The sequence below is a fragment of the Cetorhinus maximus genome, chromosome 32 (assembly GCF_964194155.1).
Source record: "Cetorhinus maximus chromosome 32, sCetMax3.hap1.1, whole genome shotgun sequence".
Classification (NCBI taxonomy): domain Eukaryota; kingdom Metazoa; phylum Chordata; class Chondrichthyes; order Lamniformes; family Cetorhinidae; genus Cetorhinus; species Cetorhinus maximus.
In genome coordinates, this window is record NC_135910.1 from 12154447 (window position 1) to 12226535 (window position 72089).

At 46.2% G+C, this 72089-nt stretch overlaps 1 protein-coding gene across 1 annotated transcript; it reads left to right on the top strand.

Annotated features, from left to right (window-relative positions):
- The first annotated feature begins 4991 nt into the window (after positions 1-4991).
- Positions 4992-40914, top strand: rab4b (RAB4B, member RAS oncogene family). The gene is made up of 8 exons (XM_078533309.1): positions 4992-5192; positions 22415-22495; positions 23907-24021; positions 26182-26244; positions 33538-33692; positions 35191-35286; positions 36415-36575; positions 38263-40914. The coding sequence occupies exons 1-7, from the start codon at positions 5177-5179 to the stop codon at positions 36528-36530; spliced, it is 642 nt and encodes a 213-aa protein (XP_078389435.1). The 5' UTR covers positions 4992-5176; the 3' UTR covers positions 36531-36575; positions 38263-40914.
- Positions 40915-72089: the final 31175 nt, after the last annotated feature.

Consider the following 72089-nt stretch of genomic DNA (forward strand, 5'->3'; position numbering starts at 1 on the left):
GGGCAGATGACCAAAAGCTTGGTCAAAGAGGTAGGTTTTACAGAGCACCTTGAGGGAGGAGAGAGAGGCAGAGAGGCTTAGGGAGGGAATTCCAGAGCTTGGGACCCGGGCAGCTGAGCGCACGGCCACCCATGGCAGGGCCGATTAAAATCAGGGGATGCTCAAGGGGTCAGAATTGGATGGGCGGAGGTGATACCTCGGAGGGTGGTGGGACTGGAGGAGATTACAGAGATAGGGAGGGGGGTGAGGCCACAGAGAGATTTGAAAACAAAGATGAGAATTTTAAAATGGCGGTGTTGCTCAACCGGGAGCCACTGTAGGTCAGCGAGCGCAGGGGGTGATGGGTAAACAGGAGTTGGTGCAACTGGGTGGCAGGGTTTTGGATGACCTCCGGTTTAAAGAGGGTAGAATGTAGGAGACCAGCAAGCAGTGCATTGGAATGGTCAAGCCTAGAGGTAATAAAGTCTTGCGTGAGGGTTTCAACAGCAGATGAGCTGAAGCAGGGGCAAAGTCAGGCAATGTTACGGTTTTAGTGATGTCACAGATATGTAAAACAGAGGCTACACTCCCCAAACTACCCTTAATGGACGCAAAGTGCTTTGGGACTTCCTGAGGCTATGAAAGGTGGCTATGTAAGTGCAAGTTCTTTCTTGTCCGGTGAGATCAATTGCTTAGCACACAAGTCTTTAGGATTAAGATTGTCTATGATGCACGCTAGGGTTAGATATTCTGCCAGCATTGAGTTGTACATAGAGAATGGACTAGGTGGGTGCACACTGTACCCCAGCAAGTCTCAGAAACTTGAGGATGTGAAGGGAACGTTGAAAAGAAAACAAAATATAAGGAGGAAGTTTTTAAAGCATTAAGAGATTAGGCCTTCAGTGACACCTTCAGGTTAGCAAGGACAATTAAAGGGGCAGGGGGAGTCTGCTTGTAGTCATTGTCTGCCCTCTGATGGTGGGATTAATAAGAGAAAGTCACTCTTACGTAGGCAAAAACAGGCACCAACAGGCACAGCAACCACTTGTATTTAGCACCTTTAATGCAATAAGTTGTCCCAAGAGAGCAATATAAAGCAGGATTTGACATCCAGCTGCATCAAATGATATTAGGGCAAATGGCCAAACTTTTGGGTCAAAGAAGTAGTTTTTAGAGAGCCTTTTAAAGGAAGAAAGAGAGGTGGAGAGATGGAGAGGCAGCCGTCAATGGTGGAACAATTAAAATCGGGGATGCTCAAGAGGCCAGAATTAGAGGAGTGCAGAGATCTCGGAGGGTGGTGAGGCTGGAGGAGAACACAGAGATAGGGAGGGGCGAGGTCTTGGAGGGATTTGAAAACAAGGATGAGAATTTTAAAATCAAGACGTTGCTTAACCTGGGGCCACTGTAGGTCAGTGAGCACAGGGGTGAGAGGGCGAATGGGACTTGGTGCGAGTTTGACAGTGGCGGCAGTTTTGGATGAAATTAAGTTTACAGTGGGTCGAATATGGGAAACTAAACCAGGAGTGCATTGGAATCGCCAAGCCTGGAGATGACAAAGGCATGGATGAGGGTTTCAGCAGTGGCCAGGTTGAGACAAAAGGAGATCAGGGTGATCTTTTGGAGGTGTATCAAGCTGATCTTATGATAGCACAGATAAACACAGTAGGCAGTAATGAGGTGACGTTTTGGTGGTAAAGATGGGGGGGATAAATATGGCCAGGCTCCAACAGAATTCTCTTGTTTTTCTTCAAATAGTAGCCACTGGCTTTTCCTAATAATCTTGGTACGAATTTATTTTTTATTTAATCATTCATGGGATGTGGGCATCGCTGGCTGGGACAGCATTTATTGCCCATCCCTAATTACCCTTGAGAAGGTGGCAGTGAGCTGCCTTCTTGAACCACTGCAGTCCCTGTGGTGTAGGTACACCCACAGTGCTGTTAGGGAGGGAGATCCAGGATTTTGACCCAGTGACAGGGTAAGTACGGCCGATATATTTCCAAGTCAGGATGGTGAGTGGCTTGGAGAGGAACTTGCAGGTAGGGTGTCCACATGCATTTGCTGCGCTTGTCATTCTAAATGATAGAGGTAAGGAGTTTAGGAGGTGCTGTCGAAGGAGCCTTGGTGAGTTGCTGCAGTGCATCTTGAAGACGGTACACACCGTTGCCATTGTGCATTGGTGGTGGATAGAGTAAATGTTTAAGATGGTGGATGGGGTGCCCATCAAGCGGGCTGCTATGTCCTGGATGGTGTCAAGCAACTTGAATGTTTGAGGATTGCTGAAAAAAGAGACTTTTTATGTCAAAGCTTTTCACCTTGCTCTCATCAGGACAATTCGTAAGAAAATGCCAACATCAGGGGAAACAATAAAGTGATACTGTATGAGAAAAGATTGCTGATTGGTTGGTAAGTGGACTCTGATTGGTAGAGGCGTTGCCATGGAGAATGCACCAGTTGATGGTGACTGACAATTAACTGGAGAATGAACCAATGAATGGCTGTCACTTATTTTGTTTAGCTGAAACAGGTGCAATGTGTGTCCATGTTCTTTCTGTCTGCAAAATACAGGGCCCCGTGTATAAATATATATAGCTTCCAGCACACGCAAATGCGCCATACTGCGAATCTTAAATTGGTTGTCAGTGTAATTCTTAGCACACTGACGATTACTTAGCAAATGTGGTCCAGTTGCGGAATCACATCTAATGCAGACTGGGTGACCACTTTGCGGAACACCTTCAGTCTGTCCGCAACCATGACCCAGACCTTCCTGTCACTTGCCATTTCAACACACTATCCTGCTCTCAGGCCCACATGTCCGCCCTTGGCCTGCTGCAATGTTCCAGTGAACTGGAGGAACAGCACCTCATCTTCCGATTAGGCACTTTACCTCCTTCCCAGCCGGTGACTAGTGGAGTTCCGCAAAGGTCAGTGTTGGGACCACAACTTTTCACTTTATACATTAATGATCTAGATGAAGGAACTGAGGGCATCCTGGCTAAGTTTGCAGATGATACAAAGATAGGTGGAGGGACAGGTAGTATTGAGGAGGCGGGGAGGCTGCAGAAGGATTTAGACAGGTTAGGAGAATGGGCAATGAAGTGGCAGATGGAATGCAACGTGGGGAAGTGTGAGGTCATGCACTTTGGTAGGAAGAATAGAGGCATAGACTATTTTCTAAATGGGGAGAGAATTCAGAAATCTGGAGTGCAAAGGGACTTGGGAGTCCTAGTCCAGGATTCTCTTAAGGTTAACTTGCAGGTTGAGTCAGTAGTTAGGAAGGCAAATGCAATGTTGGCATTTATTTCGAGAGGACTAGAATATAAAAGCAGGGATGTGCTGCTGAGGTTTTATAAGGCTCTGGTCAGACTACATTTAGAATATTGTGAGCAATTTTGGGCCCCGTATCTCAGGAAGGATGTGCTGGCACTGGAGAAGGTCCAGAGGAGGTTCACGAGAATGATCCCAGGAATGAAAGGCTTAACATATGAGGAACATTTGAGGACTCTGGGTCTATACTCGATGGAGTTTAGAAGGATGAGGGGGGATCTGATTGAAACTTACAGAATACTGAAAGGCCTGGATAGAGTGGACGTGGGGAAGATGTTTCCATTAGTAGGAGAGACTAGGACCTGAGGGCACAGCCTCAGAGTAAAGGGAAAACCTTTTAGAACAGAGATGAGGAGAAACTTCTTTAGCCAGAGAGTGGTGAATCTTTGGAATTCATTGCCACAGAAGGCTGTGGAGGCTAGGTCATTGAGTGTATTTAAGACCGAGATAGATAGGTTCTTGATTGGTAAGGGGGTCAAAGGTTACGGGGAGAAAGCGGGAGAATGGGGTTGAGAAACTTATCAACCATGATTGAATGGCGGAGCAGACTCAATAGGCCGAATGGCCTAATTTCTGCTCCTATGTCTTATGGACATTGAGTTCAACAACTTCAGACCATGAACTCTCTCCCCTCTATCTTCACCCCTTTATTAATCCCCTTTTTTCAAAAGTCTTTTTTTATTTTTTATTGACTTATTTTTATTCATTTATTCCTTGGTTTATCCCCTTTATATCCCTTTTTCTATCCTTTACCTCCAACCACCGCCCCCTCCTCCCACCCCTAACAGGGCCATCTGTCACTTGTTCTATGTTGTTCTTTCACAGAGTGCCGGTGCTTATTCTGCTGCTAACACATTCTGCTTGCTTACCTTTATGTCACTATCAGCACCTTCATTAGCCCTTACCACTGCCATTAACCCTCCCTTTGTCTTGCATCCATGACATCTTTGTCAATCTCTCCTTAGCCCCCCACCTATCGCTGGCCTTCTATCCAGCTTCACCTGCTCCAGGTATACTTAAACAGTATAAATTTCATCACATTTCTACTTCTTTTTAGCTTTAAAGAAGAGTCGTACTGACTCAAAGCATTAACTCTGTTTCTTTCTCCAAGGATGCTGTCAGACCTGCTGAGTTTTTCCAGCATTTTCTGTTTTTATTTCAGATTTTCAGCATCTGCAGTATTTTGCTGTTATATAATGTTGGACACTGTTTTGCAAGCATTGGGTGATTTGTTACAGTCTGTTTTTTGCCCATTGCAAACAGCAGAAGGGACTCTCGTGCCTTCTGCCCTATCACAGACCTTCCCTCCACCACCTTTTCTAAAACCTGTTACAGTTTTTCTAATGCAGGCCAAAGGTCATTGAACTAAAACATTAAATCTTTCCTCTCTCCCCACTCAGGATGCTGAGTTTATCTCGGATACGCAGCAGCTGCAGGATTTTGCTTTTAACGTCATGACGCAAGTGGAAACCGAGCTAAGGGGCAGTGCGTGTTGCGTCATGACGTAAAGCTAGCGGAGAGGGACGCGAGGGCAGTGCGTTCTACGTCATGACGCAGGACCAGTGGAGACGGAGCCGAAGGCGCCTCGTGTTACGTCATGACGCAGGTCCACTTCGCTCAGCAGGAGCGGTGCGATCTGCGCCTTGACGCAGAACGTTTGCTGAAGCCCCTGTCCGTTTACGCGATGACGCAGAACGTTTACTGAGGAGGGAGGGGGGAGAGAAAGAGAGCGGACGCGGTTTCCGCCATATTGTGTGAGCGGCCGAGAGACTCACCGGCACCTAGTTTGGGACACAGGGCTACCCGGACACAACGGCCCCCAGCCTGGGACAGCGCCGCAACGACACCTCGGCCTTCCCCCAGCAACATGTCCGAAACCTACGGTGAGTGGGAGTAACGGGTGGGCGGAGCGGACACTCCGGAGGAAAGGCCTCTCCCGGGCCGGATTGCTGCTGGTTACTGGGCCAGTCAGACCCCCCCCCGCGTCCTCCCGGTCACCTGGGGCCCAGGCCGGGGTGACCACCTCCCAGGCCTGTCAGAGCTCCCCATCCCGCTCCTCGGGCCTGTCGACCCCCCACCCCCGGCCTGTCAGTCCCCCCACCCACCCCCTCCCTCCCCCCTCACATCATCCCCCCTCCCCCTCACATCATCCCCCCTCCCTCACATATCCCCCCTCCCCCTCACATCATCCCCCCCCCCCTCACATCATCCCCCCTCCCCCTCACATCATCCCCCCCTCCCCCTCACATCATCCCCCCCTCCCCCTCACATCATCCCCCTCCCCCCTCCCCCTCACATCATCCCCCCTCCCCCTCACATCATCCCCCCCTCCCCCTCACATCATCCCCCCCTCCCCCTCACATCATCCCCCCTCCCCCTCACATCATCCCCCCTCCCCCTCATCCCCCCCTCCCCCTCACATCATCCCCCCTCCCCCTCACATCATCCCCCCTCCCCCTCACATCATCCCCCCTCCCCCTCACATCATCCCCCCTCCCCCTCACATCATCCCCCCTCCCCCTCACATCATCCCCCTCCCCTCCCCTCCCCCTCACATCATCCCCCCTCCCCCTCACATCATCCCCCCTCCCCCTCACATCATCCCCCCTCCCCCCTCACATCATCCCCCTCTCCCCCTCACATCATCCCCCCTCCCCCTCACATCATCCCCCCTCCCCCTCACATCATCCCCCCTCCCCCTCACATCATCCCCCCTCCCCCTCACATCATCCCCCCTCCCCCTCACATCCTCCCCCTCACATCATCCCCCCTCCCCCTCACATCATCCCCCCTCCCCCTCACATCATCCCCCCTCCCCCTCACATCATCCCCCCTCCCCCTCACATCATCCCCCCTCCCCCTCACATCATCCCCCCTCCCCCTCACATCATCCCCCCTCCCCTCACATCATCCCCCCCTCCCCCTCACATCATCCCCCTCCCCCTCACATCATCCCCGCCTCCCCCTCACATCATCCCCCCTCCCCCTCACATCATCCCCCCTCCCCCTCACATCATCCCCCCTCCCCCTCACATCATCCCCCCTCCCCCTCATCATCCCCCCTCCCCCTCACATCACCCCCCCTCCCACTCACATCATCCCACTCACATCATCCTCCTCACATCATCCCCCTCACATCATCCCCCTCACATCATCCCCCTCTCCCTCACATCATCCCCTCTCCCCCTCACATCATCCCCTCTCCCCCTCACATCATCCCCCCCTCCCCCTCACATCATCCCCCCTCCCCCTCACATCATCCCCCCTCCCCCTCACATCATCCCCCCTCCCCCTCACATCATCCCCCCCCTCCCCCTCACATCATCCCCCCCCTCCCCCTCACATCATCCCCCCCCTCCCCCTCACATCATCCCCCCTTCCCCCTCACATCATCCCCCCCTCCCCCTCACATCATCCCCCCTCCCCCTCACATCATCCCCCCCTCCCCCTCACATCATCCCCCCTTCCCCTCACATCATCCCCCCCTCCCCCTCACATCATCCCCCCCTCCCCCTCACATCACCCCCCTCCCCCTCACATCATCCCCCCCTCCCCCTCACATCATCCCCCCTCCCCCTCACATCATCCCCCCCCCTGCCCGCAACCTCCTTTCTCAGCTTTCTGTCCCAAGCCACCTTCCCCTTTGCTGCAGTGTTGCTGGCTTTCTTCATCTACCAGAATCCTAAGCTCTATAATTCTCTAAATCTCCTTTAAGAACGTATAAGTTCCTTTTAAAATGCCTACCACTTCCCTATGATGGTCTTAGATGGCGCAATGTCAAGTTTTACTATGCAAAGCTTCTGTGAAGTGCCTAAGTTGTGTATTACATCAAAAGCTATCTCCAAATGGATCCCACAGTGAAAGTTGAACGTTTATTGGCTTATCTATATCAATATGATAGGCATTACTGAGGACACTGTAAGGACATGTCACTTTAACTTTTGTCTTTCTGTTTATTTTTCTCCTGAGAATCTGTGCACTCAAGCTCCCAGCACCCTCTTCAGAGGACATTGGTGTTGCTAACCTGTTGGTGTTCACAAATGAAACAGTGCTGCACCCCTGGTTATGATACCATGAGATGTGTGGAAGAGTAGTGGGAAATTTTCCTGGCTAAAATCTATCCCTTGGCCAAACGCCAAACAGACATTTAAATCATTTACTATGTGGGCTCAGGTCTGTGTGTAAATTGGCTGCTTTGTTTCCCAGCGTAACAGTGACTGCATTCTAAAAGTGATTGGGCATGAAGTGCATTCAGATATCCTGAAGTCGTGCGGTGTGTTCTTTATGGAACTCCTGATGTTCGGCTCTCTTGCACATCAGTCTCGGTGATTCCTTCTGACAATTTCCTTCAATGAGATTGATTGTCAACACTTCGAGAAAAATTTTAAAGAAAATTGAAGGAGGGGAGAGAAGCTGCCAACCACAGTTTTAATGAGAGTGGAAGTTGATAAGCCTACTGATTTTTGAAAGTGCGACATGTTGCCAAAGCTTTTTGTCTTGTACCCTTCAGGACAAATGCTAGAATGCACAATTTCAAACGATCGAAACAACTTATGCTACAGGAGAAGAAGGTGCTGATTGGTTGGCAAGTCGGCTCTGATTGGCCACCAGAGTCGACTTGCCAACCAATCAGCACGCACTTCTCCAGTAGTAAAAATTGTTGAGATCATTTGAAATTTGGTATTCTTGCAGCTGTCCTGATGAGTGCAAGATGAAAAGCTTCAGCAACATGTCTCTCTTCTCAGCAAAATTCAAGTACTACCAAGTGACATTGGACTGTCATTCTCTAATTGTGGCTTTCCTCATGTCATGAGGCTGTTGCTATCTCTTCTCAGTGTTATCAACTGTATATTTGAAGTTAAAACTATTTGGGGAAAAAGTGCAATCGGGCGAGCTATTTTAAATACCCCCCACCCCATACCACCCATTCCCTTCGGGCCACATTCCCCGAAAACCGGTTGTACCAATGACAGTTTCTGTCACCTCAAATGCCATAAAGGACTAAATGCTAGAAAGTGAGATTAGGCTGGGTACCTTGTTTTTCAGCTGGCGCAGACACGATGGACCAAGTGACCTCTCTCTGCTGTAAACTCTCTGTGATTCTGCAGTAGATGTGACTGGTTGAAGGTGTCTGAGAATCATAGAATCTTACATCACAGGAGGCCACATGGCCCCATTATACTTGTGCTGGCTCTTTGGAAGAGTTATCCAATAGCCCTCTCCCTTGTTCTTTCCCCATAGCAATGCAGATTTTTCCTTTTTATTTATATAATCCAAGTTGCTGAATCTGCTTCCACCTTCCTTTCAAGCAGTTTATCCCAGTCTCCTTCATGAAAAGTATTACCAGGATGTTGCCTGGGCTGGAGAGCTTTAGCTATGAGGAGAGATTGGATAGACTGGGGTTATTTTTCCTGGAGCAGAGGAGATTGATGGGGAGGGGCATGATTGAGGTGTATAAAACTGAGGGGCATAGATAGGGTAGACAGGAAGGAACTTTCCCCCTTGGTGGAGGGATCAATAACCAGGGGGCATAGATTTAAGGTAAGGGGCAGGAGGTTTAGAGGGGATATGAGGAAGAAGTTTTTCACCCAGAGGGTGGTGGGAATCTGGAACTCACTGCCTGAAAGGGTGGTAGAGGCAGAAACCCTCATAATATTTAAGAAGTATTTGGATGTGTACTTGTGATGCCATGGCATACAAGGCTATGGGCCTAGTGCTGGAAAATGGGATTAGAATAGTTAGGTACTTGTTTGACCGGCGTGGACTCGATGGGCCGAAGGGCCTTTTTCTGTGCTGTAGACTTCTATGACTCTATTAACCGTTCCTTGGATTTATATAGGGCTTTTCGTAACCTCAGGACATCTACAAGCGCTTTGGTATAACACCCCACAAAACTGGCTCTGCTCTGGCACTAATTTGACATCTCACTAAGAAAGCACGGCAACCCGGTTTGGAAGTGGAAAAACGTTCGTCCTGTTGCAAGAGATTGGTCTGAGGTACAACACGGAGCAGAGTCGAGGATTGTTTTACTCTGTACCTAACGTGAGAACATCTCACCTGGAATGTTCCAGGAATTCATGCAGGGACTGCCCTGGCCTGTTTGGCTCAGCTTGTGAGCCTTCATCTTTGACATCACCAAAAGAAGGAAAAACAGATGATCTCACAGCTAATTGTGGGAGCTTGCTGTGCGCATATTCGCTGCAGATTTCCTGCATTACAACAGTGGCTACACTTCCAAAGCACTTCATTGGTTGTAATGCAAATTGGAATGCCCTGAGTTTGTGAAAGGCACAATGTTTATCAACATTCCTTCTTTATCACCACTTTTTTGCCCTTCGGCTTTCTTGCTGTACTGGATGGGGTAATTTGCCTGAACTGGAGGGTATGCCTTTCCCGTGTGTGTGTGTGTGTCTCAATCTGCCAGGCACAAGGAAGTAAATATAGGTGTGCTCGGTCAGGTGCAATTCAAGGTTAGCAGCTTCGACTGAAGGGCAAGTTGGAAAAACAGCTTTAAGCAATGAGCTTTACATTTTAAAATTTACAATTTGTAGCTTTGCAGTTGTTTCATCAGGGCCACAAAACAGGTTATTGGTGTTCCTGTAAATTGGTAACTAATGCAGCTAGTAATTCTGTCACTACTTTTTAAAAAAAGATTGCAATTACTTGTATTATGTACTGTAGGAACAGAAGGCTCGCTTTATATAGCGCCTTTCCTGACCACTCGGCTTTACGGCCGCTAAGTGCTTTTTATTTTGAATAACAGCCACTGTTGTGATGTGCAATATGCTTCAACCATATGCACAGCAAGCTCCCATAATCAGCAATGTGATAATGACCCGAAAACCTGTTTATCATGCAGCTTGTTGAGGGATTGGAGTTGAGCTTGGACACCAGGGAGAACTACCCTGCTCTTCGAAATAATACTCTGGCACTTTATGTTCACCTGAATTACAGGGTCTCGCTTTAACCTGCTATTCCAAAAACAAAAGCATCTCCGACAGTGTAGCATTCCCACAACTGCACTGGAGTGCCAGCCTGGTTAATGTGTTCAGGTCTCTGCAGCAGGACCTGAACCCACGACCTTCTGACTCAGGCAAGAGTCCTACCCACTAAGCTATGGCTGATTCTGTCATTTTCTTGTTCTCAGTAACGGATCAACATGCTTGAGGTGGTGGGGGACGCTTGTTTCTGTTCCTGTTTTGTGCAGCAGCCTCACGGATTGAATCAACAGCCTGCAAAGTTTGATCCTTTACCACCACCACCTAGTCATTGACTGGTGTGGACCAAGAGGCTGGTATGTTCTCCCTCTGATCTGCACAGTTAGCTCACCTCGACAGGACAGAAGTTGAGAACGCAGTGGTGGGAAGGATTGATTCAGTGTTCTTCTGTTCAGTGAGCCCAGCCACGGGGTGCCACTGCTTGTGTGTGGGGGGTGCAGTGGGGCACCCCTGCTTGGTGGGGGGTGCAGTGGGGCGCCCCTGTTTTGGGTGGGTGGGGGGTGGGGGGGTGGGGCTGGTTTGCGGCAGGGCATTCCTGGTTGTGGGGGAGGGGGTGGCAGTGGGGCGTCCCTGCTTCTAGTTAAAATGCACACATGGACGTGTCAGCTTCAGGTAGGGTGTAGCGTCTGTCCACCGCCTATTTTGCACATTTGGATGGCTTGTCAACACTGTCAGCTGCTTCGTGAGGTTTCAGGTGTACTGGCTGTCTGTTACAATATCCCATTATGATTCAGCACCTTTGAGAGTGGGAGGTGAAAACATCTTGTAGTGGAAACTTGTCGATTTGGACAACACAAGTTTTGCTTTAAACCATTTTGTTTCCAGCCAGCTGCCAGCATGGAACAAATTGCCAGCAAAGTATCAATTGCCTGACGAAGTACTGTGTGTCCTCTATAGACATTGTGTACTTTGTACTGATTATGGGCATTGAGGAGAGTGAGGCTGGTACAGGGCTGCACTTGCTGGATCCAAGAGCTCAGTGTCGGGATGGGGGGGAGGTTGGGCAGCCTACACTGAGTAAGTCTCTGCTTTCAAGCTTGGTTTGCATCATAAACCTGTAGCTCAGTGCATCTACCATCTGTGGGCTGCTATATGTACCTGTTTGTGTATTTGGATGACAGCAGCCTGCTGCTCTTATCAACTGAACTGATCTTGAGAAATAAGCTATCTTTTACTATGTTGCCTGCATCATGTTTTCCCTCATCCGTTTATTTAATTTTCTTCCCTCCCTAAGCCACACTCCTCCTTTAAGTTGTTCTTTAAAAACTATCGGTAATACTTTGGCCAAGCTTTTGGTCACCTGTCCTAACAGTTCCTTATGTTACTCTGTCAAATCTTTGGCAAATTTCCTGTGAATGCAGTGAGATGTTTTATTGCATTGAACGCGCTATATATAATCCAACGTGTTGTATATGATTCTTGCGAGATGTGTATACTGGTATTCTTCATCTTAGAATCCAGTCAGAGAGAGTTGCTTGGCTTTTTGGCGGTGGAGGGGGTGGAATCGTCACCGCATTCAATTCTGTATTCAGCTGCTATTGCCACATTTTGTACATCCTGGCAGGAGTCACTCAACAGGGACCAGGCACAGTTGGTTTTCCTCTGTAGAACTAGGGCGTTGAGATCAGACGAATCACCATCTCTGTCAGCTCGTTTACGGATTGCATGCTCTGAGGTCCAGAATATAATCATTGCTGCCCAGTTATGTATTAGCTGTCGTGAATTATCCCTTCACTGAGGTGAGCATTTCAGGTGATTTTGGTGAAACTGACCCCTGGGTGCTTGGGATTACAGGCATCTTGTCACGTAATGTACTGACCTCCCTCCAGGCTACAAGTAGAAATATAAGTGGCCTAACTCACTTTGACCTGTTAGTGGTGCAGGTTGATTCTTTTTCATTGGATTTTGGAGCAGCCAACAGATTCTCCATCTCTGCTTCCACCAGGGGGCTGGTAGAGGAGGGTGAGACTATGTGCAGAAAGGAGGGATGGAGATGGCAGAGTGCTACTTGCCCACAACTGGAGCGGTAAAGTTGTCACCTACTGCCCCTCAATTCAAGGATGACGTTTACTCCAAGTCAGAGTTTCTGCCATGGGTCTTCGTGTGACTGTGCAGGCCAATTTTTGACCTGCAGATCTTAGAGTACATGGGGGCAGGACCTCCCATTGGGTAGTGGGATCTGGAATGTGGGATTTGCTTCCTTTTCGTTCTTCCTTTGCCATCACTTTGCCTCATCATTAAGGCGTAGGGGCATGAGGGGTGATGCAGCTTGGACAAGTTTTCGCCATTTTGAACGATTGGTAGTGAGCTCCTCCCAGTCATTAATGTCAGTGGTGCCGCACTCCAAGGAGACTTTGTGTCTTTGAACTGTTTTCTTGAGGACCCTGGTTGAAGTCTGAACGTGACTTTGTTTAACGTGGGAACCTTTGGGCACCATCATTGTCTTGGCAGGCTGGTGGTCAGATTTTGGTGCTGTGTAACACCACAATGACTTGGACCATCTTGGCATTGCAGCCACCATCACAGCTGGTGAGATGCCTAGTCTCCCTTTGCCTGTTCTGCCATTGAGGACTTTTTGGATCTCACTTTGCCTGGCACTTCCCCAGCCTTGCCACCATGGGTGGCCCGACCAAGACCAAGGAGCTCCCGAGGGCATCGCTCGAGGGGTCATTGGAATGCACAACCCTCTCCACATCAAGGTGGCGACCCACTGCAAAGAAAAGTAACTGTGTTCTGTGATTATGCTAAGTGCTGGCACTGAATTAAGTGAAATCTGTGCAGTGCTGGTTAAGTATGTTTTTTTTTCCCACACAGTGGAACAGTAGTAAACTTATTGCTTATTTGAAAGAGTGGTTGCACTTAGCAGCCTTGTCGGTAAAATTTCAGGACTTTATGCTGGTGTGAGAATATGAAATTCAAAACTGTCTACCTTTTTAATCTGTTCCCAGAATCTGGCAGAGCTGCATTTACTGCCCATTCCCAGTCACTCTTCATGCAACTGAGTGGCTTGTGAAGTAGAAGCAATTTAATCAACTGGTAGTGTGAACTGGAGTCACGTGCAGAATTTGCAGCACAGAAACAGGCCATTTTGCCCAACACTCCTATGCCAGTGTTTTATCTCCACACGAGCTCCTTCCACCTTGCTGTATTAGCAAACAGCCCAGCAGCTGTCATGGTCATTACTTTTTACTGGTTCCAGCTTACAAATTATTTGAATCCAATTTTATAACTTTCCAGGGTGGGATCTGAACTCGTCATGTCTGTGTGTTGGTCCAGTACTATAACCGCCTGTCCCCACAGAGTTGGGGTTATTTGACTACCCTGCTGCCTGGTCTGCATGGCTTCAGCCACTGAGACAGCAGGGCTCTGGCCCGTTCTCTTGTCTGGCCTCAGCCATAGCATTGCCCATTAGTGATGTGTATTTTGGGCCAGCCCATGGACCACCCAGAGGACCCTCGCAGGCCTGTGGACCACGTTTTGAGAATAACTTCTCTAGATGCATTGGTGTGGTGCCATTAGAATAGATATGTCCTGGTATTAAGCAGGAAATCGAGATGACAGACGGGAGCCCAAAGCCAAAGGTCCGTGTCCTTTTAGTCCATGTGGTAAAATGCAATTTAACTTAGTCTGTCACTAAGTCTGTGGCCAAGATCCTGACTGATGTTTATTGAGATGTACAAGTCTTCAGTTCGCATTTCCTGTTTGCAATGAAACTGCAAGCTCCAGCCTGCCAACTGAATTGATGTCAGTTACACAAGGAAGTTGGTCTGAGATCAGGTTTGGCTCTGATGGTCTCAGTTCTCCCACTGGCCCACTTGTTTAATTCCTGAGCTATTTATCTTGAAACGACCAATCATTTGTGCAGTTAGAGGTGATGCTGCCCCTGGGGCCATTGCTATGCACGTTAGCACCTTTAAAGATCATTTGGAGAGGAGAGAGAGATTTTTTTAAATCAGCAAAATGGAGAAGTGAAATAAGTTATGCTTAGCGTTACGTCCTTTGTGACATTTTTCATTCAGTGACACTTTTTGGATTAAATCACAGCAGCGTAATTTCAGTTGGTTAATTGACAGTTGTACTAAAACTGCCCAAAATCCTGACAGAATATTGAGAGGGTGATCATGAATTAGTATTCAGTTTACCCTTGCCCATCTTGTGTTTCTGAGGTACAGCCAGGCCTGCTCCAGCCCCCGCACACTGACACTTTTCTTCCGCAGTGACTTGAGTGGTGATCAGGAGCTGGGTTCCTGACCATCCAGATTAGTCTGGTGGCAGAGTGGCAGCTTCTAAAGCCCCTGTCAATACTAGCTGCGATGAACCTGCAAAGCACAGACAAGAAGAGCATCTGCTCTAAGCTATGGGGTCCCATCTGCCAATTTCCTTCTATGGTGGTTTAAGAATTCAGTTTCATTTCTAATATTTCTTTCAATTCTCTTTGTATTCACTCTAGATGTGGGCGTCATTAGCATTTATTGACATCCCCAGTTGCCTTGGAGAGGGTAGTGGTATGCCAACCTTTTGAACTGTTTCAGTCTGTGTGATTAGTAGCATGTCCAGATTTGCCGGGGGAGAGAACACAGCTGTACAATTGGATATTTTCACCATGATGACAGTTCTGAAATTGCCTTGATTCATTGACCAGCTCCCAGTGCAAAGCATCATCTAGCTTTTCAAACAATTTTTGTCACCTTTCTTGTGAGGGTGAGGTGGAGAGAGACTTGGATCAATGCTGGCAGTACTTCTGGAGTCACTGCCTGTATTAAATATACTGCTTTCTCCCCCGTTTCCTGGATGAGTCTGTAAGTTAAAAACAGCATCAAAATATAGTAGCCCCTAGGAGCAGAGAGAGTTGTTATGGGTGTGCTGCATGTGCTACTTCCAGTTCAAACCTAGTGTCATCAGGTTAACTCCGCAGCTCCCCAATGGCTCGGTCTGCCTTGAGTGGGCTGACCTTGCCCAGGGTTAGTGAATGAAAATTGCCCAGGTTTCCTGCTCCTGATCACTATCCGCTAAGGGGTGTGGCCAGATCCCCAGCTGAGGATGGGTTAGAGCACTACAGCAATGTGCATTTATATGGTACCTTTAACAATTACCATGGAGAAATGTCCAAAGGAGCGTTACCCTTTGGTGAGCCACATGAAGAGGTTTTAGGACAGGTGGCCAAAAGCTTGGCCAAAGGAGCAGGTACCTCCTTTTTTATTCTTTCTCGGGATATGGGCATCGCTGGCTAGGCCAGCATTTATTGCCCACCCCTAATTGCCCTTGAGAAGGTGGTGCTGAGCCGCTGCCTTGAACCGCTGCAGTCCATGTGGTGTAGGCATACCCACAATGCTGTTAAGAAGGGAGGGGGGGTTTAGGGAAGAAATTCCAGAGCTTGGAGCCCAGAGAGCTGAGGACCCAATGGAGAGGCATCAGAGAGCAGAATTTGAGCAACACCAAGCTCTCGGGAGTGTTGTGGGGACCAGGCACCCCAGCGAATGCAGGAGTGATGGGTGATCTGGAATTGGTGCAAGTCAGGATCCAGGCAGCAGAGCATTAGATGAGCTCAAGTTTATGGGTGGAAGATGTGAGGCTGCTCAGGAGAACTGTAAAATAGTTAGGTCTTAAGGTAATGGGTAAGATGTTTAGCCAAGATGGGCTGAGGTGAAGACACAATGTTGCGGAGGTGGGAAAGGGCATGGTTTTTAATTAGGGAGGTTTCTGATTAGCATGATGACGCTCGCTATCAAGCTGTGCATCAGTAATAGATCCTATGGTGAGGTACTGGAGCCCCACCAACATCCGTGAAACTGCAGCCAGCGAGGAGCCAATTCCTTAATTAAAGGTGGTGATAGAAAATGAATGAGGGAGGGGTGGGCTGGTATGCACAACAAAGTTGTTTTGTGTATGCTGTGTGCAGAATAAGTTGTACTTTTTCTTTAATATCATATTTTGGATATTATGTTTGTTGGCATATGGATGCAGTCTTGTTTGTGGCTCAGTCGGCTGGTACTTGTAAATCATCCTAACTACCTTTGCATACACCTTTTGTTCTTCAAGAGTAAGTCATTATGTGAAGCATTGGTAAAGTATTGCTTATAAGATGTGTTCCATTATAATTGGTGTAAATGTATATAATCAGTGTAGCTACGAAGGAACTATTCCCTTCATTTACTCCTCCCTGACTCTCCCAAAGATGCTGTCTCTTGCTGGTCCTGTCGGCTCCCGACGTCTTATGCAGGACAGATCTCAGCTAATTCGAATCCTGTCATCACTTGATCTCCAGATGCACATTCCTAGCAGGGGATCACTGGATAACAAACAGGAGCAAAGGCTGGATGTGGGGGGGGGGGGTCGGTGTTGGCGGTTGGGGGTGTAAATGTTGCTGGCTGGTTGCCTCTCCTGTTGTTATCCTGCCTGACACTGGGGACCTCGATGTAGAGTTGGGTTTGAATGTGGAATCTTGCTTTGTGTGACTGTTCAGCAATGGGAAGTGATTTTATCAAGATGTGGTAAATAGTGTACCTCAGTTTGAGGTCTTCTCTATTCGTTTGAGTGTTGCTGGAAAGGCCAGCATTTATTGCATAGCCCTAATTGCTCCTGGAGAAGGTGATGGTGAGCCACCTTCTTGAACCACTGCAGCCCATGTGGAAGAGTTAGACCCATACTGCCACTGGGAATTTTGACCCAGTCACAGTGAAGGAACAGAGATGTAGCTCCAAGACAGGATGGTAAATGGTTTGGAGGGGAACTTGCAGGTGATGGTGTTCCCATGTGTCTACTGTCCTTATCTAGGTGGTAGAGGTCGTGGGTTTGGAGGGTGCTGTCGAAGGAGCCTTGGCGAGCTATTGCATTGCATCTTATAGATGGTACATACTGCTGCTACTGTGTGTCGGTGGTGGAGGGCGTGAATGTTTAAGATGGTGGATGGGGTGCCAATTAAGTGGCTCCTTTGTCCTGGATGGTGTTGAGCTGCTTGTGTTGTTGGAGCTGCCCTCATCCAGGTAAGTATTCCATCACGCTCCTGACTTGTGCCTTGTAGATAGGCAGACTTTGGGGAGTCAGGAGGTGAGTTACCCTCCACAGAATTCCCAGCCTCAGACTGCAATACCATAGCAGATTAGTGTGTAGATGCAGTCTGTAGGAAGTCAGCTGATGTATAAAGTCTATCTGTAAGTGTACCTCATTCTGATAATTGTACGTGACATTTTGAATGGTGAGTTTGACTGAAACTTTGGCCTTATCCTCTTCAATGATGAAAACTCTGATCTGTATCCGTTCCAAGAATTAACCATCAGTGAGGGAAGGAAGCACTGTCAGCTCCCATCAGGGTCTGTGCCCAACCTGTCTATTGGATGCTGATGAGCCTGTTGTCTATTTACAACAACCTGTGTGTTTAGTATTCCCGTGTCTACACTTCTCGTCTCTCTAGTGTAACACTTGTGCATGCCTATTTGTGCTTTTGAAATCACTCAGCTCTTGTGAAATGAGTTTCATCTTTTATAAAAGCGAGAGAAAGACTTGCGTTTATACAATGCCTTATCATGACCTCAGGATGTCCCAAAGCGCTTTACAACCAATTAGTGCTTCTGAAGTGTAGGCACTGTTGTAATACCTTCACTGTTTTTGACAGTTTTTGTAGGCAAAGATAATGTGTTTTCAGCGTGAAACACTAATCAAGCTAGACTCTGAAAACCAAGATCAGCCATCTTACTGGCTCAGAGCCACACAGACCAGGAAAGTTGCTGATTATATTCCTGATTGCTGAGTTTGGGTAATGATAGGAATGGTGCAGCTCAGAGATGACTGCTGACTAGAGGATGGGTGCTACCCTCTGAGCCATTTCTGACCAACTGGGACTGGTGTAGTAATTATAGTTTTGATAAATGTAGGACTGTAGCTTTAAGAATAATCCTGTGTTCTAAGATCACATGATCTGTGTAAACCAATGAGTTAGCAGCATGGGAAACCTCTAGGTGAGAGTTCTATTGTAGTTATAGAGTTAGATGCACGCATGTAATTGCTGCTGCTGTCTTGTACATAAAGTTCAATGTTTCCACCAAGAAACGTTGCCTGGAAAATCAACAAGTGGCAAATCCCAAATTCGGCAACTACACATTTTCTCACCCCAGATCTCTGTTGCATCTAGAGGGAGCATTTTGAGCCGTGTGGTACTGAGGTGCAATATTTCTGGTTTCAGGTCCGTAACTGATGGTGACAGTGATGGAGGCAATTAATTGTGACTGCCACAAAGGGATGTGTTGACTTAAGGGAAGCCCTCTACCCCTTTCTCAAGAAGAGTGAGAACTGAGAAAGAAGGGAGAGTACAGTTTGAGAAGTTGGGGAACAGATAGCGTAGTCAAAATCAAAAATGAATTGGGAGAAATTAATTCAGTGAAGATGGTGAGTGCCTTTGGCAACTTGAGAAACAAAGTTAAAGGTGGGGTAAATAAATTGGGGAAAATGCCAGAATTTACGGAATAATTGTGAAGGCTCTCACACATCATTAAATAAAAATCTGCTTCATTCAAGAAAATTAAAGATTGGCACTTCACTGGGGAAAATTAAAGACTGAGGAACTTTTGGAGGGGGAAATTGATTAAAGATTGGTTTGTGGCGAGGCTGATTGGGGGTGGTCAAACCAACAAACCTCTAGTTACCACAGGGATCGAACCTTTAACTCGCTTGTTGTATTTCTGCCTCTGATTCAGAGGGTTCAGGGTTTGCTGTTTGCTCCAGCCCAGTCCCAGTGGATAGAGACCAGAAGTCTGGCTCTGAATTTTGGTTTGGCACCCTGGGAGTTTCTTGCTCAGTGGGTGTGGGTGGCCTCCGTTTTCCCCATATGGGTTCAGAATCCCAGAATTGTTAGTGTAAAAGGAGGCCATTGGCCATTCGTCCCATCGTGTCTGCACTGGCTGTCTGAGCATTTTAACTTAGTGCCAATCTCTTGCCTTTTCCCCGTAACCCTGCACATTGTTTCTATTTAAATAATTGTCCAATGCCCTTCTGAATGCCTCAATTGAATCTGCCTCCACCACAGTTCCAGGCTGTGCATTCCAAACCCTAACTACTTGCTGTGTGAAAAAGCTTATTCTTGCCTCGCATTTGCTTCTTTTGCAAAACACTTTAAAACTGTGCCCCCTGGTTCGCGATCTGTTTATGAGCGGGAATAGTTTCTCTCTATCTACTCTGCCCAGACCCCTCATGATTTTGAAAACTTCTATCAAGTCACCTCTTTTCCTCCTCTCCAAGGAAAACAGTCCCAACTTCTCCAATCTTTCCTCATAACTGAAGTGTCTCATCCCAGGAACCATTCTCGTAAACCTCATCTGCAATCTCTCCAGTGTGTTCACATCCTTCCTATAGTGTGGTGCCCAGCACTGTACACAATATTTCAGGTGAGGTGTAACCAATGTCCTATATATAAGTTCATCAGAACCTCCCTGCTCTTGTACTCTATGCCCCTATTAATGAAGCCTAGAATATTGTATGCTTTAAAAAAAGCTCTCAGCTGAACTGCCACCTTTAATGACTTATGTACATATACACCCAGGTCTCTGCTCCTGCACACCCTTTAGAATAGTACCCGTTATTTTATACTGTCTCTCCATGATCTTTGTACCAAAGTGTATCACCTCACACTTCTCCACATTGAACTTTATCTGCCACCTATCTGCCCAATCCACCAATGTGTCAATGTCCTTTTGAAATTCTACACTGTCCTCCTCAGTTTACAATTGTCCCAAGTTTTGTGTCGTCCACAAACTTTGAAATTGTCCCCTGCACGCCAAGGTCTAGTTCATTTATTTATATATATTTTTTATATATAAGACCGATCCCTGGAGAAGTCCACTACAAACCTTCTTCCAGTCTGAAAAATGCCCATTAACCATTACTCTGTTTCCTATCCCTCAGCCAATTTTGTATCCACATTGCTACTGTCCCTTTTAATCCATGACCTATAACTTTCCTCACAAGTCTGTTGTGTGGCACTGTATCAAACGCCTTTTGGAAGTTCATATACACCACATCAATGGCCTTGCCCTCATCAACCATCTCTGTTACCTCTTCAAAAAACTCCAGAAAGTTAGTTAGACACAATTTTCCTTTAACAAATCCATGCTGACACTTCTGAATCAATCCACATTTTTCCATATGACTATTAATTCTAACATGAATAATTATTTCTAGAAGTTTCCCCACCACCGAAGTTAAACTGACTGGTCTGTAATTGCAAGGCAGATCTTTACAACCTTTTTGAACAAGGGTGTAATGTTGGCAATTCTCCAGTCCTCGTAGGTAAAGACAGATGTAAAGTATTCATTTAACATCTCAGCCGTGCCGCTTGCCTCTGTGTAAATCCCCTTTTTGGTCCCTAATTGGCCCTACTCCTTTACCACTCTTTTACTATTGATGCGCTTATAGAATACTTTGGGATTTCCTTTTGTTAGCTGCCAGCCTTTTTTCATAATCCCTCTTTGCTGCTTGTATTTGCTTTTTCACATCCCTTCTGAACCTTCTGTATTCAGCTTGGTTCTCAGTTGTATTTGCTCCCTGACACCTGTCGTAAGCACACTTTTTCTTCTTTAACTTAATTTCTATCTCCTTAGTCATCCAGGGAGCTCTGGATTGGTTTGTCCTACCCTTCCCTTTTGAGGGAACATACCTTGACTGTGCCCAAACCATCTCCTCTTTCAAGGTAGCCCATCGTTCAGCTACTGTTTTTCCCACCAACCTTTGGTTCCTGTCTACCTGGCCCAGCTCCGTTCTTGCCCCATTGAAGTCCACTCTCCTCCAGTTGATTATTCTTACTCTGGATTGACCGATGTCATTTTCCACCGTCACCCTAAACATTATGATACAATGATCACTGTCCCCTAAATGTTCCCCCTATGTCACTTGACCTACTTGGCCTACCTCATTCCCAAGAACCAGGTCTAGCAGTGCCACCTTTCTTGTTGGACTGGACACACACTGCTGTAGGAAATACTCCTGAACACAATCTCGGAACGCTTGTCCCTCACTGTCCCTTACGCTACCACTATCCCAGTCTATATACGGGTAATTAAAGTCCCCCATTATAACTACTCTATGATGTTGACATCTCTTTGTAATTTCCTTGCAGATTTGTTCCTCTATATCCTTCCCACTAGCTGGTGGTCTGTATATTACACTGAGCAATGTAATTGCACCCTTCTTATTCCTTAGCTCCAGCCAAATCGATTCTGTCCTTGAATCCTGTGACGCATCCTCTTTCTCCAGTACTGCCATACTCTCCTTAACAAAAAAAACCACCCCTCCTCCTTTTTTCCCTTTCCTTTCTTTTCTGAACACCTTGTAATCAGGAATGTTTAACACCCAGATCTTCCCTCCCTTGAGCCAAGTCTCCGTTATTGCCACAACATCATAACCCCACAAGGCAATCTGTGCCTGTTGTGGGAGCCTATAAAACCCTCCCACTGTATGGAACTGATTACGCTATCACTGGTTTGAAGGTGGTCACGGCCACAGAGGGAGCATTCCTATTGCAGTCTGCCGGACTGTTAACCTCTGAATCCTTCCACTGCTTCACACTATTCTCTAGGGAAGAGAAGCTCCGTAAACAACCACCGTGGGGCTTTTGGGGATGAGGTAGTCAGGTCACAGGACTGGAATACCAGCCAGCCGGTGATTAGGAGACAGCAACAAAAGCCAGGAGAAACCATTTAACAAATGCATGTGGAGGAAAAGAAGGTGGTAATATTGCAATTAACCAGGATGAGCAAGCAGAAAAGGCCTCGGGAGCGATCGTGCTACTTGGCAAAATAGGAGTCACGTAGGGAGGGGGGAAGCACAACAAAATTTTTGTGGGCCCCGCAGTGAGGCACATAGGTTTGTTCACACTTGCCTTTGGCAAATGTCTGCCGATGCTGAGAAATGTGCGACAGTGACACTTTGTGGCAAATGTTAAATACTGCAGTTGGAATTGACATAAAGGGCTTGAGTCCATTTGGTTGATGGTCACATAATGTTAAGTAGCATAACTTCATGCTCACTGTGCCACCTTTGGGTGCAATATCGTTACACCGTCAAAACCGCTCACCAATTTTAATGCATTGATGCTGAATTGACTCTGTTTGTCTTCTCAGATTTCCTATTCAAGTTCCTGGTAATCGGCAGTGCGGGGACAGGGAAGTCATGTCTCCTCCATCAGTTTATTGAAAACAAATGTAAGTTTTGGTACTTTTGTGGTCGGGTAGATAGAAACTGGAGAAGTGTAGATGCATACACAGCCATTGTTTTATGGCCACCACTGTGGCTCTTCCTCTCGGAAGTCTCTGCTAGATTAGGTGGCAGCTGTGGTGACTGGAAGGGAAATATGATCCTTCTCTATCTGCACTGTGCAATGCAATCATTTGCAGCAGTTTTGTGAGATCTCCTCGCCCACAGTTTTCTCCCCTTTTCTTGAGGGTGCTGCCCCTTGCTGGAGTACAGCTGTACACGATGGTGTCTCACCAAGCAGTTATTCTCCACAGACATGTAGAGACAGAGAGAGGGCTGTTCGACTGCGGGGTGGGGGAGACTTGTCACCATAACCACAGCCAAATCCATTTTCTCTAATTAAAAACAAAAAACACTAGAGACAGGCCGTTGACCTGAAACGTTAACTCTGTTTCTCTCCCCGGTGTTGTCTGACCTGAGTATTCCCAGCATTTTTTGTTTTTATTTTGGATTTCTAGCATTGGCAGTATTTTGCTTTTAGGTTGACTCTAACATCCTGCTGAGATCCACTAAGTACAGTCCAATTTACGAACTGAGACAGACACGATGGGCCAAATGGTCTCTTCCTGTTCTATAAACTTCTCTGGTTCTTGTGAGGTTCTGTATTTGAGAGAGAAACAATGTGAGTAAATAACAGGTATAAACCCGCACCTGCCAATCCATAACACAATATATTTGAGCATGATTCGTGGTTTCCCTAAGGTACTACCTGCATCATAAGGCTACTGTGACTAGGTTATCTAGTGCTTGAGCAGTGCAACGCTGGGAGATGGTGCCATCTGACTCCAGCGGCCCACAGTCACTCACCTCATCCATTTGATCACTCGCCAGCTCAGTTCCTGCATGGAATGTCATTTTCATGCCAGCATACCCATTGGAGAGAATGCTTAGTCTTCTTGCTGACCAGATCTGCCCTTCAGAAGCCACTGACCTCTTGCTGGACGGCACACAGTTCTGCAGACGCCCCCACCCCCACCCTTCAAGTGGTTATTATTCGTGTCCACTTTGAGAGGTGGCAATTGGGCGGGACATTGCAGCTGAACCCGATTGTGCAGCGCCCATGAGTGTACTTTCTAGAATGACTGACTGGACAGTGAGCAGGAACAGAATTCGGGGCTGATTGTGTTCTCTCTCCACACCTCCAAACCCTCTTCCAGCCAGTACACTGAGCAAATTGTACCAGTCTTGCCACCTAGCCCAGATCTGCTAACTCAATACAGGCTGGTATCCAGGTTCTTTTTATTTTTAGCAAAACCATATTCAGCATCCAGCGCTGCTAAATGGCTGGTGGGAGTGTCATAGTTTACACCTTTACTTTTATGAGCTCCTTTGGTAACCATGTCATTACTTTGTCTCCAGTCAAACAGGACTCCAACCACACAATTGGTGTCGAGTTCGGATCGAAGGTAGTTAATGTAGGGGGCAAGACAGTTAAACTACAGATCTGGGACACAGCGGGACAGGAACGTTTCAGGTGAGCCACATAGATATTCTCTGTATTTCTGTTTGTGGCTGCCACAGTAAAGAATTGTATCACTTGTAAACAACTTGCCACAGCGGGGTGCTGAACCACCCCGGGCTGATCTCTGTCTCCAATGATGGTTCAGCTCTCTCGATCTGTGGGTCTCGGTATCTCCCCCAAGCATAAGAAATCATGCTCAGAACCCAGCTATTCGGCCTATCAGTTCTGCGTAGGTGTTTTTCTCAAGAGTTACCCCATCTAATCCCACTCACCACCCCCCCCCATACCCTTTTGAAAGCATCTAATTCACTTTCAACAGTGTCTGACTGAGAATTCCGCTTCTAAACACGGAAGACTTTTTTTAGCCTTTCATCTGTTCTTTCTGTCAATTGCTTAAATTTGTGCCCTTCCTCGGATCAGTTGAAACATTCTAGCATCACCAATTTGAAAACCTTTATCAGGCCACGCATTGATCTTATTCACTTTGGTGGAAAAAGGCCCTAACTTATCAAGCTTGTCTTGATAACTAAGTCCTGATCCCTGGTAACGTCCCAGTGACCCTGTAGTGTACCTTTTGCCAATGTTTTTACAATAATGGAGTGATCGAAGTTGTAAACCTTACTCCATCTGAGGCCTAACTAAGGGCCTGCAGAGAAATTCAGCATTTGATTATGTATTCTATCCCTCTAGCTACAAACCCAACACTTTCACTTGCTTGTTTTTTGGACTCTTCCGCTATGTTGTCATCCTTGACTTGTGCATCACGGTTTGCCTGCTCAGTTTTTATTGGTTTGAGATGCAGTTATTCCCATCCAAGTGTACTAGCATAACCGCAATTCCTGATTATCTTAGCTGAAGATCGTTGAGGGACTCGGCAGAGACGCAGGATTTTATCTGATCTCTAGCCATTGCAAGATGTCTTAACCAACTGAACCTGTGTTTTATACTCTGCTCAGTGAAACAGTTTTAATGCTTCTCAAGCTTCTGCCCTCCAGAGAGGCACAACATTGAGACCTGGTAAACCAGAGTGATCAGGAGTGCCCCAAGTTCGATTCCTGCTCTGAGCTGATTTAAAAGTAGGGTCGCAACACTTGGCGAAAGTTGGAAAAGTCTTGCAGGGCGGCTCTCTTCCATTCCTCATGGTGATCTGATGACCCTTTCTGGGAACTCTGCATCTGTGGATGTCTGGTGAGAGGATTATTGAGTTTTGCTGTGCTGCTTGCAATGGTCAAAGTCCCCTGCCCATGATCAAATAATCCACTGGAATGGCTTGCACATTCAGATAGTCCCATTAAAGGACATTGCACTGCATGTTGGTGTCTTAAAAAGAGGGATAAATGCATGGGACCCAATGAACTTCACTCTCTGGCATTTTTCTGGGCGCATTTCTTGCCCAGTGTTGGTGCTATTTATACGTACATCACCCTTCCCTGAATGCAGTTGATGGACTTAGTGACTGACAGAACAGCTGATTTGCTCTGATTTTTCAGAAAAGCACTGGGTTGCTAGAATAAGATAACACAAATTTATTTCCCCTGGGAGTCATGCCAGCCTTCAGAGTAATCCTCAATGTTGTTTGACATTTAGGAGTGGAAAGGAGTGTGACAGCAGGCATGTCGCATGGAACTATCTCAGATGCAATGCTAAACAAAAAGCAGCTGAGTTCACACCTAGTCCTAGAGGCCTCTGTTGATCATGATTAATACCAATTTGGATCCAGACAATTCTGCATAAATTCCTTGGTCATTCCCTCCCCAACTAATCTGAGACTAGAATCGCTGTGTTATTTAGCCTGTTATTTCTTCTGTGTCCCTCCTCACCTAAATATGGTGTCTATTTGCTGGTGTATGGATTCAGGAGCCTTTGGATCATCCTCTGCTACATTGCTTAAGTGGCTATTTTCAAGCATTGTGCCTATGCAGTCAATGGTCTATGTGAGCACAGCTGTGTTACATCCATTCTTTGCCTGGTATTGTGTGGAGATCGCTGAGTCGTACAATGCTATCCTCCCTAACCCAGGCAAATTATGGTACCCTTACTGCAGTTCTGTCTGCAGCCCAGACCCAGGATGGATTCTGAGATCTTCTGAGTGGTTCAGTACCCCACAGTGTTGTACATTTACTGATTCAGTCTTTGGGATGCATTGCCTAATCTCTGTCTTGTCTCTTTCAGATCAGTAACAAGGAGTTACTATAGGGGAGCCGCAGGTGCACTTTTGGTATACGACATCACAAGGTGTGTTTACTTGTGTAAATTATGTATTCATGGATCAAGCTATTCAGCTTTAAGGCTTTTTACTTAAATGTGGGAGTGACACATGCAATATTTTATGGTCTCTAGGCAAAAGTGAAGCAAGTAGCATAGATTTTCCCCTTCCTATCTCCTATAATTTCATTGTCATGGAGTCGGGCAGGCCTGCCCAACTGGCCATTCTATAAACTGGTGAGCGTCACTTGAGTGTTTGTCCGCATGTGGACGTCACTGGCTTGACCAGCGTTTATTGCCCATCCCTAATTGCCCTTGAGGTGGTGGTGGTGAGCCACCGCCTTGAACCGCTGCAGTCCATGTGGTGCAGGTACACCCACAGTGCTGTTAGGGAGGGACTTCCAGGATTTTGACCCTTTTGACAGTGGAGGAAGGGCGACATAGTTCCAAGCCTGGATGGTGTGTACCTTGGAGGGGAGCTTCCAGGAGAGAATCTAACCATCGCTCCTTGACATTCAATGGCATTACCATCGCTAAATCCCCCAGTATCAACATCCTGCAGGTTACCATTGACCAGAAACTGAACTGTGTTATGACTGGTCCCCGGGCAAGGTCCCCCAATTTGTTAACTTCCCGAATGGGCCTCCAATTTTGTTATGCTCCCGGGTGAGGCGGAATGAGCCGGCTTCCCTTCTTTATTCAACCCCCTCGGTTGGTCACAACAAGGTTAATTTAAAAGGGATCCCTTCCCCCGTGGATACCTTTTCCCATTCCAAATGTATTTATTTTTTAGGAGTCAATTTAACCAGGCTTTCTTGAGTCAAAAAAAAGAGTACGTTTATTAGTTACAAAAAACCTGAGAAGAAAAATAAAGACACAACACAACACGCACGCACATCTGAAATGAGAAGTTAAATAATAAAAGTTTTTTAAAAATGTATATGAATCAGTCTTTGGCTTGTCCCTGATGGCGAAATGTTGCGGCTGTTAAGTTGGGTGATTCTGGTAGAGCTGACTTTGGCAGTTTCACAGTTGGTTTGGAGACACTTGGTTCTGCAGCATAGATGAAGAAGCTGTCCTATTTCCTATTTGATTGTGGCTTCTGCAGAGCCTTGCCCCCAGCAACAGAGAGAGATCGAGAGAGATTTCGGCTGCAACTGCAGGGGTGACTGCAGCACACGAGCACACGGTGCACTGCTCTGCAGCAGGCTTTTTCATCCATTTTTCCCTGTGTATTCCTGTAAGGGAAAAAAAAAACATGCCTTGCACCCAGAGTCTGTTTTCTTTGATCTCTGACCATTTTACACATTGAGATAAATCAACAAGAGATGGATTTTAGATGACTGCTGAGACATGGTGATCAGTCTTTGTCTCTGCAGCCACAGGAGATTAAAGTTCAGCCTTTGCATCTTCCTTATCACCCTTTCAAGTGTCCCTGCTTAAAGAAGGCCATGTCACTTTTTCAGATGCGACATTCTATGTTCTCTCAGGACAGGCCTGTCAGTATAATCCACATAGGAATTTTCCAGAAAGTGGTCACTTTACAATATCAGCCATCCTGTTCTCACTGTCCTTGCTTGTGCTTCTTTAAAAACACACTCATCTTCCTTAAAATGTTCAATATGCCTGTAAGTAATTTGTGGCGGTAATCGACTTTTCGTGACAACTGGACTAGCCAAATAAATACTGTGGCTAAAAGATTAGGTCAGAAGCGAGTAACCCTGCAGCGAGTAATTAACCTCCTGACCCCCCCCCAAAGCCTGTCCACCATCTACAAGGCACAAGTCAGGAGTGTGATGGAATACTCTCCACTTGCCTGGATGAGTGCAGCTCCAACAACACTCAAGAAGCTCGACACCATCCAGGACAAAGCAGCCCACTTGATTGGCACCACATCCACAAACATTCATTTGCTCCGATACACGTTGATAGCAGTGTATACCATCTAGAAGATGCACTGCAGGAACTCACCAAGACTCCTTAGACAACACCATCCAAACCCATGACCGCTACAGCCTAGAAGGACAAGGGCAGCAGATACATGGGAACACCACCACCTGGAAGTTCCCTTCCAAGCCACTCGCCACCCTGATTGGAAATATAGCACCATTTCTTTACTGCTGCTGGGCCAAAATCCTCCCTATCAGCACTGTTGGTGCACCTACACCACGTGGACTGCAGCGGTTCAAGAAGGCAGCTCACCATCACCTCGGGGGCAATTAAGGATGGGCAATAAATGTTGGCTTAGCCAGTGATGCCCACATCCCATGAACTAATGTATAAAAATAACCTAACCAGTCCCCATCTCTGCCTAGCTGAACTTGTTCTCACATTGAACAACTTCTCCTTTACCTCCACTCACTTCCTCCAAGTAAAAAGTGTTGCTATGGGAACCCATATGGATCCGGCTATGGCTGCCTTTTCATGGGATATGTAGAGTGTACTTTGTTCTCGTCCTACTCGGGTGCCCTCTTTCACCTTTTATTCGCGTGCATCGATGACTGCATCAGTTTTATTCCCTGCTCTTGCCCTGAACTGTAAAACGCCATGAAATTTAGGAAAACACTTCTGACAAAAGGACACCAACCTTCAAGTGTTAACTGTTCCTTTCTGCACAGATGCTGCCAGACCAGCTGCATATTCTGTTTTTATTTCAGATTTCCAGCATTGCAGTACTTTGCTCTGGTCACAAATGCAAGGAGGCCATTAATAAATCGAATGAGGAATTCGGAGAGTGATGAGAATATGGAGCTCGCTGCTACCTAGAGCAGTTGAGGCGCATAGTGTGGATGTTTTTAAGGGGAGGCTGGATGAGAGGGAAAGGGATAGGAGGATATGCTGATAGGATGGGATGAAGTGAGTTGTGAGAAGACTCATGACGAACTTAAACACTGGCATGGATCAATTGGATCGAATGGTCTGTTTCTGTGCTGCAATTTCTATGCAATAAAGGTTCATGAGGTTTCAGGCAGTACTAATATAAAGTGAAGGACAGCTTAGGGCCTGTAGTTCAGTTGCAGCTGACAACCTTGTGGTCCTCTTTTTTGGAACAAAGGTGAAAGGAATGTTGTTTCTTTGCTCCTGAATGAGCCCACAGATGAGCTGCAGCGTGATTATCACCACTGACTCCCTCAGTTGGATTCGGATTGGTGACTGAGCACGCCACGTCCCGGCTCAAACCCTAGAATGTAGTTAGTGCTGCTGCCGCTGCCCTGGCTAAGATCGGCTAAATAAAGAAAGGCAACCTATGTTAAGAGCTTCCGCTGTCGCTTGCTGTCCATTCTGCTGCAATAGGGTGTGCTCGGCCATTGAGTCGGACAGGATCGGGTGCGAATGTAATGATTTCCTATGGTCTAATCACCACCTGTATTTTGCCCTTAGAAGTATGCTGCTGAAAATGCTCTTTCCAACTACTTCCCGGGTTTGGAAGGACAGCATTTATAATTGTACCATTCACATGGGCATAGCATGTAAATATTACAGCCCCACCATTGTACTTCACTGAAATACTATTGAAACTAGTAGTGTCTGTTCACATCTTGGGATGTATTAACACCAATAAGCCCAGTAGCTGCAACATAGTCTGCAAAAACTAGACTGTTAATCTGGAAAGTAGGAAACCCTGCACACGCAATGCATAAAATAATTTTAAAACAAAATGAGCACATTGGCAGATGAGTAGCTAAGAACTCTTGGGCAACACTCCAGGCAGTGGAGCTGAGTACGAGGAAATCTCGGCTACAGCCAAACCAAATAAACTGCAGCTTGCAGCTTGGATAGAGAAATACAGTTGTCCCCAGAGCCAAGGGAAATTCTACGGACAGAAGTGTCAATCAGGATACCTCTGGGGGAAAAGATCAGCATACTGATCTACTTGTCACTTGTATTGGTACCAGTATGCAACTGTAAAAATTGTACTACATTAATTCACTGTCAGACTTAATAATGCCTCTTGTGTGATACCTTTATTCACCGCCTCTAATGGCTGCCTTGACAGACACTGGCCGCTTTGCTGTAGCATTATCTAGCTCAGAATGACACAGTTTGATTGTTAAAATTCAGGTTTTTTCTTCAAAAAAATCCAACCTTTCCATAAGCAGAGCTGAGTCTCCTGAGAGTTTAAACTTTCACTTGTGTGTGTTAAGTAATTGGAGTAGCAGGACCAACAATTGTCCTCCCACCACAGCGCCCATTGTTAAAGGCAGTGAATATTATATTGTTAGACCGTATCATTGGGGCTAAAACTAGCAGTTGAATTTATTTACACACAAAATAATTACTTTAAGTGGAAGTGCATATAAGGTACTAGTGATATAATACTTGACTTTGTACATAAACTTTTCTAAAACAGTAAAAGGATTCTGTATATTCAGTCCTGTCAGTAACCTTTTTGTTGATGAATCTCTGAATCGTAATGGAGGAAAGTCTGCATAGAACCTGTCCTTTTGGCTGCCTAGTGTTCAATAAGCAGAGCATCGTAGGGAAGTAAACCTCACCAGTCCTTGAGGATTTTAACTGAAATTTCAAAGGCAGGTTTGCTTTGTAGGTCAAACTTTTCATAATCAGGCACTTAAACTATTAATGATTTAAGTATTGCTGAAAAAGAGACATGTCTAAGCTTTTCGCCTTGTATTCATCAGGACACTTGCACGAATATCAATATAAGGGGCAGCTTGACCCTGATTGGTCAGGGCATTGCCCTGAGGAACGAGTCAGCGAATGGCTGTCACTTAGTTTGTTTAGTTGAAACAGGCGCAATGTATGTACATGTTCTTTCTGTCTGCAAAGAACAGGGCCCTGCGTATTAATATACGTAGCTTCCAGTACAGGCAAATGTGTCATGTTGCAAGCCCAACTAACAATCTGTAATTCTTAGCACATTGAGGATTATTTAGCAAATGTTGTCCAATCACAGAATCACATCTAATGTTGGACATTATGTTTTGAGTTTTGCAAGCACGGGCTGGTTGGGCACGTTCTGTACCCTGCCCATTGCAAACAGTTGCTGGGACATGCTGTTTAATTTGATCTGCCAGTCTTTGGGATGTACGGTCTACATAGCATCACACCGACACTGAAATTTATATACCACATTACTGATTTGTGAGATAGGCAGAACGTCTTTTTGGCTTGACGACAGCATCCTGTTAGTGGTGAATATCACTCGTTGCTACTGCATAGTAACAGCGTGATACAGCTAGCTTCACCTGTTCTCAAATGCCTGGTTTAAATTTCAAACAATGCTTGGTAGTTAACTGTCTGTCACCATCAGTGGTGCATTCTCCATGGCAATGCCACTCGCCAACCAATCAGCACTCTTCACATACAGTATAAATTGTTGTCCCCCCCCCACCACCTATATTGGTATTCTTGCGAGTGTCCTGATGAGTGCAAGACAAAAAGCTTAGTCATGTCTCTTCTTTTCAGCAATACTCAAGTTCTGTACTACCAAATGACTATTTATTAATGATTTCTAACATTTAAGCAGACAAAAGAACGAACTGTACCCTTTCAGCCACATGGGTAGTTTTGTTTGTCCTTTGCAATTATCCTTGATGCCTGAGGAGCAGTTTTCACTGAAAAATGTCCATTCTTCTTTAAAGAATCAATGGTCAATTAATCCTGCCTCTTGGCAAAAACTGTATCCTGGCTGACACATATCAAACAGCCTCATTTTTTCTTAGAAACTAGAAAGTCTGAATAGTACTTTGCTATGAGACACCAAGTTAAGGAGCCTATTTTGATGACTCAGCTGCCTAGCACGAGTCTTTAAACCACTCTATTCTATCTGTCTCAAATCATTTTTTAAAGCCAGTCTCTAAATTTTCCTCTGACACATGATTGAATTCTGTTTCAGTCATTCTGGAGGAGGTAATGTAGGTGGCTTTCACTGGTAAAGAACACTGCTTATTTTCTCTCACCTCATTACATTGCAGTTCTGGTGACAGCTTTACAGTAGAAACATCTCACTGAACTTGTTCCTCCTCCTCATCGATGTCTTCACTGTGTGTGAAGGAAGTGCTTAACGGAAGCAGAATTTGAATAACCAGAACAAAAAATACCGTGATTGCTGGAAACCTGAAATATAAAAAGAATTGCTGGAAATACTCTTAAGTCGACAGGCACCTGTGGAGGGAGAGACAATTAACATTTTGGCCACTGGCTTGAAATGTTAGCTGTTTCTCTCTCTACAGATGCTGTCTGACCTGAACATTGCCAGCTTTTTCTGTCTATTTCATGGTAAATCTTGGGTAAAGATGCTTGATTATTTTCCCCAGTCAGATTAACAAATGTGGCCACTCTAAAATTACAGAATGCTGTTTATCTTCCACTCGCTCCCTCCCTTTTCTCAAATTTTCTTCAGGACATCATGTTTCCTGTTGAACTGGTTTTTCTTTTGATTTCATCAGTCCAGTCGCCAATCAAGTTGTGCTGCTTCAACTTGTATTTGTAAAGCACCTTCAAGATGATGAAACATCGTAAGATGCTTCATTAGACTACAAGTCTGAGGCATTCATACTGAGACTCTGCAGTATTCACATCATGTCTTACCTGGAGTCCTGTGCTTAGTTTTGGTCACCCAAGGCATTCTGAGATTACCCTGGCCATAGATGCAGAGCAGAGGGGGTTCGGGGGCCTGATTTATTATGTCAATATAATGAATTATGAGATAAAGGTTAGAAAACCACAGGCGCTTCAACTTGTTTGAGTACTTCATAGAGATTCACATGATACTGAACAGAATAAAAAAGTAGAGCTGTAGTATTGCTAAATTAACCCACAAATGCAGGGCACAGGGGCAGGAAACTAGTAAAAACAAAGTTCACAATTGATGCCATGAAGTATTCCAAACACAGATTGAACTGTATGTGGGAACAGACTTCCAGATAGGATAATGGAGGCAAAGTTATGGAAAAATTGAAGTTGAGTTCTGTGGTGGGAGAACTATTGATAGAAAGGTGAGCAAGGTGGTCCAGTTGGCCTTAAGCCTGCACTGACCTTTCTGAACTGCTAAAGTTAACCAATACGATTCCATGACAGCAACTTTCATTGTGTGGGTGAAAAATGGAGGAATCCTAACATCAGCGACAGGCTTGTCATAAAATGGAAGGAGTATAAGAGCAGAAAGAGGCCATTCAGCCCCTCAAGCCTGTTGCACCACTCATTTAGATAATATCTGTTGAGCTGAAAAGCCAGTTTCTGTGCTGTTTATTCTGATTTATACCTTAACTCCATCTACCCACCTTGGTTCAGGAACCCTCAAAACCCTTACCCAACAAAAATAAATGTAACTGATATCCTTTGTTTTCTTGCCCTGTGAAGCCGTGAGACCTACAACGCACTCACAAACTGGCTGACGGATGCCCGGACGCTTGCCAGCCCCAATATAGTCATTATTCTCTGTGGAAACAAGAAGGACCTGGATGCAGATCGAGAGGTCACGTTCTTGGAGGCATCACGCTTTGCACAAGAAAATGGTAACTGTTCACCAATTCAATTATCAGCCAGCCAAGCTGAGCATTTGCTAGTCTGAGGAAAGATCTTTATTGACCTACAACAGGGTGGTTGTTGGCTTTAACTCTGGCCCAACTAAGGTTTGCCATCTGGAGGAGCCTGAGGGAGACAGTGGACAATACCATGGTGATATTGTCACTGGGCTAGTATCCCAGAGACCCAGGGCAATGCCCTGGGGACTTGGGTTCAAATCCCACCACAACAGATGGTGAAATTTAAATTCAATAAAAATCTGGAATTAAAAATCTGATATTGACCACGAAACCACTGCCAATTGTGGCAAAAACCCATCTGGTTCACTAATTCCCTTGAGGGAAGGAAATCTGCCGTCCTTACCTGACCTGGCCTACATGTGACTCCAGACCCACAGCAATGTGGTTGCCCTCTGAACAGGGGCAGTAAACTCTGGCCAAGCCAGCGATGCCCATCTCATGAACGAATAATAAAAAGAGAGAAAAAAAAGAAAGACCATTCTTTGTAAATTGAGTTGAACATTGCATGGCAGCATTCTATTTGACCAAGGGGGCTTCACAGCCAATCCTGATCTTATTCTCACTCAAATGCCCACAAAAATCAACTTTCCAGCATAGGGCGTTGAATTGTGAACAATCGGGTAACCCTGATGGTTTTTTTACACTTCTCCCCAAACAAAATAGCATCTCAGTTCTTGTCCTGGCTCAGACCAGGAATGGAACGTTGGAACCACTGGATAATTCCCGATGGGAAAGTGACTGCAGCAATCCAATAAATGATCAGAAGTACTGAACCCGGTCTGTGTTTTACTCTTTACTAACCCAGGGATAGAGACATTGGTTGTGGTATCCCAGTTAAGATCAGCAAACTCCATGTGATATAGAACCTGTGACCATCTGCTCTTTGAGACCCTTCGCCACACCGAGCCTTGCACCTGGCCACCATTTGGTTTTCCCTCAAAAACAGGGCCATTCACCATCTGGAAAGTGCTGCCTGAAAGGGTGGTGAAAGCAGCTCCAATGGTGCTTTTCGAAAGGGAATGGGATACAGATATGAAAAGGAACACTAGTGCAGGGCTATGGGGAAAGAGCAGGGAAAGTGGGGATGAATTGGATAGCTCTTTCAAGGAGCCAACACAGACCCAGAAGGATAAACGGCCGCCTCCCTATTTGTAAGATTCTTGACTGAGAGCGGAGGCTGCAACCCAGGCATTCATGAGATCTGTGCAAGCCAGCCCTAGGAGACACACTTAACTGGCCACAATGGAACACTTTTTGCCCTGTGAAAGAGTCACCTGTAAGCCCCAGCAGTCATGTGGCTGAGAGAGAGAGACACTATTAGTGAGGACGGGAGTGTTTGTGAGTTGTTTCCCTGTCTGGGAATTGCGACTCCTTTGGACCACATGGTACCAGTTGTGTGCACAGAATCTCTGGTGAATGCGTGTGACTGTGAAGCGGCTCACAAGCTCTTTTGGTTTCTCCGGCACAGAGCTGATGTTTCTGGAGACCAGTGCACTGACTGGAGAGAATGTGGAAGAAGCATTTCTGAAGTGTGCTAGGACCATTTTAAATAAAATTGAATCAGGTAAAGCAAAATAATTATTGCACACCTTTCTATCTTTCACCTGCTGACAAATCAGTTATCACACTCTTTCTCCGCCACCATTACCCGCCCCCCCCCCCCCCACCTTTAGCTTCGTTGGTGAGCAGGTTCCGAGTTACCCAAGAGTGGTCGTTCCTTACTTGTTGGCTCAGATTCCAAGTGTTGGCAAGTTATTCAATTGTGACAAGCATCACAGTCAAGTGTCACGTGATTTTTGATGTACACTGTCTGGCTGTGGATAGCAATTGTAACGTATCTGACCACTCATGTTGTTTTCCCCCACTGCCCCCATTCCGGCCCAGGGTCACCCTTTTTCTCCACCCCGTCTCTCATTACATCTGACTGATCCAGATCTTGTATAACAAGAGGCTTCCGTTTCTTTTCTGCAACTGAATCCTTAATATAACGGGGTGAGACTTTTTAAACCACGTCTCCTCGCTCAGGGGACTGCCAGGAGATCCCATGGTGATGTTTCAGTGCAGAGTAGGGAAATCTCACAGCGCCATTGCTCTCTTAAGCCAAGGGCAAAATGCATTAACTGGTTGTGAATCTCGTGGCTGTTGTATTTTTTGACATGGCAAAATGGCTGCCGCATATGCCTAAAGTCACTAATTCAGAGCAACTCATGTCAAACGGAGATTTCAGTGCTCCAGTATTCTAATCCTTTCCTGGCTGACTTTTGGTCTTCTACCCTCCGTAAACTTAAGCTCAACTAAAACTCTGCCCATATCCTAACTCACGCCAAGCCCTGTTCACCTTTGTTCTTGTCGACTTCCGTTGGCCCTCGATCCAGGCTCAAATTTAAAATTCTCACCCTTGCGTCCTTCCGTGGCCTCGCTCCTCTAATTCCGGCTTCTTTTACTTCTCGATTTGCTTCGCTCCCAATGTTGGCATCTGTACCTTCAGCCCTGAGGCCCTAACCTTTGAAATTCCCACCCAAAACCTTGCTAAACCCCTCATGCCTTGAGGTTTGACTGTGAGCCTTTAGTCACCTGCCCTAATGTCCCCTTACCTGGCTCACAGTCAAGTTTTGTTTGCAACTCTCCTGTGACGTGCTTTGGGACACCTCCCCTGCATTAAAGGTGCTCTTGTTTTTTTGCAAACCTGCAGGTGAGCTAGACCCTGAGCGCATGGGCTCAGGAATCCAGTACGGCGATGCCTCGTTACGCCAGCTGCGCCAGCCAAGGGGCATGCAGACGCAAAACAAACAACAGTGCAACTGCTAGGCAAGGTGGTAGGGACTTGATGCTGCAGAGCTCACGAAAAAGAAGGTAAGATTGCCAAGCGTTCAGAAGAAGCAGCTCTCCGCTAGAGAGAATGCACCGATGATTGGGACTGGCTGCCACTGGGCTGATAGGGTTAAATTATGAGAACAGACTGTACAGACTAGGCTTGTGTAGCCATGAGTGTAGGAGAAGACAATAACTGAGGGGTTTGAGATGAGTTAATAGGATAGAGAGAGAGAAACTATTTCTGGTGGTGAGAGTTCAGGACAAGAGGGTGCAACGTTAAAATTAAAGCTAGGCCGTTCAAGGGCGATGTCAGAGAACACTTCCTCTCACGTAGGGTAGTGGAAATCTGAACGCTGTCCCTCCAAAAAGCTGGAGGGCCAATTTAAAATTTCAAACCGAGATTGATGGATTTTTTATTAGGCAAGGATATTAAGGCGAGTGGAGAGAACCAATCACCCGGGAGCTTATTGAGTGGTGGAGCAGTCTAGGTGGGGGTTTAATGGCCTCCTGCAAATTTCCTCCAAGATCTGGATTTAAATCCTGTCCAGATTCATGGGATTATGCGCTTTTCAACCAGCTGACAAGGATCTTTTGTGAAGTACACTGGCGGGGAGGCTCCTGTAAGTCAGCCAGCAGCACAAAACAGCTGTTATAGTGCAAATTGTCAATTTCCAAGAAGCTAGTTAGGTTTGGGGCGGGGGGGTGGATGTCACAGTATATTGAAAATAGTGGAGCAATAGTTTATTGCGCAATCTGCCAATTGAGTAAGAAATAGATAATGTTCCACTGAAATGAAGATTTGAAAAAATAGGTGTCTTGTTCTGAAGTTAGGGCTCAGGCACCATCGCGGACAGTGTGGAGGGAGCTTTACTCTGTATCTAACCCCATGCTGTACCTGTCCTGGGAGTGTTTGATGGGGACAGTGTGGAGGAGCTTTACTCTGTATCTAACCCCGTGCTGTTCCTGTCCTGGGAGTGTTTGATGGGGACAGTGTAGGGGGAGCTTTACTCTGTATCTAACCCCGTGCTGTACCTGCCCTGAGAGTGTTTGATGGGGACAGTGTAGAGGGAGCTTTACTCTGTATCTAACCCCGTGCTGTACCTGCCTGGGAGTGTTTGATGGGGACAGTGTAGAGGGAGCTTTGCTCTGTATCTAACCCCGTACTGTACCTGTCCTGGGTGTGTTTGATGGGGACAGTGTAGACAGAGCTTTACTCTGTATCTAACCCCGTGCTGTACCTGTCCTGGGAGTGTTTGATGGGGACAGTGTAGAGGGAGCTTTACTCTGTATCTAACCCCGTGCTGTACCTGTCCTGGGAGTGTTTGATGGGACAATGTGTAGAGGGAGCTTTACTCTGTATCTAACCTATGTTGTAACCCATGACAGTAGCACACCAGGAGGTGCATTTATTCACTGAGGCGCCAGCAAAGCTCAGCGTTTTTGATGGCAGTACATATTCTTGGGTTCAGGTGAAATTAATGCAAACTGCACTGTCAGAGTTTGCATTCTCTTTAAGGCTAGAAGTACCTTTATTGTTTTGTTGTTTAGTGTCTTTTCTTTTTAACTGTTTTACATTATAAACTGACTACATGACTATGTTTCAAAAGTGCTTATAAGCTGTTAAACGCTTGGGAACATCTGAGGTCATGAAAGGCGTTCTGGAAGGGAAGGTGTCCCTGTTTACATGACAATATGTTTGACCTCTGTTTTTCCTTCTCTTCAACAGTGCTACAAGTCGATCCGTTTGACGGAAACCTTAAGACCAGAGGGTGAAGCACTGGCCTTAGCTGATTTTTTCCGGGGGTTGGTGCCTTGCCTTGAGGTCTAATGACCCAGAGCTCTCACCTGTACAGTATAGTGTGTGTCATCTGCCTGTTTAGTGAGCAATCCTTTCAATTCCAATGTTTTATATAACTGTGTCCCTTTTGGTTGGCCTCTGAGCCACATAACTCCACAGGGTGCAAAGAGGAAAAATAATCTTTGCTTTTTGAAAAAAAATTGAAAGTGCACATGAGATGGTGTGAAATAGTTGATTCTCTCCTATTGGGCTCTTTAATTTTTATTTCAGTGAAGTGATATTTAACTCATACCGTATTGGCCGACTCCGTGCAATAGACTATATTCGCCGCCGCCATTTTGAGTATATTTATTGTTCAAGTGGCCTATGTATATAGAACCCCTCCTTTCCCATATAACACAATGTAGGCTTAGTGCTAGTGGCTCAATATAATGTTTTCTTTAACTTTCTTACAATTGAGTACACATTCAATTGGTTCCAATCTATCTCCAGTGTTGGTCAACGCTTCATTTTTTGTACTGGGTGACTGGTCTCTGCTCAAAATCTGGTCACCAAAGATATTCTGAATTTTCTCCTAGTCATCTGCTTCCTGATCTGCAATAATTCTTGCCCAACTTCAAGCTGCCTTGCTTGTCCCCTGTTATCGTACTTGTTGGAGTAACAGTGCATTGACTCTCATGAATCTTACGGCTTATCTTCTAGTATTACCTTTATTTTCTGCCCCACTCCATTACCCTCCCTATCGCACTGTGTCCTGTGCGGGGGTTCCGTCACCCATTCATAAAAATGTAGCAACAGAAGTGTTCCATTCTTCCCTTCGAGCCTGCTTTGCAATCCAGTTAGATTGTGGCTGGCCTGTACTGCAAATCCAATTACTCACCTTGGTTTCACATCCCTTCATACACTAGCCCAACAAAAATTTATCAATCTCAGTCTTTGATTTCAATTGACCCAGCATTCACTCAGCCTTTTGAGGAGAATTCAGGATTTCCAGCACCTTTTGCGTGGGGGAAAAAAAATGCTTCCAAATTTCACACTTGGAGGCAGATGTTCATCAGGCGCCTACAGCAGAGGAATCTTGGGGTGAGCCAACTTCACCCCAACTGGCCCCAGTACCCCACAAGAGAACGTGTTGTACTGCTGTCCTCTCCTGGGCTTGATTAGAAACTGGACCTAGAAGGGTTTGGTTGCCTGTCCAGATCCCGTTGCGTTGTGGTACCAGGGTGTTGAATCCACCTCCACTCATTACCCATCTGGGTTTTTGGGGGTGGTTCTCTTTGTGCCATCTCGTTCCCTCTTGGGAAACGCTTACTGTCCAAGTGCGTTGGTGACCCAGTTTAAATTCTTAATGCTCTTAAAAAGTCACCCAACACCCTGCAACTATTTGTAAAGTTTACAGATCCTTACTGTGTCATTGCAACTTGGAGCATTGACCAAGTACCCTGAGCCAAGAACACCACTGACAGTGCAAGGGTTGCTGTTGCTGGTCAGCTGTGATTGTACGAGTGGTTAAGCCGGAAGTTGTTGGGAGGAAAGGTTTTGTTTCCGTCCACCTGGAATATAGCAGCTTCAGGCTGTACAAACTGCCAGGTCTGGCTTCATTTTCAGACCTGCTGTACCTCGTACCACCGACACCCACCCCCTCCCTCCTCCTACCCCCCAGCCTCAATGTGTGAGGAACAAAGAATTGACCTTGCTTTAATTTCCTCGTAGACTCGAATACAAAGTCAAACCGTTCCTCAAAAAATATCCTGTTTCCAAATTGAGCAATGGGCTCACGTTTTAAAGGAAGTGTTGTGACAGGTGCTGCCGCCTTTCAATGGTCATGTGTTATATTAATCCCAAGGCATCAATCCAAATGCAGTCTTGCACCCCTAAACCAACTCTTTTCTGTTCTTTTCTGTTGAGTTTCTTCCAATTAGCAGCAGCAGCACCTGATAAATGAGGGCTGCAGAGGTTCTGAGGCAGCTGTTAATACACTAACACTTCCAGTCAGTAAATTCATCAGGGCTTTTAATCAGGCAGCACCAAGAACCTGCTGCGTTATCCAATCTCAGTTTGGGCAGGCGATACTGTATCAGGCCTCCTTGTCGTCAACTAAATCAGGAGTTCCTGCTCCTGATTGCTACCTGGTATGCCCTCTGTTTGTGAACAGCCGGTTTGGACAGAATTGAGTTCAACTGTGCCGGTAGCTCCTACCTCCCCAACCCAATGTTGAATTGCCTGATATTTCTTTGGCTCACACAGGAAGAATGATCACTTGCTGCAGTTCCAGAGAGCAGCTTTTGGCTCCAGAACTGTACCCCAAGAAGAGTTTTCACCGTACAGAGAGGCAGCAGTTGGAGTGGTGGGTGGGGAGAGGGGGTGGGGGGTGGAGAAATATACCTGCTGTACTTTTTGTGTATAATTTACACATTTACCTACCGGTGATGTTTTGCAAATGTCCTTGGCAGTCTCTCTAAGGCCTCCTTTAACCTAGTGACCCTTGTTTGTTTCTCATCCTTCTGTAGCAAAACAGTTGCTAAACAGAACTGCATAGAAAATAAATCCTTCACAAATGAAGGAACCTCAACACTTGAACTGTTTTGTGGTACTTCTCAGATGCAGGCTTGCCTCATCATTTAATCTGTTGCTAATGCTTTCCCCAGTAGATCAGTACCTTGAATGCTGGAGCTCAGTCTTGATATCAAGTTTGAGCTAATGCAAGTTAAGTAGAGAGGTTTGCATAAAATAAGCCAAAGTCTTACGGAGCTGTGCTGCTACCCTACATATATTAAATTGTTGGACTATATAACATACAAAAATGTTTTACAGCTTTAACACAGTTTTGCATTATGTATATATTTCTTAAATATATCATCTAATCCAACCAGACTTAACTGACCTCAGCTCAACCTGACCTGACTGAGTTCTCACCACCCCCCAGCAACTGATCTCGTCCTAACTCGATGCAATTGAGTCCAACTCAGCCAGATCCCACCTAGCTCAGATTGACCTGAGCCAGGCTCAACCATATTCGACTTGCCACTATGAGCTCAACCTTTTCCGACCAAGCTTGGTCCCGAACTGACCCCACCATGCTTACTTTGGTCAAACACTCTGGTGATTTGAGCCCAACTGTGTTTTCTGCAGTGAAAGAGGAAAATGAAGTATATATATATATATATATATTTTATATATATAGATATAAAATATATATTATGTGTATGTGTGTGTGTATGTATATAAATAAATATATATATCACACCATGATATCACTTGCTACAAAATTCGTAGCTTGTGTCCATTGCATTGCCGCAATTCCTCTTGGTGTAGAACTCATTGGTTTGGTGTCATGCTGCATCTGAGGAAGGAATTCTGGTAATTAGAGGGTTAAAGTCAATTTCCTCAAACTGGAAGGTTAATGTGTAGATAACTGGTGAGAACGTTATTGTGTAATGAACCTGATTCTCCTCACACCCACTTCATGGTAATAAATGGTGTATTTCACTAGAAGTATCATTGCTGTAAAATAGGATATTATTTCCTCAGTAAAATCCTGTGCCGCCCACTTTAACCTTGACTCTGTTGATATTCACTTAGAATGTGGACCCCTTCCCTGTAAAACCCCGCATTTATGGACTAGTAAGGAAGTAATTGCGTCAGTAACAGAGGTACTCCAGGGTTAAACCCCCTTGCAGGAAGGTACATGTCAGGTAAACGTATAAAGATTTGAGAGTACATTCCATGCTTAAAAAAACCACCAGGGGTTGGGATAATGATTAAGCCACAGTTCCGTGCTGATGGTTTTTGATGTCGCTTGACCCTCGAGTACGTTACAGGATTGGTTGACTCATTCCCTGCAAGATGCCCAGCTCTGTGCAAGATGTGGGGTGCCACCTGGCACCCCTGGGATTCACGGTGTGACCTTCCTCCATGCATTTTGACCTGCTTCTCCGCCTGCATCTTGGCCTTCAGTGCTGGCAATGCCAGCCTGTAGGTTGTTGAGCCAGATTCAGTGTTGCTTCCCCCTCCTTCTCTTCCTCTCTTGCAAACAGAAAGCAAAATAATTCTGTACCAGCTTCCTTACAGAAAGGGCCTTTATTTATGTAAAGAGCAATACTGTAATTTTTTTAACCTCTTAACTGTGCGAAAATATCTTGCCCTGAAGCAATGGTTCACAGCAAGAATGATTGGCTAGCCGGGTAGGAATGCCAGGCACGGCCCTCTCTTGATGGTGCAGTTTTCCTGAGATTGGCCTTCAAGCAAGACACTGGGATGGTGGCAGTCACCAGAAAGTTGGCATTTCGCACAGCTGTAGGCTTTCCATTTTCTTGGGGGTCGATCCCTAAGCTGCTGCTCAGCCGAATTTGTTGTTCTATTGCTGTAGCTGTGAGGAGGCTTTCTGACTGCTCAACAGGTTGCCTGCCAACCAGCTGAGGCTGTTGGCTTTTCTCTCAATGCTACAGGCAGCAAGTCTTAATGTTTTGTAGCTCCTCCACTTAATGCTCAGAACTGAGTCGCCGACACCCCCCCCCCCCCCACATCTGGACCCATTTCACTTTCTCTGGAATCTGTAACAGCTGAGCGCGCAGCCAGGTCTTAGTCTGTTGCCGGGCTGATGAATCGTGTGCTTTCCTCATTAAATACACAGGCTCTAAAATCTTACCATGCAATACTAGAAAATAAGCACAGCCCTTAACATGAAATTCTTTCCTTGTATTTTCGTTAACACACTTAAACTTAATGCTTGAGGCTAGATGCGCAGTAACGTAATGCTGCTCCCATTAACCGTGAACCTCCCCAGAACACTTGAAGTAACATTCAGTGTATTCGCCTCAACGAAAGAGAGACCATGGATTCTTCTCCCTTGATACTCTTGCCTCACTGTACATCATCTACATGCTCGCTGGTGTCGAATAAAAATACGGCAGGTCTCTTAAATTCACACTTCTAGTATGTCCCTCACTCATGGTGCTGGGGGAGTGGGGGGCAGTAGTGTAATCAAAATGGAGTCTTTGGTTGGCCAATAATAAAATGGATACAATCTAAATTTCCCTGAACCCAAGAAGCACTGGCTGGGAGCTGTATGCATCCCTCTGTTTTGTTAAGTTGACTGAGAGATGTTCAGTTTTGTAACAGGCATTCTGGGTTTGATGACACCTTTGTAAAAGAAAAAAAAGACTTTGAATTGTACCTAACGAATATACAATTTGTGGAACATATCTTTCTTTTTGAAAAAAACAATAGCATCCTTTTCTCTTCCCCCTCCACCCCCCCCCCCCCCCCCTCCCCCGACCCTCTCTCTCTCTCTCTCTCTCTCTCTCTCTCTCTCTCTCTCTCCAAGGTTCCAAGGTTTGTACTCTGTATTTGCATGGTGTATTGGTACTGGAATATAGAGATATAGAGGATATCACTGAATTATATACACCTGTAGCTTGGCTTTGCCAGGTCCACAGTGTTCCCACATCTTGGGGTTGTGTCCAATGTCTAGTTCAGTCATTTTGTCAAAGATGCTGACACCCATCAGGAGTCGATCCCTCCCCATCACCTACCCCCCCCCTCCCCCACAAACAATTCATGTTGTTTATAAGACTGTACACTGGCCCATCAACTGGACCAGTTATTTTTGCACTGCGTCTGTAGCGTGTCACTGGAATACTCGTCTTGCTGAGGGGCAGCGTTCTGGCAAATCATCAGGAAACATGAACACTTTGTTGCACTTGGGGCCAGGCGTTTGAAGCAACGTCAGCCTCTTATGGTGGATTTATCTGTGGAGGCCTGATTTATTAAACTCCCAACAATCCAGATGTGTGGGTCACATGTGCTGTTGGAAGATTTTGTCCCTGTACTGTGGCGTAACCTATGGAGATATTGAGATTCCTCGCTGAGGAGGTAAGGCAGGGAGAGTGGAGTTCGACACTGGAGAATTGGGCAGTGCTATATTTCTTATAATGCTGTCTGTGTAAATGGGATTTGGGAGGGGTGCTGGGCTGGGGGTGCAGGTGAAGCAGGAGGAGAAATGTACCCATTTGCTTGTGTGAGCATAGCTCGCCCCAGGCACACCACAAACTGGTCTTGGAAATGTTTCTTGGGGAGTTCTGGTGTGTGCTGATTCCCTGTCATCCTGCAAGTGCTCCACTTTGGTTACTAGTGTTTTGGAAACCCATTGCTGGAAGTAGATTGCACCAGAAAGCACACTTAGCCCGACCAAAATAACGCATTGGCCTCTTGGTTTCCCACACCTAAAGCTCCGCCAACACTTCTTTTCTGGAGTCTTGGAACCCCTTTGATCGGCAGGTGGTCCCATTTCCATTTATTTGTCACCCAGCTTGTCCGGGTGAATGAGTGCGTGAATGTGCCTACCTGTCAGTTTGGCAGTGATGCTGAGTGGACATGACCTCCAGCCTACGTTCTGTTATTGAGTCTCGGGCACGGCATGGGTGTTAGAATCGGCTTTGGCAGCAAGTGTGGTGATGTCAGCTTGCTTAGTTTTTTTTTTTAAAAAGGGACTGGACTGGACTGGGCCGCGATGCCCATGTGGAAGAATAGCCTGCTGAGGCTTTAGGTTAACATGGCGATGAGTGTCAGCTTTGCTGAGATAGCCGAAGCCTCCAGGCTTTGGCCCAGAATTAAGTTACATAATGGGTGGGGGGTATGGGTGGGGAAGGTTCATAACTGTTGCGTATTTCCCATTGAGCACTGGAAAGAAATTTCTGCAGCCACCACACTGGGGGGAGGACACGTCACCGAGCAATGTGATTGCTCGACCTGCCTACCACCAGTGGCCCCCTCTTGTGTTCCATCAGTCTTTCCTACAAGTTACTGCCTGAAAAGTGGCCTATAGACCCAATTCTCTCTCCTTAACGGTGAAGTTCTCTTACATCAGAGCCAATGCCTGTTCCAGGTAGCTGCAGCACTTGCTGAACTCCCACTGAGCTTCCTTATTGCAGCATTTGAGAAGATGCAAAAAAATTTAAAATTCCGAATGAGATGGTTGTTGCACCTCTACTGATGATGGCCAGTATGTATATTTTGGAGCGTAATCTTGCTCTGATGTAAATAGATTTAGGTTTTTGATTCTGCCTCTTGTGTTTTATGCTGCTTATTTTTTCGTCAATGTTATTTATTTCTGTATGTGTTGTAAGTTTTGCCGTGTATAACCGTCCTTAAACCACACCACGTATTTGGTGTTTGAACCCATTCAAAGGAACAGGTATGAAACCCAGGATAATTGAGCTGCGAATCTGAGTATCAGAGGCTGGCAGGTTTAGCACTTGCCGGTGGTATTGCTCAAGATGACACACGGATACTGTAGATTCCCTGCGTTGTGTAATTCTGGGCAGCTTTGTGTGTTGCACTATCCTCCATTTGGTGTAGGAACAGGTGGCGTCCTCTTCCCCGCCCCCTGAGCTGGGAGCCTTAGTGACTGCTGCTTTCCCTCTCCCACCACTCTGACTGCAGCATTTAGGTCTGATTCCCTGATGAGGAGACGCTGAGTCAGCAGCAGCCAAAGGCCCTGACTCGCGCACTCATCTTATCCCACTGTAGTCAGTAATTGTGCATGTTGCACTGAACCCTGTCTGCACCGAGGGGCTCATGTGGCCCGTCTCCAATAGCAGACCTGCAGCTCTCTGTACCTCTGAGCTTCCATTAAGAGTGTTCCCTGATGTTGACAGAACTCAAATTCACCGCTGTTCTTTCTCCATGGGAGGTTGGGGGAGGAGGATGGGGTGGTTATGGTGGGTGTGGAAGATGAATGGTGAGAGAATAGTTTCCAAAAGCAGCAAGTGAAAGAGCCCCAAATAGCCCAACAGGGTTCGTCATAGAAAGTGCCCACTCTGGTGTGATTGTCCAAATGGGTGAGCTTTTAATTTCAACTACTGACACAGCCCAGATGTTCCACCATTCTGCGTGGCAGTGCCCTGAGAGTGAGTCATCAAGGCTGGCACAGACTCTGCTAGAGCAGAATGCAGCAATGCTGGTAATAGAAAGCAGTGAAGAGAAAGGAGAGACAATTGTTTAAAAAAAAAATTGCTGCTTGTACCCCTGGCATCAGAGGAAATCAATCAGCTGAAGATCGTATCCATGAAGCTTGTCATTTGCCCCACTCCCTTCCCATCGCCTTGCTCATTGTAGTTGCTGGAGAGGTTAGAGAAATTAGTCCAAATCGTTTGTGGTTAAAAATCAGCTGGGATGTAGGGTGGACTCAGGCTTCTGAGAGTACATTCCCCTTCTATATGGGCAAGAAGAGAGCCCATAATAACTGGAACATTTGCTGGCGCCAGCACTTTGTCAAGGCCTGAAGCAGAGGTGGCTGAATCCCTCCCTTTTGAGATCTTGATGTCAAAGACCCTCTAGGATTCGCATTACAGAGACACCAGGTTATATAGTAGGAAGTTACTCACTGACTGCACTCCTTGGAGCATACGGTTTGGAAGCGAATGCTTCCTAGGAACACCTCCAGGCAGCTATGGAGGAGGAGTGAGTGTGCCAGTAGAATTGTCTTAATCCTGCGTGATTGCCATTGAAAGAACTGCTTTAAACACTCGTAGTGTGTATCTGACATGAGCTGCAAGTGGCGCAACCCCACCATTGCCCCAAAGGGTTGGGTATCTTCACCACCCACCCTGCCTCCTCCCCAAAAAAGCTCTATCATGTTTTCATTTGAAAACATGCTCAGTTCTAGAACCCCAAGACTTCTTGTCCCCAGTTCTGGGCTTTGCTATTGCACAGGCACAATGGGCCCCACAGCGCGCTCGCTTTTGCCTGTACCAGAATACCTGTTGTGTTTGTGATGTTTGGGCCTCTGCCATTTTGTTACAGAGGTACAATTTATCAGTGAGGTGCGAGACGGCCTTGTAAGACATCAATGTCCTGAACATGTACATCTCTCCCTTTATAACGCTCAGATCATTGGTGTTCCTGTACTGCCCTTGGCTTGTTTTGTGTTAAATGCCATTGAGAAGTTGAGCCAGTTCCCTTCTATCTGGGTTCACACGAGGATAACATACACTTGGGGTGTGGCGGGGGTGGTGGTAGCGTGAGGTGAGAGGTGCTGGAGCGTGCCTGGTGCCCATCAGACCATACCTGAGAAAAAGTACTTCCTTATTGGACAGGGAGAACAGAAAAACCTGGGTGTGCCTGGTCATTTCCTCACCCCACCTTTTCCATCGTGAGATCTGGGTGATTGTAACCACCGCTGTCTATCCTTTGGAGTCCCATTTAGGTGGGGACCTATTTTTTTTTTTCTCTACGTGCACAAGCAGATGAAATTGGACTTTGCATGATGGAAAAATTCCCCTCGGGTGGCACATGAGCCTCAGCATTGCCACCCTTCCCCCACCCAGAACATTCATTTAAAATTTATAAATCTAGCCGGAACTCGGTGATTGATGAGGGTCACACTTCTGAGTTGATAGGCCATGAGCCCAAAGGCACCTAACAGGCTCCACACTTTTCACCAGATCAGATGGCGCCTTAACTTGATGGCCCCTCCTGGAGATCTGGGTCATGTTCTTCCCTCACCCCCAGCTCGTAATGGAACCTTCACACACAAGCACCCCTGCCCTCAACACCGACAATCCTGTGGGTACGGGTTCCTTTTTGTTAAAGCTGTATTCGCCCAGTGAGTCCAGATCTGCAGTGTAACATGGCTAACCTCACTGGCGATATAGCCCCCTGTGGTGTGGATTTGGCCCTATTATGGTAACAAATGTGTCAAGGTTTCCAGGCAAAAGTCACGCACCAGCACCTGTTCAAACCTTCCCAAAGTCAGGGAATCTGAAAGTACAGAAAAATCCACTTGCACCTCGGGGGAGTGTTTGTGGGTGCACTCCCAGGAGCTGAGTGACATCTTGGCTTGGACAGGGTTTCCAGCTCTGATTAGGCGATTAACCTTAATTTCCAGAAGACTGCAGGGCAATCCTAGGGAGTTTGGCAGCCCTACCCTGAGTGAATGAAATTAACTGATAGGTGCCTGTGGCCTTGAGCCTATTGCGTGGTAGTCAGGTAAACAGACACCAATAAACTTCACATATCAGTAACCCCTCCACACCGTAAGCTACGCAAGTTCACTCAAAGATGCTTTTAATATGATTTCAGCACATGTACTTAAATCTTTTTTTTTAAATCCTCAACTTATTTTGTGCTAACTCTTTTCCTTCCATTAGCATAATTTATTGAAATTGGAGGGGAGGGCCTGGGAAGTGTTCATTGAAATCACGGGTAGCTCAACACGTGTGTCTCAATATTAATATGCGAATCTTTAAGAATAACAGAGGAAACAAAATGCATTAGCCTCTTTGGGTAACATGGCCTTGAATATAATAATTCAGTGTTCTGTACCTCTCTGTAAATAATGTACAGAGACTGCTCTGTAAAACTATGAATAGCACTACTGTGATTCGGTGGGGGGGTGGGGTGTGAAAAAGAGTAAATCTGCAATAATTCCTTGTGTTAAATTGTTTGAGTTTTATTTTTGCTTATACATGCATTCGTACATAAGTTGCGACCTGTTTTTAACAGCACGTTGCCTCGGATGTACCAGATTCCTGTAACAAAGTCATTGATTTCATTAAAACATGTCGATGAACACCTTAAATTGCACCCTCTCTCTGGTCTGTGTGTGTGGATGTTGGTGGGTGATGACGCCCTTGGGTTTGGCTCTGGTAAGGTTCGCTGTGCACCTGTCACAGCTCACGCTCGTGGTTGGAACGGACACCCTGGTGAAACAGGACTTTCTCAATTTCTTTCGTGGGATGTGCGGGCGTCGCTGGCAAGACCAGCATTTGTTGCCCATCCCCAATTGCCCTGGAACTGAGTGCCTCGCTCGGCCATTTCAGAGGGGCAGCTAATAGTCAACCACATGGCTGTGGGCCTGGAGTCACATGTCGGCTGGGCTGGGCAAGGGCAGCAGATTTCCTTCCCTGAAGGACAGGTGGGTTTTTTTAGGACAATCGATGATAGTTTCATGGTCAGCATTCAAATTAGTTAAATTTAAGTTCCACCAGCTGCCACGGTGGGATTAAACCCATTTCTCCCCCCTCCCCTGACCCAGAGCATTAGCCTGGGCCTCTGCATTACTAGCCCAGTGATTACTACTGTGCCACCGCTTCCCCAATGCTGATGCTGCCTTTGGAATTGTATCCCGACATTCCTGTTTGAGTTCCAATCTGGAGCAGAAAGCACCTTCATTTCATTTGGTGCAATCTTATTTCCTCTTTAAAAACATGTAGGTGAACCTTTTATATCACAGTTACATGGAATCTGCAGGCATTTATGCTCTGAGCCTTGGCCTACCCTTCTTTGCCTCAACCTCTCAGCATATGCTTCTATTCCTTTCCCATTCTTGAGCTTAACATGAGAAATAGGAGCAGGGGTAAACCATGCAGTCTCCTCCGCACCTACCCATCAAACCCATCTCTACACCTACCCGTCAAACCCTTGCGTAATATTAAAAACCTATATCAGGTCACCCGCCAACCTTCGCTTTTCAAGGGAAGAGAGTACTAACCTGTTCAGTCTTTCCTGGTTAAATTTTTATTCTTTCATGGCATGTGGGCGTTGCTGGCTGGGCCAGCATTTATTGCCCAGCCCTAATTGCCCTTGAGAAGGTGGTGGTGAGCTGCCGTTTTGAACTGCTGGAGTCCATGTGGTGTAGGTATATCCACAGTGCGGTTAGAGAGGGAGTTCCAGGATTCTGACCCAGCGACAGTGACGGAACAGCGATATAGTTCCAAGTCAGGATGGTGAGTGGCTTGGAAGGGAACTTTGCAGGTGGTGACATTCCCCATGCATCTGCTACCCTTGTCCTTCCAGGTGGTAGAGATCACGGGTTTGGTAGATGCTGTCACAGGAGCCTCGGTGAGTTGCTGCAGTGCATCTTGTAGACAGTACACACTGCTGCCACTGTGCGTTGGAGTGAATGTTTGTGGATGGGGTACCAATCAAGCGGGCTGCTTTGTCCTGGATGGTGTTAGGCTTCTTTAGTTTTGTTGGAGCTGCACTCATCCAGGCCAGTGGAGAGTATTCTACCATACTTCAGATTTGAGCCTTGTATGTCCAATGATGTGGGGAGTCACGTGTTCAAGTCTCACTCCAGAGACTTGAGCTAAAGACTTGACATAATCTAGATTGACATCCCAGTGCAGTACTGTGTGCTGCACTCAGCAGCGCCATCTTCTGGATGTGATATTAAACCAAAGTCCTGTATCACCTCAGGTGAAGGATCCCAAGGTGGTATTTGAAGAGTAGCAGGGGTGTCCTGGGCCAATCTTTATCCCTCAACCAACATCACTATAAACATGACCTGATCATTATCGCCTTGCTGTTTGTGGGAGCCTGCTGTGCACAAATTGGCTGCCATGTTTCATACATTACAGCAAGTGACTAAACATCAAAAGTACTTCACTGGCTGTAAAGCACTTTGGGACAACCCGAGGTAGCGAAAGGTGCTTTATAAATGCAAGTTATTTCTATGTTCCCTAGTACTGCAATGAGTGTCAGCCCAGGCTGTGTTACGGATACATGAATTAGGAATAGGCCACTCAGCCTCTCGAGCCTGCTCTGCCATTTAATAAGACCATGGCTGACCTGATTGTAACCTCAACTCCAAATTCCCACCCACCACTCCAGCCATAACCTTTCCGTTGCTTATCAAGAATCTATCTACCCCGCCTTAAAAAATATTCAAAGACTGCTTCCACTGTCTTTTGAGGAAGAGAGTTCCAAAGACTCATGGCCCTCAGAAAAGAAATGTTTCCTCATCTCTGTCTTAAATGGGCAACCCTTTATTTTTAAACAGTGACCCCTTGTTCTAGATTCTCCCACAAGAGGAAACATCCTTTCCACATCCACCCTGTCAAGACCCCTCAGGACCTTATAGATTTCAATCAAGCCACCTCTTACTCTTCTAAACACCAGTGGATGCAAGCCTAGCCTGTCCAACCTTTCCTCATAAGACAACCTGTCCATTCCAGGTATTAATCTAGTAAACTGCTTCCAATGCATTTATACCCTTCCTTAAGTGAAGAGACCAATACTGTATATGGCACTACAGATGTGGTCTCATTAGTACCCTGTATAACTGAAGCTTAACCTCCCCACTTTTATATTCCATTCCCCTCGCAATAAACAATAACATTGTTAGCTTTCCTAATTACTTGCTGTACCTGCATATTAATCTTTTGCGATTCAAGCACTAGGACACCTAGATCCCTCTGCATCTCAGAACTCTGCATCCTCTCACCATTTAGATAGCGTGCTTTTTTATTTTTCCTGCCAAAATGGACAATTTCACATTTTCCCACATGATACTCCAATTCCCAGATCCCTGCCCACTCATTTCACCTGTCCATATCCCTTTCTAGCATCCTTATGTCCTCTTCACATCTTGCTTTCCTACCTATCTTTGTTTCATCAGCAAATTTCATAACCCCACCTTTGATCCCTTCAACCAAGTCATTTATATAAATTTTAAAAAGTTAAGGCCCCAGCATTGATTCCCTGTGACACACCACTCGTTATATCTTACCAACCAGAATTTTTTTAAATTAATATTTATGGGACCTGGGCATTGCTGGCTAGGTCAGCATTTATTGCCCATCCCTAATTGCCCTTGAAAAGATGGTGGTGAGCCGCCTTCCTGAACTGCTGCAGTCCTTGTGGTGTAGGTACACCCACAGTGCTGTTAGGGAGGGAGTTCCAGGATTTTGACCCAGCAACAGTGAAGGAACAGTGATATGTTGCCAAGTCAGGATAGTGAGTGACTTGGAGGGAACTTCTAGGTGGTGATGTTCCCATGTGTCTGCTGCTCTTGTCCTTCTAGATGGTACTGGTCATGGGTTTGGAAGATGCTGTCTAAGGAGCCTTGGTGAGTTGCTGCAGTGCATCTTGTAAATAGTACACACTGCTGCCACTGTGTGTCGGTGGTGGAGGGAGTGAATGTTTGTGGATGGGGTGCCAATCAAGCGGGCTGCTTTGTCAATGGTGTTGAGCTCCTTGAGTGTTGTTGGAGCTGCACGCATCCAGGCAAGTGGAGAGTATTCCATCACACTCCTGAATTATGCCTTGTAGATGGCTTTGGGAGTCAAGTGTTGAGTTACTCACCTCAGGATTCCTAGCCTCTGACCTGCTCTTGTAGCCACAGTATTTACATAGCTAATCCAGTTCAACTTCTGATCAATGGTAACCCCCAGGATGTTGACAGTGGGGGGATTCAGTGATGGTAATGCCATTGAACATCAAGGGGTGATGGTTAGATTCCCTGTTGTTGGAGATGTTCAATGCCTGGCAATTGTGTGGTGCGAATGTTACTTGCCACTTGTAAGCCCAACCCTGGATATTGTCCAGGTCTTACTGCATTTGGACATGGACTGCTTCAGTATCTGAGGAGTCGCGAATGCTGCTGAACATTGTGCAATCATCAGCGAACATCCCCACTTCTGACCTTATGATGGAGAAGGTCATTGATGAAGCAGCTGAAGATGGCTGGGCCTAGGCCAAGCAAAAAAAAATGACTCATTTATGCTCACATGTTTCCTGTTAGCTAGCCAATCTTCTATCCATACTAATATGTTACCCCCTACACCATGAGCTTTTATTTTTTGTAATGACCTTTGATGTGGCACCTTATCAAATGCCTCCTGGAAATCTAAGCACAGTACGTCCACTGGTTCCCCTTTATCCACAGCACATATTGCTTCTTCAAATAAATTGGTTAAACATGATTTCCCTTTCACAAAACCATGTTGGCTCTGCTTGATTGCTTTGAAGTTTTTCAAGTGCCCTGCCATAGCTTTAAACATTTTCCCTATGACAGATGTTAAGCTAACTGAGATACATTTACTATTTTCCAATCTGATGGAACCTTCCCCGAATCTAGGGAATTTTGGAAAATTAAAACCAGTGCGCCAACTATCTCCCTAGCTACTTCTAAGACCCTAGGATGAAGTCCATTAGATCCGGGGACTTGTCAGCCCACAGCTCCAACAATTTCCTCAATACCACTCCCTTGGTGATTACAATTTTCTTGAGTTCCTCCCTCTATCCTTTCCATTTCCTGATTTACAGCTACTTCTGGGATGTTACTTGTATCCTCTATAGTGAAGACAGATGCAAAATATCTGTTCAATTCATCTGCCATCACCTTATTTTCCATTATTAATTTCCCAGACCCACTTTCTGTCGGACCAACACTCGCTTTAAGTCTTTTTTAAAATATCTATAGAAACTCTTACAATCTGTTTTTATATTTCTAGCTGGCTTTCTCTTGTACTCTAATCCTTCCTTCCTTATTAATCATTTAGTTATTCTTTGCTGTTTTCTATATTCTATCCAATCTTCTGACCTGCCACCCATCGTTGTTCAATTATATGCTTTTTCTTTAAGTCCAATACTATCTTTTAACTTTTTTAGTTAGCCACAGATGGTAGGTCCTCCCCTTGGAATTTTTCTTCCTGCTAGAATTTATCTATTCTGTGTATTCTGAAATATCCTCTTAAATGTCTGCCACTTCATATTTATGGACCTATCCCTTAACCTAATTTGCCAGTTCACTTTAGCTAGCTCTGCTGTCATGTTTTCATAATTGCCCTTATTTAAATTTAAAATACTAGTCTTAGACCCACTCTTCTCTCCCTCAACCTAAAACTCAATTATATTATGATACCTAGGACACTATGAGGTCATTACTTAAACCTATCATGTTGTACAATACCAGGTCTAATATAGCCTACCCTCTGGCTGACATCAGAATGTGCTGATCTACGAAACTATCCCAAAAGCATTCTATGAATTCCTCATCTAGGCTACCTTTGCCCATCTGATTTTTTCAGTCTGTATGTAGGTTAAAAACCCCTAGGATTATCGCCGTACCCTTCTAACAAGCTCCCATTATTTCCTCCTTTATACCCTGCCCTACCATATGGTTACTGATAGAGGGCCTGCACATCAATCCCACAAGTGACTTCCTGCCTTTATCATTTTTCACATTGGCCCAGGGCTTGAACCCAATCTCCTGACTAAAGTGAAAGTGTTACCAATTGAACAATAAATATAATTTTTTCTCCTTCTGTCTCAGGTTTGCTCTGTGTAATTTTGAGTTTGGGAATCGCCAGATCACTCTGCCACCCTCCCCCGAGTTTCTCCTCTTCTGCGGCCTCACAGATTTGCCTGGGCATCGGCCGTCACCTTGCACCCAATGCAAATGGGCTGAGCAGCGCCGCGCACGTGGTCGAATAGCTTCTTGACGCCATGCTGAGAGGCGAGGAATGGCCATTCGTTGAGGTGCTGTAGAGTGAATTCTTCGGGTGGAATTTTGTCCCAGAGCTGCCTGCAGGTCGGGAGGAGGGGGGACAAACTCATCACTTGTGCCGGAGTTCTAACCTCTCCTTTGCAGGTTCGAGGGCCTGAGTGGCCGACTCCTGTTCCTATGTGCGTGTGGATGTGTTGGTGGCTAGCTGGAGCACTGAGTAACACTTGGTCTCCTGGATCAGTTTGAATCACCTGAGAGGAATTTTCCAATGATTCCCCCCCACCCCCGACTTTATTGGCTCCAGGTTTCTCCCCTAGTGTTTGCCTTTCCCAGGAGATTGACTGCGTATGTACAATTTACAGCACAGAAACGGGTCATTCAGCCCAGCTGGAACAAGCCGGCGTTTACGCTCCACACAAGCCTCCTCCCACCCTACTCCCTCTCAACCTATCGACATACCCTCTTCCCCTCCCCCTGGTGTCCTTATGTAGTTTCCCCTTAAATACGTTATACGGCTGAGACCTGTGTGAAGTCTCCAGTCACAACGCTGCAGCCTTCGTGTGGTGCACGGCAGGTTTGACGGAGTCCCTGATCTTTTCCTGCCAGTTAATGTTGTGGGCTTGTATCACTGAATAAGCACTGGCTGCGTGAACACGATTTGATGGGTGAGCCAGTTGTAATTCTGTACCATCTCCTACAGATGGCAGTAAAACATCAAGTATCCAGTAGAGGCTGTGATGAAATATTGCATTTCTAATTATTATATTTGTTGGGTGAAACCTATAAATACCATCTTGTCAGTTTTGCTTAAGAGAACTGTGCTGTCTTAGCAGGTAGAAAATCACCACCTTGTGCGGTACTGAGCTTACAGAGCAGGAATCATAGAATGGTTACAGCACTCAATGAGGCCATTTGGCCCATCATGTCCTTGCTGGCTCGCTGCAAGAGAAATCGTCCGGCTCTCCACCCTTTCCCCGTGCCCCTGTAAGGTTTCTCCCCTTCAGCTATTTATCCAATTGCCTTTTGAAAGCCTCAATTGAATCTGCGTCCACCACAGCCTCAGGTAGCGCATTCCAGATCCCAACCGCTCGCTGCGTTAAAAACTGTCTTTCCTCATGTCGCCTTTGATTCTTTTGCCAATCACCTCAAATCGGTGTCCTCTGGGTTCTCGATCCTTCTGCCAATGGGAACGGTTTATCCCTATCGACTCTGCCTAGAGCCCCTGATGATTTTGAGCATTTCTTATCAAATCTCCTCTCAGCCTTCTCTTCTCCAAGGTCCAAGATTCTGTCTGGTCTGCACAGGATTAGCTGATTTCAGCTAGATTGGGCTTTTTGTGCAAAGTTTTATTCACTCACGGGATGTGGGTGTCGCTGGCTGGGCCAGCATTTATTGCCCATCCCTAATTGCCCTTGAGAAGGTGGTGGTGAGCTGCCTTCTTGAACCGCTGCAGTCTGTGTGGTGTAGGTACACCCACAGCGCTGTTAGGGAGGGAGTTCCAGGATTTTGACTCAGCGACAGTGAAGGAACGGTGATATATTTCCAAGTCAGGATGGTGAGTGGCTTGGAGGGGAGCACCCAGGCGGTGGTGTTCCCATGTGTCTGCTGCCCTTGTCCTTCTAGATGGGAGCGGTTGTGGGTTTGGAAGGTGCTGTCGAAGGAGCCTTGGTGAGTTGCTGCAGTGCATCTTGTAGATGGTACACACACTGCTGCTACTGTGCATTGGTGGTGGAGGGAGTGAATGTATGTGGATGGGGTGCCAATCAAGCGGGGCTGCTTTGACCTGGATGGTCTCAAACTTCTTGAGTGTTGTTGGAGCTGCACTCATCCAGGCAAAGTAATTGTCCTCGGCACATCGGGGGTGTGAAAACCAGCTCCTGCCCTGAGTGTGATTTGGTATTTGTGCATGTGGATGTCAGGTTTAATTGTGATGCATTCCGTGGTTCAATATGCTGTTGACAGCCCCTGTTCAGACTTGCGACTGAAGAATGGGGCAGTGCCAGGGAGCTGGTGGCCTGTTTAGAACCAAACCCTCGTGAGGGCAGCTGTTCTAGAGAGCCAGGAAAGAAGTGAGAATGGTTAGGTTGGTCAGTGAAATACAAAGGGTGACTCTGACATTGCGAGTCAAGGGGACAGCAATAGCAAATTGCATTTATATAGGGCTTTTCGTGTAGGAGAACATCCCAGGAGGGGTAAGGAAAAGGAGTGGCAAGGCAAAAGGGTGAGACATTAGAAGAGGTGGCCAAAAACCTAGGGATTTGAAGGAGCTGGGGGCTTTAGGGAGGGAACAGTACAGCTCAGAGCAGCACTTCTCAAACCTTTTTTCCAGTGCGACCCCCATTTTAACGTCCCAGACTTCGCGTGACCCCCAGAGTGAAAATTAGTGGGGGGGTTACGAGAGTTGTTGAGTGGCTTGGCGGGGGGGTTGGAGGCTATGGCTTCAGTTGTTGACTGTGGTGGGGGGAGCTTTGGCTCTTGACCATGGAGGGGGGGGTGGGGAGCAGTTGGGGAGTTGATTAAAAAAAGGCAGGTTTTCTGCAGAAAAAAAATACATTCCCACCTGTCCACAGGCTTCTTTTGCAGCAGCAATCGATCTGCAGAGAGCTGTCCCTTAGGCCACGCCCACCGACCAAATAAAGACATTTACCGGGGCCCCGCAGTTGTCAGAAAGTCCGAGCTCCAGGGCGGCCACTGCTGCCTCGGACCTCAATGACCCCAAAATTTCATCTCGTGACCCCCCGACTCCCCCTGGGGGGTCACGACCCACAGTTTGGGAAGCCCTGGCTTAGAGCCTGAATGGCTGGAGCACATCTGCCAGTACGGGGGCAACAGGAGGGACTGCACGAATGGTCAAGAGGAATGAATAGTTCAGAGGCGTTGGAGGGGGTTACAGGGACCGGGATGGAGGTTGGGGGAGAAGAAAGAAAGGCTTGCATTTCTATAGCACCTTTCACAGCCATGGGACGTCCCAAAAGCATTTTGCAGCCAGCTAAATACTTTTGATGCGCAGTCACTGTTGTAATGTAGGAAACGCGGCAGCCAATTTGCGCACAGCAAGATCCCACAAACGGCAATGCGATAATGGCCCAGACGACCTGTTTTTTTCAGGGATAAATATCGGCCAGGGCACCAGGGAGAACTCCCCGGCTCTTACTTAAAAATGACACGGGATCTTTTGCGCCCACCTTCGGGGGAAGGTGAAACCCTCGGTTTAACGTCTTATCCGAAAGACGGGGGCCCCCTGAGGGCGCAGCACCGGGAGAGCCGGAGTTTGCGCTCAGGTTTCTGGAGTGAGACTTGAACCCCGGGGACCTTTGGACTCAGAGGCTCAGAGTGTTACCAACGGAGCCACAGCTGGCAGAGTTGTATAAAGTGTAGCCTTAATGCAGTTTTTTTCTTCCTTACCAGGATTTAATTGTTGCTTGTTAGGGAGGAAGGGTGAAAACAAGAGTATTGAAATCTGCAGTGTTCCCCTCCAAGGACATTTCCTCTCTGTGCATTCGCAAATGAACAGAACAGTTTGTTCTTTGGCCCAGGCTCTGGGGAGCTTGATCATTCACATCTTAAAACCTGCAAGGTCACTCCTGTGTACCTAAAACTGCACGTACAGCTGCCCAAGGCACCATTTATTGCGCTTTGATTGGAAGCAGCAACTTGTGCTGCAATGTGCCAAAGGGCAAACTTTAGCACCTTTACGGCTACCTCAGGGGAGCTTGGTCAGCACAAACCTCCCCCCCCCCGCAAACCCCTGGCTTCAAACCTGGGGGACCCTTCCTCGGCCTTGACCCTCTCAGTGGCACAGCCACAATCACTCACAGGTCACAAACACCACTCAGTTTTGCTGCAATTGCTTTTTGCCTCTGCGTCAGAAGGTTCCGTGGGTTCAAGTCCCCCTCCAGAGATCTGCGCGCAAAAGGCGAGACTGACACTCCAAGTGCAGTACTGAGGGAGTGCTGCACTGTCAGAGGTGCCACTTTGGGGGCGAGACAATGTAGTGTAAGGAATATAGAGAGTTAACGTGGAGCTGAGTACAGGACCACCCACACACTGATGTAAGGGAGCACATGACCCGCACCGAGGACCAGTCTAGTGGTGGACAGAGCTGTGTGTATGAGCAAGCATGGAGATAGCTCCTTGCTTGTACCCTTTACTGTATATTTGTAAATAGTTCTAAGAGCCAATGAAGACCTACGTATTAATACAAAAACTCCTTCAGACCTACCGTGCTGCATCCTACACCCTACAGCGAAGACATATAAAGGAGGCCCACCTGCCCTTTCAGGTTCCATAGCACTAATTCAAAGAAGAGCAGGGAAGTTCTCCCTGGTGTCCCGGCCAATCTTCATCCCTCAATCAACATCACAAAAAATACATTTTCTGATCATTATCCCTCATTGTTGAGCTTACTCTGCGCAAACTGGTTGTCACCTTTCCAACATTACGACAGTGACTACACTTCAAAAGGACCTCACTGGCTGGAAAACGCTTTGGGTGTCCTTGTGAAAAGCGCTAGATAAATGCAGGTCTTTCTAGGCGCTTCACAGGAACCATTATCAGACAACATTTGACAGTGAACCACGTAAAGAGATATTAGGACAGATGACCAAAAGCTTGGTGAGAGAGGTAAATAGACAGACCTGCATTTATATAGCGCCTTTCACGACCACCAGACATCTCAAAGCGCTTTACGCCCAATGGAGTACTTCTGTACGATGGCAACAGCTGTAATTTGGAAATGCATCAGCCAATTTGCCCAAAGCAAGCTCCCACAAAGAGCAAGGCGGCAACAAGCAGACAATCTGTCTTTTAGTGATATTGGTTGGCGGATAAATATTGGCCAGGACACCGGGGAGAACTCCCCTGGTCGTCTTCGAAATAGTGCCATGGAATCTGTCACTTCCATCAGAAAGGGCAAATGGGACCTTGGTCCAATATCTCATCCCAAAGGCAGGCAGCACCTCCAACAGTGCAGTGCGCCCTCAGTACTGCACTGGAGTATCTGCCTCGATATTGATGCTCAAGTCCTGGAGTAGGATTTGAACCCGGAACCTTCTAAATCGGAGAGTAGGTTTTAAAGAGTATCTTAAGGGAAGAGAGAGAGAGGTAGACAGGCTCAGTGGACAAATTGAAGAGCTGAGGGCTTATAGGAAGTTGAAGAGAAGGTCGCCAATATGCAGCGATGACAATCGAGGATGCTCAAGTGGCCAGAATTAGAGGAGCGCAGAGATTGCAAAGGGTTGCTGGGCTGGAGGAGGTTATAGAGACAGGGAAGGCTGAGACCAAGGAGAAATACCAAATATCATCCAGGGTCTTAGTAAAGGTCAAAGCAGACCTGAAGCAGGGCTGAATGTCTTATTCCTCCCCGTATTCATTATGTTCTTAATAAAGAGGTAGAGAAGCGAAGAGGTTTAGGGAGGGAATTCCAGAGCTTGGGACCCAGGCAGCTGGATCCACGGCCGCCAATGGCGGAGCGATTAAAGTCAGGGATGCACACGAGGCCAGAATTGAAGGAACACAGATATCACAGAGAGTTGTGGGGATGGAGGAGATTACGTAGATGGAGAGGGGGCAAAGACCATGGTGGGATTTGGAAACAGGGATGAGAATTTTAAAATGGAGAAGCTGCCAGAGCGGAGGTCAGTGCAGGTCAGTGAGTGCAGGGACGATGTGAACGGGATTTGGTGCGAGGTCGGACAGAGTCAGTAAGGTGTCGCATCAAACTCCTGTGTTAATGCATGGATTAAAATAGAACAGTGCAATTAACACCAGACCGAGGAACAGCTACAGCGTGCACGTGGTGAAATGCATGTTACACAGACAGGGAATAGCCTCAGATTAATTACATAATCCGTTGGGTTTAATCCTGAGATTAAGTGGTGAAAACAGCAGCCTGTCTGCCTGTGAGGGTAAGCTAGGGGACAGCAGTGACGGTGATAAAGCTCCCAATCACTCATGGGCCTGGGATGAAATTAGACTGTGCCGCTTTCAATCCCCAAAAACAACAACAGCAGCTTGCATTTGTATAGCGCCTTCAATGTAACAAACCTTCACAAGTCGTTTCACAGGAGCATAATCAAGCAAAATTTGACACTGAGCCACATAGGGAGGCAATCAAAAGCTTGGTCCAAGTGGTGGGTTTTAAGGTGTGTCTTCAACAGAGAAAACCTAAATAAGGTCAATTACATGGGTATGAGAGGCAAGTTGACCAAGGTTATTTGGGGAAATAGAGAAAAGGGTGCGGAGGTAGGTCAGCAAGCAAGAATTTAAAGAGATAATTCAAAATCTCAGCAAAAATGCAAACAACAAAAACTCCATGGGAAAAGTGATCCCTCTGTCGCTGACTAAAGCAGTTAAGGATAATATTAGACTGAAAGAAGATGGCCATAGTGTTGCGAGGGATAGTGATAAGCCCGAATATTGGGAGAGCTTTGGAAACCAACAAAGTAGGACCAAAGTATTGATTAAAAAGGGAAAATAGAATATAAACTAGCAGGAAATATAAAAAAAAGATTGTAAGGGATTCTCTACAAGTACGTATGTAAAAAGGAGGAGAGTAACTCAAGACTGAGACAGGAGACGTTATATGGCAGTGATGTTGAATATGTGTTTTGAATTGATCTTGACGGCAGAAGACACAAAAAAAAACGCCATAAATTTTAGGTAATGAGATTGAGGAATGTAAAGTAATTAATATCAGTTGAGGAAGGTTCCAGAAGAACTAAATGGGTTTAAAAGCTGACAGATCCCCTGGACATGATGGCCTGCATTTAAGGGTTCTAAAAGAGGTGGTTGCAGAGATGGTCGATACATTAGTTGTGATCTTCAAATTCCCTAGATTCTAGAACGGTCCCAGCAGATTGGAAGTTAGCAAATCTAATGCTGTTATTCAAGGAGGGAGAGAGAAAAGGATTTTTACAGGACAAGAAGCCACAGAAATGAGTATTAGTTCATTTGAGTTCCAGAGTCCAAAGTCAGAGTCCAATGAGGAATTCTTTCACGTAGGCGTTCGAGGTCAGCAGGTCGAAGACCGGAATGGTAGGATTCGCTTTCAGTTGGTGTTGATACGGCAAGATGACATAGGTACGCAGAGACTGAGTTGCTTCTGTAGGCAATGATACAAAATCTTCCAGCAGAGCCAGGCTTGGTGGGCAGGTTGGAGAAGCCTGCTTCTTGGTGGCTCACCAGTTGAATGTTTAAAAAAAAGTACATAGGCTATTTCTCGGGTTCTGAAAAATATGCAGGGATTTTAGAGTGGTCGCTTGAGTCACGTGACCTTCCTTCTCCACAGTGACTTCAAAAGAGATGTATGTCCTGAGTCTGGAATTGATTTTGGTTTCAGGACTGATAATGTCCCAGTTATTAGTTGTTGAAAGAGGTACCATCTATGTTGAGGGTATGGTGTTTGGGAAGCCATTGTCTAGGCAGACCCACTGATTCCAGTAGCAAACTGAGCTTACCAGGTGCTAATGACACCCCTGTAGTTCCCTTTGAAATGGGTCTGAACAGTCCCAGGTGTGATATGAGTCTTCTGGTCTTTTTGTGATTACAAGGTGTCTGCAGAATGAGGTGTGAGATTGCAGAAGCTGAGAAAATAATTATTTTGTTCTTGAAACTCCTGGGGATAGCTCCCAGTCAAAGGGCCAACCCTGTGGTCAGGTGACTTGTAGTAGCCATCTTTTATTTGTTAAGCAGAAAATCAATTTTTTAAAAAAGTAGCAATAAGGATAAGGTTTTGCAGCATAAGATAAGCCCCTTCCTCCCAGGAATCAGCCGAGTGAACCTTCTCTGAACTGCTTCTAACTCAATTATATCTTTTTTCAAATAAGGAGACCAAAACTGTATACAGTATTCCAGATGTGGCCTCACCAAGGCCCTGTACAGCTGCAGTAAAACTTACCTACTTTTATATTCCATTCCCCTTGCAATAAACACCAAGATTCTGTTTGCCTTCCTAATCACTTGCTGCACCTGCATACTAACTCTTTTAAGGCCACAATCAGATCAGCCATAATCTTATTGACTGACGGAGAAAGCTCGAGGGGCCGAGTGGCCTACTCCTGCTCTATCCCTTACGTTTTTATGCAAAGCAAGGCGGGAAAGTAAGCTGTGAGGAGGATACAAAGAAGTTGCAAAGGCATATAGGTAGAGACTGGGCCAAGGCGGCAGCTGGAGTACAGTATAGTGTGGGGAATTGTGAGGTGATTCAAAGTAAAACCTTGGTAGGAGAAATAAAAAAGCAGGATATTTTTTAAATAATGAGAAACTTTTAAATGTTGATGTTCAGAGAGATTTGGATGTCATCGTACTAAGAACGCAGTAAGTTAGGATACAGGTACAGCAAGCACCTAGGAAGATAAATGGCCTTTTTTCAAGGGGATTAGAGTACAAGTATAAGGGATTCTTGCTACAATTGTACAGGGCTTTGGTGACACCTGAAGTGTTGTGTACAGTTTTCGTCTCCTTATCTGAGGAAGGATATACTTGCCTTTGAGGCAGTGGAGAGAAGGTTCATTAGGTCGATTCCTGGAATGAGAGAGCTGTCCCATGAGGAGAGATTGAGCAGAATGGGTTTCTACCCTCTGGAGTTTAGAAGACTGAGAGGTGGCCCCATTGAGACTCATAAGAGGCTTGACAGTGTACAGTGAGAGGTTTATTCCTCTGGCTGGAGCAGCTAGAAATAAAGCTAGGAGGCATAGTCTCAGGATAAGGGATTAGCCATTTAGTACTGAGGTGAGTAGAGAATTTCTTCACTCAGAGGGTTGTGAATCTTGACATCCTCTACCCCAGAGAGCTGCGGCTGTTCCATCATTGAGTATATGCAAGGCTGAGATTGATCAATTGTTGGGTTGTAGGAAAATCAAGGGATATAAGGTTAGAGTGGAAAAGTGGAATCGATGCCAAAGATCAGCCAGGATCTTACTGAATTTCAGAGCTGCAGTGTTCAATTGTTCAGTTGTTCTGTGTTTGATTATGACAGTCTGGTAACTGATCTATGCTCACTGTGCTTGATTGGTTAAGCCTGGGTGTGGACTCATAGTAAAGTAAACAGAGGCCACGGAGGCTACTAGAAGCTAAGTTGTGAGCATGAGTGCAGACATTTTGTAATTGTAGAGATACTTTAAAACTCTTGTAAATAAACCTGTTGCACACCTATCCAGGACAAAGCAGCCGCTTGATTGGCACCCTATCCAGTACCTTAATCATTCAGTCCCTCCACCACCATTGCACAGTGCAGTAATGTGTACCATCCACAAGATGTACTGCAGCAACTCACCAAGGTTCCTTCGACAGGGCCTTCCAAACCCACAACCTCTACCACCTAGAAGGATAAGTGCAACAGATGCATGGGAAGACCACCAAGTTTCCCTCCAAGTCACTCACCATCCTGACTTGGAAATGTATCGCTGTTCCTTCACTGTCGCTGGGTCAAAATCCTGGAACTCCCTCCCTAACAGCACTGTGGGTGTACCTACACCACATGGACCGCAGCGGTTCAAGAAGGTGACTCACCACCACCTTCTCAAGGGCAATTAGGGATGGGCAATAAACGCCGATCTAGCACCCCGTGAAATAATTTATAAAAAACACTTAGAAACCAGTGTCATCTTTGCGTTGCTCCAAGATATATAAAAAAGTACAACAGGAGCAGGCTTAAGTGGCCGAATGGCTTATTTCTGCTTGCATTCATTGTGTACCTAAAAAAGAGGTAGAGAAGCGAAGAGGTTTAGGGAGGGAATTCCAGAGCTTGGGACCCAGGCAGCTGGATCCACGGCCGCCAATGGCGGAGCGATTAAAGTCAGGGATGCACACGAGGCCAGAATTGAAGGAACACAGACATCACAGAGAGTTGTGGGGATGGAGGAGATTACGCAGATGGAGAGGGGCAAAGACCATGGTGGGATTTGGAAACAGGGATGAGAATTTTAAAATGGAGAAGCTGCCAGAGCGGAGGTCAGTGCAGGTCAGTGAGCGCAGGGACGATGTGAACGGGATTTGGTGCGAGGTCGGACAGAGTCAGTAAGATATCGCATCAAACTCCTGTGTTAATGCATGGATTAAAATAGAACAGTGCAATTAACACAAGAGCGAGGAACAGCTACAGCGCGCACATGGTGAAATGCATGTTACACAGACAGGGAATAGCCTCAGATTAATTACATAATCCGTTGGGTTTAATCCTGAGATTAAGTGGTGAAAACAGCAGCCTGTCTGCCTGTGAGGGTCAGCTAGGGGACAGCAGTGACGGCGATAAAGCTCCCAATCACTCACAGGCCTGGGATGAAATTAGACTGTGCCGCTTTCAATCCCCAAAAACAGACACTTGCGTTTATATAGCGCCTTTAATGTGCCAAAACATCCCAAGGCACTTCACAGGAGCTTTATAAAACAAAGCAGGACGCTGAGCCGCAGGGCAGATGACCAAAAGCTTGGTCAAAGAGGTAAAATCATAGAATCACAGAACACTTACAGCACAGAAAGAGGCCACTCAGCCCATCGTATCTGCACCAGCCAAAAAAGGAGCCCCCCCCCAACCTAATCCCACTTTCCAGCATTTGGTCCATTGCCCTGCAGGTTACAGCACTTCAGGTGCACATCCAGATACTTTTTCAGCGAGTTGAAGGTTTCTGCCTCCACCCCCCTTTCAGGCAGTGAGTTCCAGACCCCCCCACAACCCTCCGGGTGGAAAGATTTTCCTTATCTCCCCCCCTAACCTTTCTACCAATCGCTTTAAATCTATGTCCCCCCGCCTAGTCACTAACCTCCCTGCTAAAGTAAACAGGCCCTTCCCATCCACTCTATCCAGGCCCCTCACAATTTTGTACACCTCAATCAAATCTCCCCTCAGCCTCCTCTGTTCCAAGGAGAACAACCCCAGCCTCTCCAATCTCTCCTCACCGCTGCAATTTCCCAGTCCCGGCCACACCCTCGTAAATCTCCTCTGTAACCTGTCGAATGTAATCACATCCTTTCTGTAATGCGGTGACCAGAACTGCACACAGCGCTCAAGTTGTGACCTAACTCATGATTTAAACAGTTCCAGCATAACCTCCCTGCTCTTATATTCTATGCCTCGGCTAATAAAGGAAAGAATTCCATATGCCTTTTTAACCACCTTATCAACCTGTCCCGCTACCTTCACTGATCTGCGGACATTCACTCCACGGTCCCTCACTTCCTCTACACCTCTCAGTATCCTCCCATTAAGGTAGGTTTTAAGGAGTGTCTTAAAGGAGGAGAGGTGGAGAGGTTTAGGGAGGGAATTCCAGAGCTTGGGGCCCAGGTGACTGAAGGTCGGTCGAACGATCAAAATCAGAGATGAACAGTAAACAGGAACCAAGAAGAAATACAGACAGAGTTGCATTCCTATAGCACCTTGCGCAACCTTCATTTCAATGGTGAATACACTGCAAAAAAGTACTTCACTGGCTGTAAAGTGCTTTGGGAGACCCTGAGACCACGAAAGGCGCTATGTAAATGCAAGCTTGCCTTTCCTTAACATGAGATGGGACCTAATACTGACTGTCTGTACGACCACTCTTTAAACACACCGATAAGGATAGAAGACAATGGCCCCAATTTTAACTCACTCAAAGCCCATTCCCTTACAAAGAGTTACCATTGGGTCGAATATTTTGCCACTCGTTATTTACTCAAGCAAAGTAAACAGACACCACAGAAGCTACTAGGAGCTGAGCTTTGAGCATGAGTGCAGACATTTTATGATTACAATGATTTTTGAAGACTCTTGTCAATAAACCTGTTGCACACTTAGAAACTAGTGTCATCTCTGCATTGCTCCGAGATGGATAAAATATACAACAGGAGCAAGCTTGAGGGGTTCTGTTGAAGAGTCATACGGACTCGAAACGTTAACTGTGTTCCTCTCCACAGATGCTGTCAGACCTGCTGAGTTTTTCCAGGTATTTTTATTTTTGTTTTTGTTGAGGGGCCAAATATCTTATTCCTGCTTGCATTCATTATGTTCTTAGAAAAGAGGTAGAGAGGCGGAGAGGGTTAGGGAGGGAATTCCAGTGTGCTTAAAAAAGGTTTACAGGATCTTCAACAAAAGGCACTTTTCTTACAGCTGGTTCAGCAATTGTAAGATCTCCCTCTCTCTTCAGGTACCAGGCCCTAAATAGGTGTTGGCACAACCATGGACTTCCATTGGATTGGCCCATGATTACGCTTGGCAAAGTACCGCAGTGGTTTGTCATTGCCTCCTGCAGTGTGGCCGACCAGGAAACTCTCCTGCTCTTACCGCCTGCCATCAGGCGTATTGGAAGGATTTACAGGCTGATAATCGACCTGTTTGGCCATGTTATGAACACACCTTCCGTGGCCATCAAGTCCTGAAGTGGGACTTGAACCTGGAGCTTCAAGCCTAGAGGTATGGACACTACCCACTGCCCAACGAGACCTCCCTCCAATCGGAAGATAGCACGAGCCAAATCCATCATCCAGCCCATATTTTTTTGCCCTTTTCATTCATGGGATGTGGGCATCACTGTCAAGGCCAGCCTTTATTGCCCATCCCTAATTGCCCTTGAGAAGGTGGTGGTCACTCACTTTTATGGATACAACTGAGTGGTTTGCTTGGCCATTTCACAGTCAACCACATTGCTGTGGGCCTGGAGTCACGTGTAGGCCAGACCGGGTAAGGATGGCAGATTTCCTTCCCTAAAGGACATTAGAGAACCAGATGGGTTTTTCAATGATCCAGCAGTTTAATGGTCACCTTTACTGACACCAGCTTTTTAATTCCACATTTATTTAGTTAATTGAATTTAACTTCCCCCCCCAACTGCAGTGGTGGGATTTGAACTCGTGTTTCCAGGTCTCTGGATTACTAGTCCAGTATCATAACCAGTGTCACCATTCACAGCCTTCTTGGTTTGGGAGATAATGATTTTTAGCGAGGAACCCTGTATGCTGTATATTTTATCCATCTCGGAGCAATGCAGAGATGACACCAGTTTCTAAGTGTGCAACAGGTCTATTTACAAGAGTTTTAAAATATCTCTGCAATCACAAAATGTCTGCACTCAGGCTGTCAGCTCAGCTTTTAAGACCATCTGTGGGGGTCTGTTAACTTTGCACTGAGTCCACACCCAGCCTCAAACAATCAAGCATAATGAGCATAGATCAGTTACCAGACTCACATAATCAAACACAGCACCATTGACCCTTTGAACATTACAGCATATGAGTCTGGGCACCACCCCTTAGAAAGAATATGTTGGCCTTGGGAGGCATGCACGTTGCACCAGAATGTTACCAGGCTCCAAGGGTTAAATTATAAAGTGGGATTATATAAACTAGGCTTGTATTACCTGGGATATAGAAGGCTAAGCAGTCAGAGGCTAGGAATCGTGTGATGAGTAACTCACCTCCTGACTCTCCAAATCTTGTCCACCATCTACAAGGCACAAGTCAGGAGTGTGATGGAATACTCCCCACTTGCCTGGATGAGTGCAGCTCCAACAACACTCAAGAAGCTCGACACCATCCAGGACAAAACAGCCCACTTGATTGGCATCACATCCTCAAACATTCACTCCCTCCACCATCGACGTACAGTAGCAGCAGTGTGTGTACCATCTACAAGATGCATTGCAGGAATTCACCAGGACTCCTTCGACAGCACCTTCCAAACCCACGACTACTACCATCTAGAAGGACAAGGGCAACAGATAGATGGGAACACCACCATCTGCAATTTCCCCTCCAAGTCACCATCCTGACTTGGAAATATATCGGCGTTCCTTCACTGTTGCTGGGTCAAAATCCTGGAACTCCCTCCCTAACAGCACTGTGGGTGTACCTACACCACATGGACTGCAGCAGTTCAAGAAGGCAGCTCACCCACCACCTTCTCAAGGGCAATTAGGGATGGGCAATAAATGCTGGCCCAGCCAGTGACACTCACATCCTATGCATTAATTTAAAAAAAACTTTGATAAAGATATTTTATGATTTTTAAAGGAATTGATAGGATAAGATAGAGAGAAAGGTTTTCCAGTGATGCTGGGGGTGGGCGAAAAGGGGACATGAATGTGAAATCAGAGCCTGGTCATTCAGGAGAAGGAGTTAGGAAACATTCTCTCACATAATGTCCGGAGCTGCTTCACAGAAAAGCAGTAAATGCTGACTCAATTCCTAATTTCAAATCCGAGATCAATTGTTTCTCTTTTGCCAGCCAGAGGACATTAAGAGAAAGGAAAAACAAAAACAGAATTACCTGGAAAAACTCAGCAGGTCTGGCAGCATCGGTGGAGAAGAAAACAGTTGACGTTTCGAGTCCTCACGACCCTTCGGCAGAACTGAAGTAATATTAGGAGAGAGGTGAAATATAAGCTGGTCTGAGGTGGGGGGGCGGGGGGAGAGAGAAGTTGAGGGTGGGATGATTGTGGAGATAAGCAAGCAGTGATAGGAGCAGATAATCAAAAGATGTCACAGACAAAAGGATCAAAGAGGTGTTGAAGGTGGTGATATTATCTAAGAAAAGTGCTAATTAAGAATGGATGGCAGGACACTCAAGGTACAGCTCTAGTGGGGGTGGGGTGGACAGACTAACAAAGTATTAGTTGTAGATTTAAAAATAATGGAAAAAGGTGGGAAAAGAAGAATCTATATAAATTATTGGAAAAAAAGGGGGGGAAGAAACGGGGTGGGGATGGGGGGAGGGGGAGTTTAAGATCTAAAGTTGTTGAATTCAATATTCAACCCGGAAGGCTGTAAAGTGCCTAGTCGGAAGATGAGGTGCTGTTCCTCCAGTTTGCGTTGGGCTTCACTGGAACAATGCAGCAAGCCAAGGACAGGCATGTGGGCAAGAGAGCAGGGTGGGGTGTTATAATGGCAAGCGACAGGGAGGTTTGGGTCTTTCTTGCGGACAGACCGCAGGTGTTCTGCAAAGCGGTCGCCCAGTTTGCGTTTGGTCTCTCCAATGTAGAGGAGACCGCATTGGGAGCAACGAATACAGTAGACTAAGTTAGGGGAAATGCAAGTGAAATGCTGCTTCACTTGAAAGGAGTAAGCATTCGTTGCTCCCAATGCGGTCTCCTCTACATTGGAGAGACCAAACGCAAACTGGGCGACCGCTTTGCAGAACACCTGCGGTCTGTCCGCAAGAAAGACCCAAACCTCCCTGTCGCTTGCCATTATAACACCCCACCCTGCTCTCTTGCCCACATGCCTGTCCTTGGCTTGCTGCATTGTTCCAGTGAAGCCCAACGCAAACTGGAGGAACAGCACCTCATCTTCCGACTAGGCACTTTACAGCCTTCCGGGCTGAATATTGAATTCAACAACTTTAGATCTTAAACTCCCCCTCCCCCCATCCCCACCCCGTTTCTTCCCCCCCTTTTTTTCCAATAATTTATATAGATTCTTCTTTTCCCACCTTTTTCCATTATTTTTAAATCTACAACTAATACTTTGTTAGTCTGTCCACCCCACCCCCACTAGAGCTGTACCTTGAGTGTCCTGCCATCCATTCTTAATTAGCACTTTTCTTAGATAATATCACCACCTTCAACACCTCTTTGATCCTTTTGTCTGTGACATCTTTTGATTATCTGCTCCTATCACTGCTTGCTTATCCCCGCAACCACCCCACCCTCAACTTCTCTCTCCCCCCCCCCCCACCTTAGACCAACTTATATTTCACCTCTCTCCTAATATTACTTCAGTTCTGCCGAAGGGTCATGAGGACTCGAAACATCAACTGTTTTCTTCTCCACCGATGCTGCCAGACTTGCTGAGTTTTTCCAGGTAATTCTGTTTTTGTTTTGGATTTCCAGCATCCGCAGTAGCTTTTAGCTTTTTGTTTTTAAGAGAAAGGGAGCCTGGGTGGACGGGTGGTGTTAATACACACATGAGCCATTGTCTTATTAAACGGTGGGACAGTCTCGAGTGGAGCTGAATGGCCTCCTCCTGTTCCTGTGTCCCTAACGCAGCACAGACTGGGTATCGGTGGGTAAATTTGGTTATTTTTGGTTTACGGCTTCCCCACAGAGATCGTCTCAGAGGCCATTTGGCCCATCGTGTCCAATGCCAGCTCTCAGTAAGAGCAACTCAGCTGGTACCACTGCCCCACCTTTTGCTGATAGCCCTGCAAATGTTTTCCCTTCAGATGCCCTTTTTGGAAACCACAAATGAGCCTGCCTCCACCACACTCTCAGGCAGCGCATTCCAGATCCTAACCACTCCCTCGGTGAAAAAAAGGTTTCTCCTCATTCTTTTTCCAGTTACCTTTTATTGCTCTCCTCTGGTTCACGTTCCTTCCGCCAACAGGCACAGGTTCTCCATGTCTACTCTGTCCAGCCCCTCTCATGGTTTCGAACACCTCTGTCAAATTTTCCCTCAACCTTCTCTTCTCCAAGGAGAGCAACCCCAGTTTCTCCAATCTATCAATGTATTTGAAGTTCCTCATCCCTGGAACCATTCTCATGAATCTTTTCTGCACCCTCCCTAACGCCTTCACACCCTCCGTAAAGTGCGGTGCCTGGAATTGGATGTAATACTGCAGTTGAGGTGGAAACTGTGTTTTACACAGGCTCATCATAATTTCCTTGCTGATATACTCTTTGCGCCCCCAGTTACATAGCCCAGAATTCCATTTGCCTCACGAATTGGACCTTCAATGATTTGTGTACATAAATCCCCAGATCTTTCTGTTGCATCTCTTTTAGAATTGTACCCTTTATTTTATAGAAGCAAAATGCTGCGGATGCTGGAAATCTGAAACAAAAACAAAAACAGCTGGAAAAGCTCAGCAGGTCTGACAGCGTCCGTGGAGAGAAACACAGTTAACGTTTCGAGTCCGTATGACTCTGTTTTATATTGCCTCTCCTTGTTCTTCATGCCAAAATGAATCACTTCACACTACTCGGCGTTAAATTTCACCCACCACGCATCCACCCATTCCACTGGCCTGTCCAAGTCCTCCTGAAGTCTCTCAGCATCCCCCTGACAGTTCACAATAGAACCATAGAACCATAGAAAAGTTACAGCACAGAAGGTGGCCATTCGGCCCATCTTGTCCATGCCAGCCCGAGGACACCCAGGTGCCCTTCCTAATCCCACCTTCCTGCACCCGGCCCATAGCCCTGCAGCTTACAGCACTTTAGGTGCAAATCCAGGTACTTTTTAAAAGAGTTTAGAGTTTCTGCCTCTACCACCAACTTGGGCAGCGAATTCCAGACACAAACTACCCTCTGTGTAAAAAAGTTCTTCCTCATGTCCCCCCTACACTTTCTGCCGCTTATCTTGAATCTATACCCCCAGTTCTAGAATTCTCCACCAAGGGAAACAATTTTATTTCCTGTCCACTCTTTTATCTATTCCCCTCATAATTTTGTACACCTCAATCGAGTCACCTCTCAGCCTTCTTTGTCCTAAGGAAAATAACCCCAACCTATCCAATCTCTCCTCGTAGCTACACTTTTCTAACCCTGGCAACATTCCTGTAAACCTCCTCTGCACTCTCTCCAGAGCTATTACGTCCTTCCTGTAACGTGGT

Bases quoted from the DNA above. Each gene is read 5' to 3' on its own strand.
- rab4b (XM_078533309.1), top strand. The intron at 24,022-26,181 runs GTGAGCCACATA...TGTCTCTTTCAG, and splicing joins GCGGGACAGGAACGTTTCAG to ATCAGTAACAAGGAGTTACT. The intron at 35,287-36,414 runs GTAAAGCAAAAT...GCAAACCTGCAG, and splicing joins TTTAAATAAAATTGAATCAG to GTGAGCTAGACCCTGAGCGC.